We start from the raw sequence: 72,089 nt of genomic DNA, 5'->3' as shown, positions 1-72,089 counted from the left end.
TGAAGCTTTTGAACTTTACAATTGGCGCTAATCAATTATTGTTTCAAGGATTAACGCGTGAACTACCACTGTAAGTTCAATCATCCCACACTGTCTTCTGAGTCAGTTTTTGTCTTGTCATGGTTTTAGCTTGCTCTTAGAAACCACATGGAAATGCTTTTTCTGTACTTGTAAGTGGTTCAGTATTTCATTTTGAAGTGTGTTGCATTACCTTTTGAGAGACAGTTTACTTTGTTCTTGATGCCGGGTGTAATTTCGAAAAATGAATTAGAAAGGGGCGGATGTTTGTGGTTTCTGTAGAATTTAGATTTATCCATATTTGTGGTTATCAAATCTTGATGGGGCTAGTTATCGGTTTCAAAGTAGATAAGTAAATATATAGTTAAGGGTAACTAGATCGAAGGTCTCTGTGAATAATGGGATATACTTTGATAACAATTTGTTTGAGTTGGATTGACTTCCAGATTGGAAAGATTGTGCTGGTTGATGAAGTGCCATTGATTATTAGACTTGACTATTTATAACTTCTTGTTTTGCCTTAGTGCTTTGGATACGCTTATATCAGTATGGATAACAAACCACAGAAATTAGTTAACAAGAAATAAAAAATAAATGCGTCCTTTTTGGTTGGGGAAGCATAGAGACAGTGCTTGGACATATCCACGAAACCTTTTTATGAAATTCAATAAGAACTTATATTTATATACTGCGATTTTTCTGTCAGAGGTATCTTTTTCCTTCATATTTTGGCCTCTCTGTCTGTCAAATGTGAATGGAATATGGATTGTTGATCTCAGTATCCTTATTTCCTCTTGCTGATGGACTATAGTTGCGTACGAAATCAGAATAGGCTTTGCAGAAGGTGTATGGATGGTGGGAGTGATTGATGAGATCTGTATGCCTGCAACAGAAACCAATATGAACCCAAAATTAATTGACACAAAGACTCGTGTACGAGGCACTCTTCCTGCTGAACCACAAAGAAGGAATGGAAGGTATGCCTCGATGATGAATTTTTTGGTAATGCATCTGAATAAAATCACGGCATTCATACCTACTTTTTTGCAGGCTTCAATTAATGTGCTACAAGTATATGTGGGACAATTTAGTTGCTGACAATTTTCCCTCCAGAGAATTTTACAAATTTTTTGCCTTGAACCCACATTCTATATTATCCGAAGAAATTAGAGAAAAAACTGCTGACTCAGGGTTCCCGGCAGATGTAAGGGTTCCTTCTCTTAAACCACTAACAATGTAGTTTGATAGATGCTGCTAGCCTGCTGCTCTGGACTGTGTATGTTATTCTCAACAATATAATGCTCACTTCTAAGGCGCTTGGAATAAGGGAAAAACTAATGTTTTCACATATTATTTGGAGGGAAAATAGATGGTATTGGTAATAAATAAAAGTACTACAGTACTTTTTAAACAAAGTGAGAGCGGCTGTTCTCATCTTTGATTTTATTCATTTAAACATGTCTACCAACTCATTTGCATAAATAATATAGCAGATAAATTAAGAAATCCCTCCAAACTTTGATATGATATTTGTTTTATTTTGGATATGCAGACCCTTGATGATGTAGTGAGATTCTACAAAAATACCTGGACCACACTGCCCCCTTCTTATGACCAGCTTTTATTGAGGTGAGTAATAAGTTTATAAGAAACACTCCTTACGAGAGATGTTAGATGGGAACAGCCACAAGGGACAGCCAATCTAGTTGAACTTCAGTTGGGCCATACATCACCCATTATAGTATGTCTGGATTGAAGGTTTCCGGCTGCAGCCAAAATTAGTTTGACTAACCAATCTACATGAAATGTTTTTTTTAAGTAGGTATAATAAAATTTTATTAATAGAAAAGTGTAAACGTAGCCCAAGTACACAAGAGGTAACATGAAATGTTTCCTGAAAGCAGAGAATGCAAAATTTGTAATTGCCTACCCACTTTGACTGATGTGGGGCTGGAGCACCTCTCACGATAGCACCTCAAGGAAAGCCATCTTCTTTATAAAATAAAGCGTAAGGAGATACATTGGTTAACTCCTGGGATGTAGGTCGTAGAGCATCATTTTCCTTCTGGTGTGCGATATTCGCATGCATGTGATTTATCTGGTAACAACCTTAGTAGTTCCTATTAGCTAGACATTTACTTGGTTGTTTAAAGCAGATATGAGTTTCAAAAAGACAATTCATTGATTGGCGAAGATCAATTTGCATTTGACCCTGATTGGCTCAAGAATCAAATTCATGGTTGTCTTGAGTTCTGGCTAGGGGAGCGAGAAGCCTGTTACACTCCAGAGGAAGAGCGTTGGAAATGCCGGTTCTGTCAGTTCGCTTCTATCTGTCCTGCAAACACCGACCATGATAGTACTCCAAGCCCGACCAGCGCCAACTCAAGTAGTACACCAAGCTAGAGAAAACATTGACATTGCTTTAATGTCTTACACTCATTAATTATGTCTTACACTCTCAGTAAGCATTGTAATTATATTAATGGATAATGCATTTTCTTGGCTTCAATTCGATTCATTTCACGTTCAAATTATTGTTACTTTTAATTAAATAATCTCATATCTTTCAGTTTTACTCAGATTCGTTAAAAGAATAAAAAACAAAAAACCGTAAATGGAATCCCACTCAGTTTTACAACTATATAGTAAGGCCTAATAGACAAAATAAATGGAATCCCACTAATCATCTTCCGAACAAAGCAATCCGATATGCATAGGCAAGAAGTCAGAAAAGTATGAGAGCCATTGTCAAGTCCAAAGTTTAGCTAGAATCTCATCTTTTGGCCATAGCATCAACTTTTAGCTAAATGAGTCTACATTGGACTAGTGATCTTAAAGGTAAAATAATAATATAATATTATTTAATAATATTTGATTAAAATTTTCTTTTATATTTTACAAATGCACTTCATATATTAATTAATAATTTTCTTAAAAAATAAAATGTGGTAATTTATTTCAATGTAGTACTTATATGATTTATTTCACTGTAGTAATTTATTTCAATGTGGTAAAGATGGGGAGGTTAATGAAAAGAATAAAATAATTGGATTGATGTGAACAATAACTCTCCAACAATGGAGAGTCTCCTTGATTTACTGTAGCTCAAGTCTTGACTTTTGGATTATTTGCTAATCCAATGTGGAGACTTTTTCTCACATCTATCTAAAGTTTAGACTTGCATTGGCATTTGGCTAGGCCATTGCCAATGCTGTGATAGCTAGCTCGCTTAATCACACCGATTATTTAGCTTTTCTTCCTATTGGAAGGATTTAGGTTTAGTGAATTGTTAAGATCGTAAAACATAGTTGACATAACACAATCTTAGAGATCATTAACCCTTTTTTCTTTTGAAATTTGGTTGCAATGTGCCAAATTGATTAGGTAACATATATATAACAAAAATGTGAAAATTTGAAGAGTGTAAAGTTTGCTTTATCCTTCATATAAGAGCTTCTGTTTCTTATTGGCAAGTTGTATAATTGACACTCTTATTCATTTTAATTTATTTTCTTCCTAAGTAAACTTCTAAATTAAGTAGAGAATAACATATAGATGTCATGGTGATCACTACAAGCTTGTTTAGGACCAATGAAATTATGAAGGTATTGCCAATGGAGGATAGTTAAGTGATTTGTTTTTCTGAAAAAGTACATTTTACCATCCCCCACTACATCTTCTGCAATGAGACCACAAAACCATCAAATTTTACTCTCTAAACTATCAGTTCCCTTGCAATTTACTCAATCATAGATTAGGTAATTAGATTATTGAAAAATATGTGACATGACATGAACAATTAGAATTTTAAAGGGAGAAGAAATTGCAACTTGTGTTTGGAATTAGGGATAAAATGGTAATTTTGATAATATACTGGTCAACTGGCAAAGTCTCATTTGTTTTCACAGATAGAATCAGATGAGTTGAGATAAAAGTTGAAAATTGAATAAAATATTGTTAAAATTATTTTTTTAATATTATTTTTATTTTGAGATTTAAAAAAATTGAATTGCTTATTTTATTTTGTGTAAAAATTTGAAAAAATTATAATTATTAGATGAGATGATAATGGTTGTGAAAACAAACGAGGCCTCGAGAACTTAACATACTTTATATTTTTTTTTGCCTAAATAAGTGCCTTGGCATGTTTTTGAGGCAACGTATGTGAATGTTAGAATATTAGTCAAATAATTAGAACTATTTTTCTCTTTTAACATTTCATTAAAAAAAATATTAATATAAGAAATTGTAACCATATCTATGAGCCATTTTACTATTCAAATAATGAACTCCCATATCTTAACATATTTGATATTTTTTTAAACAAAATATGGGTTAAAATTAGTGACGCAAAAGGATGGAGTAAGCTGTTCCATGCTGAAATTTCATTACAGTGACTGTAGTGTTAGGAAGAAAATGTGGTAATATAAAAAAGAATGAGGTAATGAACCACAGGTTCGAGGCTATGGTTGTGGCCTCAAACCACAATCGAAAGAAAAATACTGCAATAGTCTTTTTGGCTACTTTTCATAGGAGAATTTCACTTCCATTGTCCCCATGTTCGTATTTAGAAAAAGCATAAATATAGTGGGATGGTTAGAGCCGAAAAAAACTTGATACTTGGCAACACTTGAAAAATACTGACCATTGTAGTGACGTGTGAGGGTCAAATGCCAACTATAGTGGAGTGGGGGTGGAGGTGCATTTAGAAGATATGAGATCAAGGAGTACATGGGTGTTGTGTGTAAGGTTGTTGGGACTCATGTCTATGTAAAAGACACGTACTAAACCACACACGATTGTCAAACAATAGCGGTTCTAGGCCAATCTTGTAAGGTCGTCGGCACATAAATAATGTGATGGTGTGGTGACTATGCTCATTTGGTGGCTGAAAAGTGATATTTCAATCTAGTAAAAAAAGTGAAATAAATAATAAGAGTAGTGCTAGATGAACTTACAAGACTCATTTTATCTGATTTATTACAATAAAAATAAGAATAATGTTACATGTACTTAAAATAAAAAACAAGAGTAACGTATAAATTCACACAGCAGGCCAAAGTGGAGGAATGAATTATCTCTGGCCTACGATGATTATTCAGGCATTGATATGGTGTTCTTTGTTTTTATTTGGCAATAAATTATAAATAAGTAAATACAAATAAATAAAAAGAGATCATAGATTTACATGATTCAATATAATGCCTACGTTCACATGTTGTTTGGGAGTAAATTCAACTATGATAGGTGATTTTGCATATCTCTCATAATCTCACATATCTATCATATTAGAGTAATTTGGGAGATCGAAGATGATGTCTCACTTGAGAGAGGATCCTCTGGGGTCACTGTGTGTGGTAAAGTCTGTGAATAGAAAAGTTCTCGAGAGCCCCCCAAATTTGTGAAGATCTTCTCTTTATATAAAGATCTATTTCCTTCATTAGAGTGATTGAGCCCTACTTGTTTTTATAAAACCCTTTCCTTTTGTTGATATTTCTATTTTGGTATTGTGGTTAGAGTTTGTTTGTTGTAACACATGCTAGGTGGCCAGGGAGCTCGCCTTTAAATCCATTCCAGCAGTTATGTTAAAGTTTGAATATCTGACCCGTTTAGCTTAACGGGCTAGTTTCAAATTGATCCATATACCTGTATGTCTATGACTAACACAAAATGAATATGATCTGTGAACACAAATTACCACCCCTAGTGATTGCTATAAAAATAAAAACAAAAATTGCAGTATAACAATAACTCTAAAATATTCAAAGAGCTAAAGAACATAAAAAGGAAAACTAACTTAAGATCTAAAAATTAAAAAAAAAAAAAAAATTGGAATAGATAAACAATTCAAAATAAAAACATGAATAAATCATTTTAATTTTTCTATAATATATTTTTAAGAATTGTTTTTCATATCTCGTGAGGTCTCTTTACTCTTTAGTGGATTTATTTTTGTGAAATTACTTTATGGATGAAATATTTCTCATTTTTAAAATATTTTAAGACATGTTTTTTCTACTCGTAAATATTTTTTAAATATTTTCACAAAAGGTATTTTTAGTTTTTTAAATATTTTTAGGAAAACATATTTTTAAAGTTTTTTTCAAGAAAATTTAAATAATTACTTGTCTTTTTATGGATTTTTAAGGACCATTTATCTCTCTAAAGGTAAAGAGTGTAACTTTTTGATTTATTCAGTTTAGAGCATAGTCAATGAATTAGTCAAAGTTAAAAGAAACTTTTTATAAATGTGAGATGAACTTAACTTTTAACTATTTCATTTACATAAGTCTATTATCTATTTATTCTTTATATAATAATAAAATAATATTAATTTAATATATTATTTATCATATTTTACTATTCTATTGATTATATATTAATTAATAATTATATTCTAATTAAATTATTGGTTAAAAGTCATATTTTTAATGGTCATTTAATATTAATAATTATAAATGTCTAATTAAACTCATCTAAAATTTAATATAAATGCTAAAAAATAAATTCAATATAAGTAATAACCTTTGTTGACATTGATTGGTACAGTAAAAATCAAAGAAACCGAGCAGTTTTATGAGAAAATGTCGAGAAAAGAGAGAGAGAGTCTTACACAAAAAAAAAAAAACTAAACGTTTGCTCCTTGAACAATTTACACTAAATTTGAATTTACTTTTACAAATACTACAGTTAAAAGTCAAATTTTATTAATTTACCTAATTCATTGCAGTCAACTTTTTGTATGTAATAATTAAATGAAACTCTTTTTAAGAATTTAGAGTGCTCTTAAAAAGAAAAATATAATTACATAAATTTGGCGATAATTTTTGTCGGCTTGATATGCAAAACATGTTGGGAAAAAAAAAAAAAAAAAAAACAGAGCAGGAGAAAATGACAGTGCACAGAAGTGCAGAACATTGTGTCTTCTACATCTCCCTAGCTGGATCCAAGCATGTCTAATAGACTATCATTTTCAGAAATTCTTCGGTATAATTGCTAACACACATATTTCCACTTCATCCTTCTTCTTGAATAATAATTAATTGATAACTTGAGGATTATTAAAAAAATAAAAAATAAAATAAGGGGGACTCTAACCAAAAGAAGTGGACCCTTCTTATCTAAAACGTTCCGTTTACACACATTTGTCATTTGCTACAAAAGCAAGTTACACAATGATGTACGTCACAAGCTCGAACTAAAAGAGTTCATAAACTGCTCGAAAATATTGAGCATATTTAGTCTATAATTAAATAAGAATAATATTAAATACAGTCGTAGAATATATAAGTGTCACTTATTCGCTTTAAAAAAGAATAAAGTTCATTATTAAATTTTTTTTATCCCGTATTTATTTATTTCTTTCAAATTGATTTCACGGCGTTTGTATACTTATGATTACAACTATCATTTTTATTAAAATAATTAATAATATGTCAGTATAATTTTCTTTTATAGATCTTGCAATATTGTTGAGTACTATGGAGTCTGGTCCACACCACTCGAGCGAAGTCAGACAGATTCGAACGCTCAATATTAGCTCGATAGTGAGCTCGAGCAGAGGCGGAAGGAAGTTTCGCTTGAGCGGAGGCATTGGCTACTCGAGCAAAGTCAGGCAGAGTTGAACGCTCGATGACAGCTCAACAGTGAGCTCGAGAGGGGAGTTCGCTCGACGCGCGCTCGACAAGCCGCTCGAGCGAACATGCATTTTACACACCTCTAGGATTTTTTCCGCCGTTTGACTATATATATGATTATTATATCATATGGCCGTAATGTAGAAACACTGTGAACGTACAGTGAGTGATCCATCATTGTAGTGTGATATTCCTCAATAATAAAATCCTCTGTAGCTCTCATAGACGTAGGCAATTTGCTGAACCACGTAAATCTTGTGTCATGTGTGATTGTTTTTCTCATTCCATATTATTTTTCAATTCATTGTCGTCGTTTTACACAACAATTGGTATTAAGAGCCAAGGTTTGGGTCTGAGAAGAAACGATGGCTGGAGATGAATTGAAAGCATCAGGGATCGATAAGTTTGATGGCACGGATTTTGGATACTGGAGGATGCAAATAGAGGACTACCTCTATGGGAAGAAACTCCATCTTCTACTATTGGGAAAGCAATCGGAAAAGATGGATGATGCTAATTGAAACCTGTTGGATCGACAGGTTCTGGAGGTTATTCGATTAACCCTGTCGAGATCCGTTGCTCACAACGTCATCAAGGAGAAAACGACTGCAGATCTCATAGCGGTTTTGTCAGGTATGTATGAAAAGCCGTCAGCAAATAACAAGGTATATTTGATGAAAAAGTTATTCAATTTGAAGATGGCAGATGGTACGTCTGTTACACAACATCTGAATGATTTTAATACTATCATAAATCAATTATCGTCTGTTGAAATTGAATTTGATGATGAGATACGTGCACTGATACTATTGGCTTCACTGCCAAATAGTTGGGAAGCTATGAGAATGGCTATTAGTAATTCTGCTGGTAAATCTAAATTGAAATATGATGATATTCGTGATTTGATTTTGGCTGAGGAAGTGCGCAGGAAATATTCAGGCAAGACCTCGGGTTTGAGTTTAGCTCTAAATGTTGATTCTCGAGGGAGATCACACGACAGGAACTCAAACAAAGGAAGATCAAAATCAAAGTACAGGGGCAAGAGCAAATCAAGACCTGGTCAGAAGGCAATTTGCTGAAATTGTGGCAAAGCTGGCCACATAAAGAAGAACTACAAAAACCCTAAGAAGACTGAGAATGATAGTGCTAATGTGGTAACTGAATAAGTACAGGATGCACTATTGCTTACAGTTCATAATCCAGTTGATGACTAAATACTGGATTCAGGAGCCTCATTCCATACATCTTCCCACCGGGAGCTAATGAGAAACTATGTTGTAGGTGATTTTGGGAAGGTGTATTTGGCTAATGGAGAGGTTTTGAACGTAGTGGGGATGAGAGACATTGATATTGCACTCCCTGGCAAGAACAAATGGATCTTGCAAAAGGTCAGGCACATTCCTAAGTTGAAGAAGAACCTCATTTCTGTTGGGCAGCTCGATGAGTGTGGTCATTCAGTGGTGTTCTCAGATAGCACCTGGAAGGTCACAAAAGGGGCATTGGTACTGGCTCGGGGTAAGAAAACCGGTACACTATATATGACTACTGGTTTGATTGACACTATTGCTACTACCGTTGCAGAGAGCACAGCAGATTTGTGGCATTGCAGGCTTGGCCATATGAGTCAGAAGGGTATAAAAGAACTTCTGTCGAGAGGCAAGCTACTAGAACTGAAGTCAGTTGATCTCAGTATGTGTGAGAGTTGTGTTATGGGAAAACAAAAGAAGGTCAGCTTCTTGAAAAGTGGCAGGACGCCTAAAACAGGAAGATTGGATCTTGTGCACACAGATGTGTGGGGTCCTTTTCCAATGGCATCTCTTGGAGGTTCTCGCTACTATGTCACGTTCATTGATGACCATAGGAGGAAGGTATGTGTTTATTTTTTGAAGCATAAATCTGATGTATTTAATGTGTTCAAAATTTGGAAAGCCATGGTTGAGACAGAGACAGGCTTGAAACTAAAATGTTTGAGGTTTGACAATGGTGGTGAGTATGTCGATGGTGGGTTCAAGGAGTATTGTGCAGCTTTGAGTATCAGAATGGAGAAGATCATTCCTGGGACACCACAACAAAATGGAGTTGCTGAGCGTATGAACAGAACCATTAATGAGCGTGCTAGAAGCATGAGGTTGCACGCTGGACTACCACCCACTTTCTGGGCAGATGCAGTCAGCACTGTCGTTTACTTGATGAAAAAGCAGTGGTTCTACACAACACTACACCTAGAGGGGGGGTGAATAGGTGTAATCTAATTTTTATGGCCTTTTGAAAATTAATCAAACAAGCAGATAATAAATGAAACAAATAACACAAATAATCAACACATGATTTTGTTCACGGAGTGGAAACTCATTTGAAGAACCTCTTCAAAATCTAAAACCACTCCGGGTGTAAGACACCACCTCAAATCCACTATAGAAACTTTAGTTTGTTACAACCAATTTAGAACACTCACAAAACCTTTGTAGTAGCTAAACTTGGCTTGCAACACCACGAGTGACCCACTCGATCTCTACACGCATGTAGTGTCGGAACTCCGACCTTCCTATAGCTTCCCACGAGAACCTCTTGATCTCTGCATCAACGGCAGCTCCGGACTCTTCCGGCCAACAAAAATGTCCACTTCAATGGACTCAAGTAAAAGCTGATTTTTGTGTATGTTGTGGTGGAGAAATGTTTTTCCAAGAAAGAATCAATCAAATGGGGGAGAGATTGCTCTAAGATGTTCTTGGAGGCCCTTAGGGTTTTTGCTCTGATTCTCCACACATAGAACAGAAGCTAACATGTTCTATTTATAGTTCCCATCAAATGAGGCGTTCAAAACCCTACATTGTAAGTGATCTGGAACATTGGCTCGAGCGAAGTGTCGAGCGAAGGTCGAGCGCCGAAATCTGCCTGAGTTCGCTCGAGCGCCATGTCGAGCGAGTATCGAGCGGTCGACTCTGCCTGAGTTCGCTCGAGCTCAGTGTCGAGCGAGGGTCGAGCGACACACTCTGCCTGGGTTCGCTTGAGCTCAGTGTCGAGCGAGGGTCGAGCGGTTGAATCTGCCTGAGTTCGCTCGAGCTGTATGTCGAGCGATGGTCGAGCGGTTGAATCTGCCTGAGTTCGCTCGAGCCGTATGTCGAGCGATGGTCGAGCTGTTGAATCTGCCTGAGTTCGCTCGAGCGCTCTGTCGAGCGAGGGTCGAGCGAAGTCGCTTCTTTTGACCAATAATGAGCACACTTCAAGCCCACTTCAATCCTTCCACAACAACACCTGTTACAACACCATTTTACACAGGTTTTCATAAGAATATGCCAACACGCTCATTTTTCCCTCAACAATCTCCCCCTTTGGCATTTCTGTGACAAAACCTCTAACCTATACATATGACCTAATCCTAGCACACCCAATTTGATCCATATTCTTGAACATGTTGAAAAATTTCTGCACACGCTTAGCAAACGGTTAAACATACCCATTCACATATGCACAAAAACGTATTTGCAATTCTCAAATCATAATTCATGTCAAGTACAGGTTTTAGAAGAGAAATATTTCATTAAACAACAAATCATAGATTGAGTTCAAGAAACATTAGTCAAACAATTAGCAGCTAACAAGAGATATAAATCAACAGGCATAACCAAAAGCTGCTGTTCCCCCAAAACAAAAAAAATGTGTTAGTACAAGTAACACTCCCCCTGAGTTAATACTGTACTACTCCCCCTCAACAATATCTCCCCCTCAACAATCAATCTCCCCCTTTTTGTCACAAGAGGCCAAGGGTCTCAATCATCACCATCGGTATCCTCATCATCCTCATTGAGCTGCCTCTCGATGTCATTGAAGCGCTGAGTCACAAGTTGTTGCAGGTTGTCAACTTTCACCTCAAGGCTGTCAAACCTCATGCATGACCCATGTGCAAACCAATGCCAATTCTAAACCAAAACACCTTCAAAACATAATGCAATCCTAGTTAAACGATGTCTCAAACCTAGGATAGACATGAAATAGATATGGGAGCAATGCTATGCCAATGCATGATGAAAAACCAAAAACACACTTCATTGAGGCATTTTATCGAACACTTGGAGTGCATCCAAGTGAGAAACTCGGGTATAGACCCATGGGAGTTTCAAAAACCTCCTAAATACAACCAATCCAACAATGGCTATACAATAGCCTCAATAAAACAAGATAAAAGAAAAACAATCGAAGAAAGACTCTCAAACACCCAATCCGAAACCCAAATGCATAACAACACACGGAAAAACCCTAAAAAAAAAGCATCAAATCACGAAAATACAAGAGAGAAAAGGATTTACCTTGGTTTGAAGATGATTTCGGAAGAAAAACACTTGTTTAAACGAAGAAATTTGAGAAAAGGAGGAAGAAAATCGCACGGGAGGGAGAAAGATGCCACTGTGCTCGAGCGGCGCTGGGTTTTTATACCAGGCGTTCGCTCGAGCGAACTTAAAACCCTCGAGCGGCTGTCGAGCGGTTGTCGCTCGAGCGTGGTCGAGCGAGTGTCGAGCGAGACCTCCAGAAAAACACATTTTGCCCAGTTTTGAGGCACACAACACTCACATGACTTGGACAAATACTGGGAATGTCAATTTTCACACCAAGAGTACATATCAAATGTAGAGAAGCATCATATTCCCATAAAATACGCAGTTTAAAACCAAGTATCACAAGTAATATAGACGTGCGTGTTTAAAGCGGTCCTTGCTCAATCAAGAAATTTCAACCGTAAGGCGTGAGTGGGGTTGGGCTGAACATGAAACCATAGGTGCTTGGGAAGCTCATTCAAGACACAGAAAGTCAAACCTAATGCTGCTAGGACCTGAATCGTTCTGTTTAAATACTTGTCTCAGTATGTTCAAGAAAACAGAAAACTTATTCTGTTTTTCACCCTCCTTTTTTTTATATATATATATATATATATATATATATATATATATATATATAATAACTTCACTTTTTCTTTTCTGTTTGAGATACCATATTTTTGCACAAGCGAACCATGATGAGGTCATCTAGCCCGTGGTCAATTCTGTATGAAGATAGAGCTTCCTACCACTTTTGATTGCCTCCCCAATAAACTCACAAGTGGTGAAATGCCAATTGACTGAGTTTGGAGTGAAGTGTGTGCTGCCAGTCACAGATTACACGAGATACTCATGTTCCAAACCTTTGTAAAACATAGATATATGATACAAATCTCAAAAGATACATGCACCAAGATTTTAGAATTAACAACCCCACTATTATATAGCGCAATCATGGAGTGCATGTAGGGGCAGCAATCAAAGACAATAAAACTAAACAGCTAACAAATGCAACCCAAACATCAACAACAATAAAATAATAAAAAAAATGAAAGTGCATGAAAAACATGTAATGCATGTTATGCATGTTTCAGGCTTATGTCAAAGCACAAACCCCAATAGCCTTTCTAAGAAGTTCAAACCGAAGCTTATCCAAGGGTTTTGTAAAAAGGTCGGCTAGTTGATGTTCGGTGGGAACATACTCAAGGGTCACAACCTTCGTTTCCACAAGCTCCCGAATGAGATGGTGCCTAATGTCAATGTGCTTGGTCCTGGAGTGTTGAACAGGATTTTTTAAAATGTTAATAGCACTGGTATTGTCACAATAGACGCTCATCACTCCTTGGGCAATGCCATAGTCACATAGCATTTGCTTCATCCACAACAATTGCGTGCAACAACTCCCTGCAGCAATGTATTCAGCTTCAGCCGTAGACATGGAAATTGAGTTTTGTTTCTTACTCATCCAGGCTACCAAGTTCGTCCCCACATAGAAACACCCACCAGAGGTGCTTTTCCTATCATCTGCATTACCTGCCCAATCAGCATCTGAATAGCCTGCAAGTTCAGTGTTAGAGTCTCTAGAATACCAAATCCCATAGTTAATCGTCTCATTCACATAACGAAGTATGCGTTTGACAGCTATTAAATGTGATTCTTTTGGATTGGCTTGAAATCTAGCACACACCCCAACACTAAAAGCAATGTCAGGTCTACTTGCAGTGAGATACAGCAAACTCCCAATCATGCTCCTATATAAAGATTGCTCAACATTCTTGCCTGACAGATCAGCGCTTAGCTTAACACTGGTGCTCATGGGAGTTCTAGCATGGCTCTTGCCATCTAATCCAAATTTTGTGATAAGATCTTTTGCATATTTGGATTGAGATATGAATAACCCATCATTCAACTGTTTTACTTGGAGTCCCAAGAAAAAGGTTAATTCACCTACCATGCTCATCTCAAATTCACTCTTCATCTCATCAGCAAACTCAAGAGCCAGAGTGTCAATAGAAGATCCAAAAACAATATCATCCACATAAATTTGAGCAATTGTTATGTCTTCTCCAGCTTTTCTGATGAATAATGTCCTATCAACACTTCCTCTCAAAAACTTGTGGTTCTCCAAATAGGAAGTTAGTCTTTCATACCAAGCTCTGGGAGCCTGTTTTATAGTTTGGACATTCCAGGCGAATGTGTCCAAAACCACGGCATTCATGACACTGCACACTTGACTGACCCTTGTCTCTATTTGTTCTAGTGTGCTTTTCAAAGTTTCTATCCTTGTTCCCTGAACTTGAGCCTCTGTTGTATCTTTCAAACTTTTTCTTATCTAGGCTCTGATTCTTTTTATTTCTAGCCACAAACATTTTCCTGAATTTCTTAGCATAGAATGCTATTTCTTTGTCACTCATAGCCAAATCATCGGATGACTCATCTGACTCCTCTCTAACAGTATTGAGGGCTATGGACTTGTGCTTTCTGTCCATTGGAAGAGTATGTTCATATGTTTGGAGGGAGCCCACCAATTCTTCAATTCTCATAGTATCCACATCTTTGCTTTCCTCAATAGCCGTAACCTTAGGACGAAATCTCTCAGGAAGAGATCTGAGAACTTTTCTCACAACTCTATTCTCAGGAATTCTGTCCCCTAGATTAAAGCGAGAGTTGACGATATCATTTAGTTTTGCATAGAAAGCATCAAATGTCTCATCATCCTTCATTCTCAACTCCTCAAAACTGGTGGTCAGCATTTGAAGTTTAGAGTTCTTTACCGCCTTGGTACCTTCATGGGTAACCTCAAGAATGTCCCATGCCTCTTTGCAATTTTCACACATGGAGATTCTCTTGAACTCCTCCTGGGACACGGCCATGAACATTGCATTCAAACCTTTGCTATTCCAACTACACTCATTGACTTCATCCCTAGAGTAATTTTCCACACTCTTGGGGGTTTGGACTCCTTCAATGACTACAACCGGTTCCTTCCATCCATTTGTTATGGAAGCCCACACTCGTTCATCCACAGACTTAAGGAAAGCTCTCATTCGAACTTTCCAATACGCATAGTTGCTTCCATCAAAAAATGGTGGAGATGTGAGTGATTGAGACCTATCCATTTAAACCACTACAGCAGGATCACACTCAGGAACTAAATCCTAGCGGAGTGAACCCGCTCTGATACCAATTGAAAAAGCAGTGGTTCTACACAACACTACACTTAGAGGGGGGGTGAATAGGTGTAATCTAATTTTTATGGCCTTTTGAAAATTAATCAAACAAGCAGATAATAAATGAAACAAATAACACAAATAATCAACACATGATTTTGTTCACGGAGTGGAAACTCATTTGAAGAACCTCTTCAAAATCTAAAACCACTCCGGGTGTAAGACACCACCTCAAATCCACTATAGAAACTTTAGTTTGTTACAACCAATTTAGAACACTCACAAAACCTTTGTAGTAGCTAAACTTGGCTTGCAACACCACGAGTGACCCACTCGATCTCTACACGCATGTAGTGTCGGAACTCCGACCTTCCTATAGCTTCCCACGAGAACCTCTTGATCTCTGCATCAACGGCAGCTCCGGACTCTTCCGGCCAACAAAAATGTCCACTTCAATGGACTCAAGTAAAAGCTGATTTTTGTGTATGTTGTGGTGGAGAAATGTTTTTCCAAGAAAGAATCAATCAAATGGGGGAGAGATTGCTCTAAGATGTTCTTGGAGGCCCTTAGGGTTTTTGCTCTGATTCTCCACACATAGAACAGAAGCTAACATGTTCTATTTATAGTTCCCATCAAATGAGGCGTTCAAAACCCTACATTGTAAGTGATCTGGAACATTGGCTCGAGCGAAGGTCGAGCGCCGAAATCTGCCTGAGTTCGCTCGAGCGCCATGTCGAGCGAGTATCGAGCGGTCGACTCTGCCTGAGTTCGCTCGAGCTCAGTGTCGAGCGAGGGTCGAGCGACACACTCTGCCTGGGTTCGCTTGAGCTCAGTGTCGAGCGAGGGTCGAGCGGTTGAATCTGCCTGAGTTCGCTCGAGCCGTATGTCGAGCGATGGTCGAGCTGTTGAATCTGCCTGAGTTCGCTCGAGCACTCTGTCGAGCGAGGGTCGAGCGAAGTCGCTTCTTTTGACCAATAATGAGCACACTTCAAGCCCACTTCAATCCTTCCGCAACAACACTTGTTACAACACCATTTTACACAGGTTTTCACAAGAATATGCCAACACGCTCATTTTTCCCTCAACACTTGATAAACCCATCAGTTCCACTGGATTGTGGATTGCCTGAGGAGGTTTGGAGAGGGAAAGAGATCAAATTTTCTCACCTTAAAACTTTTGGTTGTCTTTCTTATGTGCTTATTGATTTTGATGCTCGTAGTAAACTTGAGGCTAAGTCAAAGAAATGCTATTTCATTGGCTATGGAGACGAGACATTTGGCTATCGTTTTTAGGATGATCAGGGTTGGAAAATCATAAGAAGCAGAAACATGATTTTCAATGAGAAAATTATATACAAGGATAAGTCTAGTATAGCTTCTGTAGTAGCTCCTCAGGAGTCCGAGTTTGTAAAATTGGATGACCTACCAGATGTTACAGTGCAGTGTAGAGATGTGAGTGACGGGGAGAGTGGGTCCAGTGCACCCATTCCTATTATTCTGTAGACAGTTTTAGAACCGTCCACTCCTACAGTTGCAGTTCACAGGTCAGTTAGAACTATACGTCCTCCACAGCATTTCTCACCTACTTTGAATTACATTCTGTTAACAGATGGTGGAGAACCGTAGAGTTACGAAGAAACCTTGTAAGATGAAAATTCTAGCAAGTGGGAGCTGGCCATGAAAGATGAGATGGATTCCTTGTTAGGGAATCAGACATGGGGGTTGACAGAACTTCCATCAGGGAAGAAGGCATTACACAACAAGTGGGTGTACCGAGTGAAAACTGAGCATGATGGCAGTAAGAGGTACAAGACTAGACTTGTTGTAAAAGGCTTTCAGCAAAAGTAGAGTATTGATTACTCTGAGATCTTTTCTCTTGTGATGAAGATCACAACTATCAGGATGGTACTGGCTATGGTTGCTATTGAAGATCTATTTCTTGAGTAGTTAGATGTGAAGACAACTTTTCTTCATGGAGATCTTGAAGAAGACATCTACATGCACCAGCCTGAGGGGTTTGTGGTACAGGGAAAGGAAGGTTCAGTTTGCAGATTGAAGAAGAGCTTGTATAGCCTGAAGCAAGCTCCTAGACAGTGGTACAAGAAATTTGATAACTTCATGCACAGTGCAGGGTACATTAGATGTCAGGCAGATCACTATTGTTATGTCAAGCACTTTGACAATTCTTACATTATTCTATTGTTGTATGTGGATGACATGCTTATTGCAGGGGCTAGTATTGATGAGATCAATAATCTGAAGAAGCAGATGTCAGAGCACTTTGCAATGAAGGATTTGGGAGCGGCAAAGCAAATCCTTGGCATGAGAATTGTCAGAGATAGAATCAGAGGTACATTGAGACTCTCACAGGCTGAGTATGTGAAAAAAGTACTCAGCAGGTTCAATATGGACAAGGCCAAACTAGTTGGCATACCCTTGAGTAGTCACTTCAGACTCAGCAAGAATCAATCATCTGAGTCAGAGGAGGAATAAGATTACATGAGTAAGGTTCCTTATAACTCAGCTATTGGTTCACTTATGTATGCTATGGTTTGCACAAGACCGGATATTGCCCATGCAATGGGAGTTGTGAGTAGATACATGAGTAACCCAGGAAAGCAACATTGGGAAGCAGTGAAATGGATTTTGAGGTACCTAAAGGGTTCCTCAGAAACTTGTTTGTGTTTCTCTGGAGAGAGCTTGGAGGTGCAGGGCTATGTTGATGTTGATCTAACTGGAGATATTGATAGCAGAAAGAGTACCATGGGCTTTGTTTATACACTTGGTGGTACTGCAGTGTCATGGGGTTCTAATATACAGAAAACAGTTTCTTTGTCTACTACAGAAGTTGAGCATATTACAGTGTCAGAGGCTGCAAAGGAGATGGTATGGTTACAGGGCTTCTTGGAGGAGTTGGGTAAAAAGAATCAGAAAGGCACTCTCTACAGTGATAGTCAGAGTGCCATATTCCTTGCCAAGAATCCAGCATTCCATTCCAAGACCAAGCACATTCAGATCAGGTATCACTTCATACAATCATTGTTAAATGACGGACATTTGTTATTTGAGAAGATTTGTGGAAGCAAGAATCCTGCTGATATGTTGACAAAGGGTGTTACACTTGAGAAACTGAAGTTGTGCGCAACTTCAGTTTGTCTTCTAGCATGAAGACAGGGGTAGTGAGTTGTAGAGGTAGAGGATATCATGTTTGAGGAAGACGATGATATAGCAAGTGTACCAGTCTCCAAGTGGGAGAATTGTTGAGTATTGTGGAGTCTGGTCTATACCGCTCGAGCGGAGGCATTGGTCGCTCGAACGAAGTCAGACAGATTCGAACGCTCGATATTAGCTCGACAGTGAGTTCGAACAAAGGCGGAAGGAAGTTTCGCTCGAGTGAAGGTATTGGCCGCTCGAGCGAAGTCAGACAGAGTTGAATGCTCAATGATAGCTCGATAGTTCGCTCGAGCGGGGAGTTCGCTCGACGTGCGCTCGACACGCCGCTCGAGCGAATATGCATTTTACACACCTCTAGGGTTTTTTCCGCCGTTTGACTATATATATAATTATTATATCATATGGTCGTACTGTAGAAACACTGTGGATGTACAGTGAGTGATCCATCATTGTAGTGTGATATTCCTCAATAATAAAATCATCTGCACCTCTCGTGGACGTAGGCAATTTGCCGAACTACGTAAATCTTGTGTCGTGTGTGATTATTTTTCTCGTTCCATATTATTTTTCAATTCATTGTTATTGTTTTACACAATAGGCTTAGGTAATTTTATCTTTAAAATGTTTTTAAATTATAAAAAGATCTATTCTAAAATGATGTTTTTTCTCATTTAATAAAGAGCCTGCACAGTTCCTATTATTGCAAATATAATTTCTTTAAAAAGACTCATTAATGATTCCTTCAATATAGTAAAAGCAACTTTTATTTGTCTTTAAAAAAATGGAAACTAGATTTTCTCTCTTCTTTTATTTTTTTAATCAAAAGGGAAAGGAACAATTAGAAGAGAAAATTTTCTCTAAACATTGGTGTGACTTTAACGACATTCTTACTTCAAGAAAATGAAAAATTTTAAAGATTTATGTAATAAAGTGGTTATAGAAGAACAGATACTAGAAAATTTACATATATTTAATGTGTTAAAATGATAAAGAGTTATGCTATTTTTAACTTAACCTTGACATATAGATCAGGTGTGAGTGGGACACACACTAAGCCAATCCCATTCAGATAGGTGATGAGCGTTCCAGACGTTAAGAACTCAAATTCCGAAAACAAATCGACCGTTGACTTGCCCCTCAAGGGTGCCGATCCTAACGGTCATTTCTTCACGAAACTCCCACCGTACCGCCCACAATGACCGGGTCGCCCTCCGAGTTACCCCTTAACAACACCGTTCCCGACATCCCAACCGAGATCGTGAGCGAAGAGGAAATGGCTCTCATCGAAGCCGCCTTTGTCGCCGCTCGCTCTTCAATCCCTTCAATCCGTTCACCTTATGATTTTCACAGGAACGCGAGGTCCATCCAGTCAATTACTGCCCTTTCCAAGAGGAGCTTTTCGGGTCGTACAGAAATCGATATTGAGGACTCAGGCGATTTTGCGGGTACCCTAAAGAAGATCAAAGCAAATGAGTCGTTCTTGCACCGGTTTAGGAGTAAGAAGGGCTTGTCTGTCACTGATATCACTGCCACGGTATTCATTCATTATTTTCTTGATAATGGGTTGGGATTGTTTTTGCTTTATATCAGATTCTAGTAGTATTTGTAGCCTGCCTTGAGTTCATTAATGGAACCTCGAACAAATCCAGGAGGTTCGTAAGTATGAGATTGACGCTGAGACGAAGGATAGAATTGTAGGAAAATGGGTGGACAAAAAAAGGTCCAGGCTTGTGAAACAACTGCCATCTCTTTCACTCCTATAACACGCGTCCAACTATCTTATGAGCATTTCATTTATAGATGATTCACGCTATTTACTTGATTTCTAAACTTCCCTTTTGCATTCCCTTTTGAATCAGTAGACCTAATCTGAAGTTTTACTTCCACCCCAATTGGGTTTATGGTTTTTGGGACCAACTGTTTTGCTGGCCAATTAAGATTGTGTGTAAGCATGCTTGTCTCTGTCTGTTTAATTTTACTCCTTTTAGTACTCCCGAGCGTGATACTATTTGTTAAAAGGAATTACGATGTTCCTTTGAGTATCATTCTATATTTTTAGTATCATCTGTACTCATGTGAAGTAATTGTTAGTTACTTCGGAGTAGGGACACATCCGACACATGGTACTCCCATCCTAATGTATTTTAGTTACCATAGTCAATTTTAACTACGTGGCATCTAGTGATGTAACGGGAGTACCTAATAATTTTTTCAGTCCTGCGAGGTATCTGAGAAGTTTGAATTTTGGGTAACTTTTTCTCCGGGTTGCTTTCATTTCACATTACGTTGTTTTGCGTATTGAAATATATTCCTATAGTAAATATCTTGTGATGTCATGAAGCTAAGGTGCCATTCGGCTTATTGAAACTGAAACATATCCATCTCACATGACTTTTAACTTCATGTTTTCATAGGAATGGTGCGAAAAACAAATGGAGTTTGTTCTCCTCCGTGCCAAGCGCAAAACTACCAAAGCTATGAAAGCAGGTAGTGCTCGCCATACAAATCTTGAAGAAGAGGTACATTTGTAAACTCTTGAATAACTAATTCTCCTTTTTCAATATCAATATTCTTTATCATCCTTTCAACCAAAATAACTAATTGTGTTTGTGCATAGGATTCTGCATAGAAGATGTGAAGGTCATCCAACTTGCATTTTTCTGTTTTTCATTCAGCATGTTTGTAGCAGAAAAAATACTTATAAAAGAAATGATTGTAGCAGAAAAAAAACTTTAATTAGTCATCTTCTATGTTTTCCACATGTTCACAATATACAATTATCCATCCTGGTTGTATATCTGGCAGGTTGTGAAAAAAGTGAAAGTTCGTGTAAAATCTAAAGAAGACATATGGGCTCTGAAGCTTTTGAACTTTATAATTGGCGCTAATCAATTATTGTTTCAAGGATTAACGCGTGAACTACCACTGTAAGTTCAATCATCCCACACTGTCTTCTGAGTCAGTTTCTGTCTCATCATGGTTTTAGCTTGCTCTTAGTAACCACATGGAAATGCTTTTTCTGTACTTGTAAGTGGTTCAGTATATCATTTTGAAGTGTGTTGCATTAAATTTGGAGTGAAAGTTTACTTTGTTCTTGATGCAGGGTGTAATTTCCAAAAATGAATTGGAAAGGGGCTGTTATTTGTGGTTTCTGTAGAATTTAGATTTATCCATATTTGTGGTTATCAAATCTTGATGGGGGCTAGTTATCTGTTTTAAAGTATATAAGTAATTTTTTTTTTGATAAGTAAAATCAAAGTATATTAATGAAAAGAATAGGCAAAAGCCATGTTCAGTACAATGAATGCCCTACTATGTAGGCTCAATAGATACAAGAAAATCATGAAGATTTTGGCCATTAAAATTAACTAGATTGAAGCTCTCTGTGAATAATGGGCAGATACTTGTTTGAGTTGGATTGAGTTCGAGATTGAAAAGATTGTGCTGATTGATGAAGTGCCATGGATTATTAGATTTGACTATTTATTACTTCTTGTTTTGCCTTAGTGCTTTGGATATGCTTATATCAGTATGGATAACAAACCACAGAAATTAGTTAACAAGAAATAAAAAATAAATGCTTCCTTTTTGGTTGGGGAAGCATAGAGACAGTGCTTGGACATATTCAACGAAACCTTTTTATGAAATTCAATAAGAACTAATATTTATTTACTGTGATATTTCTGTCAGAGGATAGATACAAAAAAGACTTAGAGGTATCTTTTTCCTTCATATTTTGGCCTCTCTCTCTGTCACATGTAAATAGAATATGGATCGTTGATCTCAGGATCCTTATTTCCTCTTGCTGACGGACTATAGTTGCTTATGAAATCAGAATAGGCTTTGCAGAAGGTGTATGGATGGTGGGAGTGATTGATGAGATCTGTATGCCTGCAACAGAAACCAATATGAACCCAAAATTAATTGACACAAAGACTCGTGTACGAGGCACTCTTCCTGCTGAACCACAAAGAAGGAATGGAAGGTATGCCTCGATGATGAATTTTTTGGTAATGCATTTGAATAAAATCATGGCATTATACATACTTTTTTGCAGGCTTCAATTAATGTGCTACAAGTATATGTGGGACAATTTAGTTGCTGACAATTTCCCCTCCAGAGAATTTTACAAATTTTTTGCCTTGAACCCACATTCTATGTTATCTGAAGAAATTAGAGAAAAAACTGCTGACTCGGGATTCCCGGCAGATGTAAGGGTTCTTTCTCTCAAACCACTAACAATGTAGTTTGATAGATGCTGCTAGCTTGCTGCTCTGGACTGTGTATGATATTCTCAACAATATAATACTCAATTCTAAGGTGGTATTGGTAATAAATAAAAGAGTAATATGTTAGATACAAGTCTCAAATAGACAAGTCCCATATAAGCTCGTCGTAAAAAACTGGATCCCACTAATAAAGAATAGTTTTTTTTAGGGCTTGCATGGGGCTTGTCCATTTGGGGTTTGTACAAATCTTGTCTCTAAATAAAAATACTACAGTACTTGTCGAAAAAATAAGAGTACTACAGTACTTTTTAAACAAAGGGAGAGCAGCTTTTCTCATCTTTGATTTTGTTCATTTAAACATGTCTACCAACTCATTTGCATGAATAATATCGCAGATAAATTAAGAAATCCCTCCAAACTTTGATATTATATTTGTTTTATTTTGGATATGCAGACCCTTGATGACGTAGTGAGATTCTACAAAAATACCTGGACCACACTGCCCCCTGCTTACGACCAGCTTTTATTGAGGTGAGTAATAAGTTTATTGGAAACACACCTTATGGGAGATGTTAGATGGGAACAGCCACGAGGGACAGCCAATCTAGTTGAACTTCAGTTGGGCCATACATCACCCATTATAGTATGTCTGGATTGACAGTTTCTGGCTGCAGCCAAAATTAATTTGACTAACCAATCTACATGAAATGTTTATTTTTTAGTAGGTATAATAAAATTTTATTAATAGAAGAGTGTAAACGTAGCCCAAGTACACGAGAGGTAACATGAAATGTTTCCTGAAAGCAGATAATGCAAAATTTGTAATTGCCTACCCACTTTGACTGATGTGGGGCTGGAGCACCTCTCATGATAGCACCTCAAGGAAAGCCATCTTCTTTATAAAATAAAGCGTAAGGAGATACATTGGTTAACTCCTGGGATGTAGGTCGAAGAGCATCATTTTCCTTCTGGTGTGTGTGTCATACCCATGCATGTGATTTATCTGGTAACAACCTTAGTAGTTCCTATTAGCTAGACATTTACTTGGTTGTTTAAAGCAGATATGAGTTTCAAAAAGACAATTCATTGATTGGCGAAGATCAATTTGCATTTGATCCTGATTGGTTCAAGAATCAAATGCACGGTTGTCTTGAGTTCTGGCTAGGTGAGCGAGAAGCCTGTTACACTCCAGAGGAAGAGCGTTGGAAATGCCGGTTCTGTCAGTTCACTTCTATCTGTCCTGCAAACACAGACCATGATAGTACTCCAGGCCCAACAAGTGCCAACTCAAGTAGCACACCAAACTAGAGAAAACATTGACATTGCTTTATGTCTCACGCTCAGTAAGCAAAACACGCGAGCCTCCTGCAAAGAGCATTAAAATTTTTTACTGAAGCTGTGGTGTATTTCTGACCTGAGGCATACACTGGATTTGTTTGTCCTATGGGATTCACAGTGAATAATTATGCATCATCAACACATGAAATAACAAAATGCATCTGTTGTAGGCAATGATGTTGTAATGTAGAATTGTTGTAAAACGATATTCATTCTTTCAAACTGTATGTATAAAAATCCTGCCCCCTTGTCCAAATGTGTCTGAATGGGGTATGCATTTGTGTTACAAATTGTTTATGCTTGTCAAGAACTGGGACAGCAAATTAATGAATTAACATTTATCATTGGTCTTAAGCTTATTTAATAGTAGTAGATGTTATAAACTGCAAGGTTAATTCTGTGAAAGTTGCCGGCAGTGTTTGTTTTCTGTTTAGATTAATGAGATGCAGTTGCAGTCATGCTCCACATCATTCCCTCTCTCTTCTGCTCTTTTCCTGTCTCTGTCCCATTTCCACTTTTCATCTTCAACAAAGCCACACATTGTAAGACCTGAAGGGTCTCTCTATGTCCCATAATTGGTTTTTCATCAATCATCTCCCTTCACCCGTGGGCGGCTTCTCTGGAGGGGATGCATGTCTTATACGGTATTACTTGCAATTTAGTAATTATTATTTTTTATTTTATTCATACTAAATTAATTGAGTTGTTCTTTCTACTCATCATCTATACACCATATATTTGTTAAGAAAATAATCAAATAAATAAATTATGGCATGTGGGATGCTAAGTGGAATTATTTTTGAAGCAATGAAAATCAAAATTACAACGAATAGAAAAAGACGGCCAGTTTTGACTGTGGGGAGTGCTCACTAATATAAATTTCTCTTTTCTTTTTTATAAAATTTTTTTTAACATATTTAAATATTTTAAAAAATAAAAATATATACTAATATATCAAAAGTTACTTACTTAATCATTAAATAAAGAAAAAATTAAAAAAAAATCAATATATAAATCATCAAAATAAAGAGCTACTAGGTTTAATAATTAAAATGAGATATAAAATTCTTATCTCATCTCATTTTATGATTATAATTTTTTTAAATTTTTATATAAAATATAATAAATAATTTAATTTTTTTAAATTTTAAAATAATAATAATAAAAAATAATATTTTATTTAATTTTTAACTCCTATTTAAAATAAAAAATTACCATCTTACTGTTCAAACCTAACGGAATGTTATGGCGTAGTGTTTGAATTTATTTTATGAAATTATGTCACATCAATCTTCAAAAGGTAAGGTTTTTATTTAAGAAAGAGTTAAAAATGAGTGTAATTGCTTTTAAAAAGTGGGGTTAATTGCTTTTTTCACGCGTACAAGATTCTTTGGGTAGATCATGTCTACGACTACACCGACAAGCGTATCCTTTTTTTTTTTTTTTTTATCATATATTTTTTAATGCTTTTAAACATTTAAAAAATATATTTTAAAAAAAAACAGTTGGGACCCATAATATTTTCCTTGATTTTTTTAACCTTTTCGAGAACACACACCTCGTGGTGTTGAATGAAAGGTGTGAATGAATGAGGACGAAAACCAAACTGGATAGAGCCAATGCGCACCGTGCTTTTTCTTTTTTGTTGAGCGTGACATTTGCTTGAAGGGATAGACGAAAGAAAAAGAGAAAAAGAAGATGCCAACGGCCTTATCTGCTCCGACTTTGCTTACCTGCTAAGGAATAAGAAGCCACTTTCTTTTTTATCCTATGAAGAAATCATTTAGGTTGTGTTTAGTTGATGAAATAAACTCAATTTATTTTAAATTATTTATTGATGAAATTTATTATTTTTAAAATTTTGCTATATATAAGTACAGTTGCGCACTAATTTATGTATTAATACTGAATTATTCATATTTAAAATTTAAATTAACATTATTTTCAATCAAATCTACTTTTTGACCAATCATATCACATTGGTGCACAGATTAGTACACAATTGTGCTTGCAACTATATTTTTCCTTATTTTTATTAATTTTTCATAAAAATTCAAACTCATCTCAATCTCTATTGAGGAATAAATTTTACATTGCCTATACGCAAAGTCTTGGATATATTTATAAGTAACGAGTAACCATTTTTTATTGAACTGGTTTTATGATGTGAGTTAGACTCATAAATTTTTTTATGGTATTAAAATTTACTACAAGACGAATAAAAGTCTACACTACTTATCTTGTAATAAGAATCAAGAAATATATTAATCTGTATGTGAATAAATGTGTTAGAGGGATAAATTTTATATTATGTGTAGAAAAAATTTTAAATATATTTATAAATAATAAGTAATTCTCTCTTATTAAATTAATTTTATGAACTGAATTAAGCCAGTGAATTTGTTCTTCAACCTCAACTCGCTTACTTTCACCAGAAGGGTAAAAAAGCACACCAATGTCACTTTATTCAATCTGATAATTCAGTTTTTTAATCATTAATCTCTCATTAAATGCCTTTTCTGCATTAATTTGTTTAAAAAGTAGTTTAAAAAAACGAAAAGAAAAAAAAGAGTGACTCACACCGAAAAGAAATTTTTTTTCTTAAAAAAATTTTATAAAAATAAATTTATAATTTTATTAAAAAATAATTTCTTAATTTAAAAGTATAAAATTATAAAAATAAAATAAAATTCGGTAGAAAAATTATAGACAAATCGGTGAGAATAGCGTTTCTCCACGTAGGAAAGAGCCGTTGCACTGTCACTGTGGATTCTGTTTCCGTACATTTGTTGTACATTCGATCAGCTCCGGCTTTTAGTTTGAAGAAGCTCTCCTGACTCTGCTATTTTTTTTTTTTTTTTTTAATAAGGTTGAAGAGTAAGATGAAGATTTTTAGTTTTAAATAAAAGTTTAAAATATTATTTTTTTAATAATTTTTTTAATTTTAAAAAAATTAAATTATTTATTATATTTTATGTGAAAATTTAAAAAATTTATAATAATAAAATTAAAAATTTGATGTTCATCCTATTTGCCTAATATGCTAAGTTCGAGAAAATTTGTCACAATTAAATAACTTAGCATCATTCTAATGACTTTAAGGATTTGTCTTGACTATAAGGTACTAATTATTGGTATGTTCTTTGGATGGACCAGTCAAATTTTGAATTGTTAAGCATGGAATTAGGAACTGCATGTGCAATATAATTTATACAGTACCATTCAGATAGAGATCGGGAAAGAATAACATTCATTCAATATTTGACTAGTTTAAACGATATATGTCTCAATCATATATTTTTAATGTTGAATTTGGATCCCTTACTCGCTTTGCAAAGTTGACACTTTCAATTTATTTTTACATTTGAGTTAGTTTAATCTGATATCATCTGATCTTATTTCAATATCTAAATATCACTTAAATATAAGTATTTTTTAATTTTAAATATTAATTTTTTTATCTAATCATTACAATATTTACAGACTTCTAAAGCATTTTATAAACTCAAACCATATTATTAATATTATATATTCACAACCTATTTTATTATTATTCACAAATTTTTCATTTTATTTCATCTCAAGATCCAAACAAGACCTTAATCATTATTTGTATTAATATAAAAGATAAGAGGTACATATAATAAATTTTTTAATGTTTTTAAAATCCAAATGAGACCTTTGATTTTATCTTGTTTTAATTTACCTCATCTTATTTTATTTTATTGTTATAAATTTTTTAAATTTTTATATTACATATAATAAATAATTTAATGTTTTTAAATTTTAATTCAATTATTTAAAATTTTAATTCAATATTTTTAAATTTTAAAATAATAATAATAATATTTTATTTAATTTTTATCATTTATGATCATGTTATGACTAGTCACAACCTGAGACAAGTGTATTTAATTTTAAATAATTTTAAAAATAAGAATTTATAATATTTTTAAAAAATATTTTCTTAATTATTAAGTTAATTAAAAAAGAAAAAGAAAAAAACATTGTCGTATCTACATTTTCCTTCTACTTCATACTATAGTTAAATGTTAAAAAGATGATGCGCATCTTCCCTGAACCAGGAGACTTCAACGGTCATTTGTCTCTACCGAGCTCCTCGGATGTCCCAGAATGAAGAACCATTCACGCCCCTCCGACTCGTTCCTCGAGTCACCTGGTGACACTTCTTGCAGCAACAACAACAGTTGTCTGGACATTCCAATCGAGCTCGTGAGCGAGGAAGAAATGGCTCTCATCGATGCTGCCTTAGCCGCTGCTCACTCCTCTATCACTTCCTTGCCGGCCCCTGCAACCCCTGAAACTAGTTCCTCACGTCAGTTTCGGAGAAACTCGAAGTCTTCTCAATCAATCACTTTGCCATCCAAAATGGAGCTCGTGAGTGAAGAAGAAATGGTTCTCATAGATCCTGCCTTAGCCGCTGCTCACTCCTCTCTCACTTCCTCGCCGGCCCCTGCAACCCCTGAAACTAGTTCCTCACGTCAGTTTTGGAGAAACTCGAAGTCTTCTCAGTCAATCACTTTGCCATCCAAAATGAAGCTCGTGAGCGAAGAAGAAATGGCTCTCCTTGAAGCTTCCTTAGCCGCCACTCGCTCCTCTCTCACTTCCTCGCCGGCCCCTGCAACCCCTGAGACTAGTTACTCACGTCAGTTTCGGAGAAACTCGAAGTCGTCTCAATCAATCACTTTGCCATCCAAAATGGAGCTCGTGAATGAAGAAGAAATGGCTCTCCTTGAAGCTTCCTTAGCCACCACTCGCTCCTCTCTCACTTCCTCGCCGGCCCCGGCAACCCCTGAAACTAGTTCCTCACGTCAGTTTCGGAGAAACTCGAAGTCTTCTCAATCAATCACTTTGCTATCAGAAATGGAGCTCGTGAGTGAAGAGGAAATGGGTCTCCTCGAAGCTTCCTTAGCCGCTACTGCCCTCACCTCCTCGCTGGCCCCTGGAACTAGTTCACCCCTTCAGTTTCAGAGAAACGCGAATCCTTTACCGTCAATCTCTTTCCTGTCTAAAATGGAGTTCGTGAGTGAAGAAGAAATGGATCTCATCGATACTGCCATAGCAGCCACTTCCCCCTCTCTCACTTCCTCTGTAGCCCTAGCAGCTAGTTCGCCCTCTCTGTTCCAGAAAAAGTCGAACTCCATTCAATCAATCACTTCCCTAGCCAGGAGGAGATTGTCATTTGGTGCAGAATCCGATATTGAGGATTCATTCAGTCTTGCGAGAAACCAGAAGAAGAGAAGAGTGGCCGAGTCTTTTTTGCGTCGATTTAGGAGCAAAACCGGGTTGTTTGTCAGTGACATTACTGGAACGGTAACATGTTTATTATATATGTCTCGTTTGCTTTCGTTTTAGGCTCTGAGAAATGGGTTTGCTTTAAGTGGTCATTAACGCTATTCGTAGATAGCTTATATGAAATAAATATAGCAATTTTTGTGCAACCTCATTAACAACCACTGCAATCTCAGCTCTGTGACTGCAGTTCGTAAAATGTTAGCATGTAACAATAACTCTTAGAGGAGGCCCTGGTACATCTTATTCACTTGCTTTCAAAGGAAAATAATTTTTTTTCCCTTTCTTGTACCGTATTCTTTGGTTTCTTACTCGAGATGTTGAGCACTACATATATACCAACGAGATTTAAGAAAAAAAAAAAAAATTGGAGTTTTACGAGACGAGATGAAATGGTTTGCATAACCAAACGAGGCCTAGCACTTGAAATGAAGAGAAATATCATCGTTCTCTCCTCCTGCCTCTCCATTCCGCCTCCCCTTTCGTCATCCTTTCGCACCCATCAACTATTGACTCAAGGTACAGACAACGTATCATCGCTAATGACAAACTGAAGAGCTTGATGACTATGGAGATAAGGATGAAATACTTCGTTTATATTTATCCATATTGAGCGAATGAGAGTCTGAGAGATTTTGTGCATTTTTACATCTGATCTACATTGATGAAAGTTATGAAACAACAAACTCCTTTGTTAAGTCTGTTTCTTTTTTGTCCTCGCAACGTCCACAACAGCGAGCCTTAATGAACATGAAACAAGAAATTGAATTCATACAACATATAAATCAACAAGAAATTCATCAAAAAGAGTTAAGAAGAGAATGAAATAATACAACAAAACAATGACATTGAAAATAATGATAATGACCTATCCAAAAAGTAATCATAGTGGGGTTAAAAGTTTAAACAGGAAACATGCCAATTCTTGATGAAGAACTTAAGAAAAATATAGGAGAAAATAAAGGTACAAAAATTAAAAATAAATACTTTTTAATTAATATTGAGACCTAAAATATAGGCCTCGTTTAAACTTGTCGTCTGATAGGCTTCAAAATCAATTGAGCTTGGCCTGCTAGTACTTGCAACTCTTGCTGAGTTCGTAAGAAGGAACGCATCCGTATGTGGCACAAATGTGAGTAAACTGGGATAAAAGATGAATGAGGATGCACCTATGCCCTTCATGCTCATAGGTGGGAACAGATGTTCTTGTTGAGGAGACGTCCATTCACTCAATTTTCAATCTTCAACTTTCAAGTAATCACTGCTAGTCTCGTGAAGCCATCCATTAACAGTTTTGCTTTTGCATTTTGGAGGACTATCATCTAGATAGAAACTGGCTGTGTTTGCAATTAGAAACTTCCCGGAATTTGTTCTCTCTCTTGTGTGCTTAAATGTGTTGTCTTGCTTCACATTTTTCAGGCCCTTTTAAGATGTGATGTGATGTTTATTGTAAAGTTGAACTTCTTCTGTTGTGTTTTGTTTTATAAAATGTTCTGATTTGAAGCATATCTGTCTGTCTCACATTCAATTTTCATTTCATGCTTGCAAAAGGAATGGTGCGAAAAACAAATGGAGTTTAGTCTTCTCTTTGGCAGTCGAAAGGTTACTGAAGCAATGAAAATAGGTAGAGCTCGCCATGCTAAACTTGAAAAAGAGGTATGTGTTTATACTTATTTCATACTTTGCCCTGAAAAAAATAACTGTCAGCAGCTAAATAATGCATGCGACGAGACAACGAATACAGATAACATTGTGGAGGAAAAGGGTCCTAATTTGGTCACGAAGTAGTGAATCCCATTAAATCACTCTTTAAATGTAAAACACTCGATCGAGCAATCTACCCAGAAAAATCAATCTACTATTTGAAGGCTAATTACAAGCTACTTTCATCATAAAGCATATGTAATTGAAACGCTTGTACCAACAAACAACATCTTTGTACCTACTGCAATTGTTGTTAGAACTTAGAAAATCCTTTAAACTTGTCCCTTCCGGAACTCTAGTGGCTAAAAACTCTACAGATCATACAGATTTTCATTGTTGTTTTTTGAGTAGTTTCCAAGAACTCCAAGATTGAATCTATATAAGAATATGAGAACATCTTATATTTGTGTTTCTCTCTCTTGGTTTATAATAATATTATTTTGATAAGTAAAACAAATTATCCAAGTACACAAGAAGCATATTAGAGGACATATCTTGAATGAATAAAAAGATACAAGAAAATCATGAAAATTAACCCCGTTAAAGTCTATAGAAGCTGTCCAAAGGAAGAGGGTGTTTAAAAAAGTCTTGGGCTTCATCATCTGTTCATGGTGCTCAAACTTCTATCATTCATTTCCCTTCAAACACATCATATGAGATCAGCAGGAACCATTTTCCACAATGCTGGAATTTGTAGGCTCCTAATCCTCTCCAATAGCCTACAAAGTTTTGGGCATGACAACCAACCAACCTCGACCGATAAAAGATAACAATGTAGATTCATTTGATCCGGAAGAGTTTTCAACTGTTGTAGTCATAAAAAAAAAAAAAAGATCAAGTTTGAAAATTGCAGAGTTCTTATTGCTATTGGGGTAAGGACAAACAAGTTGTTTGTTGGTACAAGTAGAGATTTTTTATTTAAAGATGTTTTGTAATGAAAAATTGTTTGTAATTGATCTTCAATGGCGGATCCTATTTTCTGGATAGGCAGCCCCGAAGTATTTGCCTATAAAGACTTTTTTTTTTTCAAGGTAATCACTTTGTGACCAAATCTTTATCTTATAATTGTTGTTTATCATTCATTAGATCTACATTTGAAATTGTCTATTCATTTTTTGATGAATAAATAATTAAATAAGATAGGACAATATAAATGTATATCTTGATTCAAATTTTTAATACATCAGGTTGTGATTTACACCTATTCAACCCCCTCTATAACACTAGATGCTTTATACTCAGTTTCTTCACCAGATTGTGCTATCACTTTTGGCTTAGTACCGTTCCATGTATATCATGTTTAACTCACGAGTTATCCTAAAATTCAAGTTGATGAGAAAGAATGAATTTATTAACCTAATCAAAACTTTAATGCTCCCCTCTCATGTGTACAACAAGACTTCCCTTAATAAGTGAAAATTGAGATATAGAAAATTGAACTTAAATGAGAAGGCTAATGCACATTCAGTATTCAAAATCAGGATCTTTGCTCTAATACTATGGTTAGACTAGGGTTTGTATACAATTAGAGGAAATTTGGTTTTCCTGCCTCTCACGGATCATTTTCAGAAAATAATACAGTTTTTTGTTGAACAAGATTTAGTAATAATTAATTAGTTTACCAAATGTATACTTTATTGTAGGGACACCAACAGACAACAGTAATACCCTTTCCCTTTTTTTTTTTTTTTTTTTTTTCTCTTCTATTTTTCACCTTTTATGTCCTCCTAAATTTACTTTGTACAATAATCTGGTCCTGATTATATTTCTGGGCAGGTTGTGAAAAAAGTGGTAGTTCAAGTCAATTCAGTTGAGGATAAATGGGCTGTGAGGCTTATGAAGTTTATAATTGGTGCAAATCAGTTATTGACTGAAGGATTAACTCGTGAGTTGCCATTGTAAGTTCAATCATATGCGTTAATCTCCCAATCTAATTTCTGGCTTCTCAAGGTTTATATATCTTTCAACTATCATGTTGCACATAATTTCTTTGTTTCCATGCCCTGTGGTCGATAATAAAAATGTTTTGGCCATGAAAAGGCATTAGATTACATTTCATTGTTAGAGCTGCCAATTATTTTACAAGGCATGAAAAGGATTGGTTTTTTCAAATTTTCAGTAGGATGATATTTCAACCAAAACCCCTATATGAACTGAACCAACGCTTGGATGTGAATCTTAGATAGTTGGAGATTTTTTATTTTATAGTTTACCTTAAAGTTGAGTTCAAGTTAACAAGTATTTGAATATTCATGAATTTTTATAATCAAACAATGCTCTGGATATTTAAGATCACGTATGATAAAACCATGGAATATAAATTTATCAGTATTAAGGGTGAAATCGGTCCAGTCTAGTCTGGGGGTGATGAATCGAAATTTTTGATCCATCATTTTTTCCAGACTAGACCAGACTAGACTGAACATCCAGTTAGTCCATTCGGTCCAATCCGCTATCAATCTAGTTGGTCTAATTCAATCTTTTTTGTTTTTTGTTTTTTTTTTCAAATAAATTAATAAAAAAATTTATTTAAATTACTAAATTAAAATTAAGTGAATTATTAATATAGATTATGTAACTAACTCATTAAAAAAATATTTTATATGGACAATAATAATAAATTAGATAAAAATTACATCCTTAGCTTATATAATTACTATATAAAAATAAAATATTAAATTATTAAAAATATTTATAGGAGTTCGGTCTGGTCTGGTCCAAAATTTATAAATCTTGGGACCGGACCGAATGGTTTTGGTCCACATTTTTTAGTATTGAGACCGACTGGAGTCTAGAGTTTGGTCTGGTCAGTTTTTTGGGACCAACTGGCTTACACCCCTAGATTTTATGCATAATTTTATATGAAAAATAGTTTGTAGTTATGTTTTTATAATTTTTCAATCCCTTTTTAATTTATACCATGTACAACTCCTGCTCACTTTATTTGAAAAAGGTAGATAAATATAGGATTCGCATAAATTTTTTATTTTTTTTTTTAAGTGGACTCCCTTTTTTTTTTTTTAAATGGAGTGCATATAGCTTGCACAATTTGTATTTAACATTACTTTTTACATAAATGTCTCATATAATAGAAAAGCTGGCCCCCCCTCAACATAATTGGTGGTTCCGCCACTGAAATTCATAGAATCATTAAGCAATGGGGTTAGTGCTTACTCATATGCATTATAATGTTTTTATTTTTGGTAGACATTTATTCTTTATTTTTCCTGGAGCAATGTTTTCTAAAATTTGATAAGATCAAAATATACACATTAGCTTGTTTGGGTCAGAGAGCATTTTTTTATGTTCATTTATATTTAAGTTTCTCCGTCCCCCCGCTCTATGTCTCAGAGGCAAAGATAACTATGGAGCATTGATTTTTTTTTAACTCTTTCCCTTGTGTTGAACCATATGCTCTCAGGATAGGCTTAGTAGAAGGTGTCTGGATGGTGGGAGTGATTGATGAGGTCCGAATGCCAGTAACTGAATCTGATAGAAACCCAAAATTTGTAGACACAAAGACTCGTGTGAAAAATACACTTCCTGCTGAACCACAAAAAAGAAAGGGAAGGTATGAAAAATTACAGCAGCTTCTATTTCGAAAGTGATCGAGATGCTCAACTGTGACCTACTCTGTCTAAACAAAATTTATGACATCAACATTTCAATTGGCAGGCTTCAATTAATGTGCTACAAGTATTTGTGGGACAATTTAGTAACTGATGAATTCCCCTCCAATCGCCTTTTCAATTTCTTTTCCTTGAATCCTTATTCTATCTTATCTGAAGAAATCAGAGAGAACGCTGCTAAGTCAGGTTTCCCAGCAAAGGCAAAGATCCTCTCATGTCAAATTCCTTGATGTTCTATTCGTCACTTTGTGTATTACTGCCTATCGGGAAAAGTCATATCATAATATTCAGGGGGGCTTAGATTTTCATTGGGATACCAGATCAAAAAACAATTTGTCCTTGCTTCCGTTTTCACTTGATTCCTTTTCTCAAATATTACCTATTACTTGGCTTGATCCTATGGACAAGAGGGTAAAATGGTGAACAATGTTGAGTCAAAGGAGGTTTGTATAATTAAAAAAAAATCCAAACCTGCATTTATAATTTGCTATTTTGCTTCGACTGTACAGATCTTCGATGACATGGTGAGACATTATAGGCATAAATGCAGCATGCTGCCCCCTGCTCATGACCAGCTTTTAGTGAGGTAAGCATATAAATTAATGTCGGGGTGAATTCCTTATATTCCTATTGCTTGCTAATCCGGTGCAATCTAGTTGTCAAATGACGAGCTTGGGATAACTCGGACATCCTGGGTTCAAAAGGCCTTACCTCATTAAGGTTCCATGTCATGATAACAAAAATATTGTTTGCATACTTTAGATAGCTGAAGTTATAGGAGCTATCATTAAAATGCACGAAGATGGTTTTGCTCATAAAAGTAGCTCTACATATATTTTCTTTGGGCTTTGGAACACACTTTTCAAGATGTTGGATGGAAAGCCCAATATGTGGGAGCTAATCCCATTTGATGATCTTGGCCTTCTGACCATTTCTTTCTTCCCTGTCCATCTCTGGAGCTGCTCAGTTGTGCCAGACTTCATCAGTTCTACATTTTCTTAGAACTGAATGGGAACTCATTAGTTAACATTAATTTACGAAAAGGATGGTTAACATAGTTCATGAATTAGAGGGACAACCATGATGGTCCAGACTAGTGAACTAACTAATCCATCTTGTACAGTTCATTTTAAGCATTATATTTATCTGATTGTCTGATTGATTTGGAGCAGATATGAATTACAAAAGGACAATAAAGTGATTGGTGAAGATCTGTTTGCATATGACTCTAATTGGCTCAAGAGTCAAATTCATTGTTGTCTTGAGTTTTGGCTGGAAGAGAGAGAAGCCAATTGCACTCCACGAAGAGCGTTGGAAATGCAGGTTTTGTCAATTTGATATTGTCTGTCCGACTAACACCAATCCTGATAGTGCATCAAGCCCTACAGGAGCCAACTTGAATGGTTCACTGAGCTAGAGAAACCACTGACCTTCTCCTCAAGGATGTTGCTGTGACAGATCATGCAACTTTTCCATGGAGAAGCCACAGTTTTATTCAAGCTTCTTTGAGGTATATGCTGACTAGAGCCATATGCTGTTGAATCTGTTTGGGATTTTCCACAACCATGATAATATATATGTAGATTTATTTAATTTATTCATGTAACATATGCATCTGTCGTGGGTGGTTGTGGTGGTGATGATGATTCATTGTTGCCAAATTAGCTGTAAATTTATTAGATTATTGCATCTGTTCATGCATGTCGGTATCTGCTTGTTGCAAGTGTCATATGGCTCATACAAAGTTGATACTTGATCTGCATTCAGAAACAGCCCACTTAATGTAATATGATTTTATCACTGATCTTCCACTCTCAAAGGCAGAGCTCTTTTAAGTGCAGCATTTGGTTTCATGGGTTGGTAAGTCTTTTTTGTAGTCCATTGAATGCTCTCACTTCAAAAAACTAGAAGGAGAGTTTTGTTTTGTTTTTGTAGTCCATTGAATTCACACGAAGTGAATTCAACTTCATGTGAATTCATTCACCAAAATTACAAATGTGACTTATCAATACAGGAAAAACCCAGACTATAAGCCAACCTACACATCTGCTCTGGAGCATCCCCGTACATCAAGTGACGGACATTGTCTTAACTTCTAAACCTCTCCAAAGAGAGAGCACTCTGTATAAAACAGAATGACCAGCCCCTCCGTCCTCTTAAGGAGGTGGAGTAAGGGACAATACTACTTTGGACATTGAGTCCAAAAGTCTATTCCTAAAAATCACTGATAAACTACATAAAATTATACTACAAAACAAATAACAAACAACAAAACAACAAAAACCAAGTACTGGCGAGAGCCCGACAACACAGCCACCCCAGGCGTCGGCATCAGGAGCCCAAGAACAGCACGGGCACCCAGCTCGCGTGCAGACCACAGAGGTTGTGTCCGACCAAAAAACTCATCACCCCGCTCGGTTTACACAAAGATAACAGAACAAACCCAGAAAATAAAAACTGAAAACAGACAGACAAAACACACAAAGCAGTGGTGCGCGCAGAGCAAACCACTCTTTAGAGGAGATCCGACGGTTGGTCGCTGAAAACCCGAAGTTGTAGGCCCCAGAAAAGCCAGGTTTTGAGTCGGCTGGTGGCTCCATGGTGGCGCGTGATAGCCACATGCTGGTGCAGTTTGAAACTCCATCCTGCTCGTTTAGGCTACGCGCCCCTCCTTTTGGCGCCACGTTCGGTGGTCTTGAAGATCACAGACTGGCGAATGTCCTGGTGGGGCGCGTGTTGGAGGTCGGCGGCTGGAAGCGACCCTGTCGGTACTCCCATTTATTTGCCTGAAAACACAAAAAAAATCAAACGAAAATCGAAAACAGGAAAAACATAAATTAAAGAGAAATGGAGGGGGAAGGGAAGGGGGGTGGGAGCTTAGAGAGAGGACTGAGGGTTTTGAGAGAGAACGACATAAAGGGTTTTCGAAAAAAGTTTGTTGGCCCGGGCTGGTGGCTTGGGCGATAAGCATGCATGGCCCAAGCTGACGGTTTTGGCATTAGGGCTACAAGACATGGGCTGGAGCTAAGCGTTGGATAACATGCCTGGTGGATTAATCATTAGTCTTGCCTGCAAGGTACACGCTGGAGCCATGTGCTGGATGGCATGCTGGTGACCCTCACAGGCATGCCACTAACCTCGCTAAGTGGTATTGGGGAGCACATGCATGCATGCAGGTGCATGCTGAAGGGAATGCGCAGGCCTGCACACATGGAGCAAAGTTATGAAAGCAGCGATGGGTTTTCGTGAAAGAGAGAAAACCTTTTTGGAGAGAGAGAGAGAGAGAGAGAGAGAGAGAGAGAGAGAGAGAGAGAGAGAGAGAGAGAGAGAGAGAGAGTGTGTGTGTGTGTGTGTTTCTTTTTTACCACCCCTTTATTCCATAATTGGTTTCATTCGTTAAACATTCATCCAAATAGATCCAAAGCTTCCAATTCTAATAGTTTACAAAAATTACAAGATTCATCCTAAATCACACCTAGAGGGAGTGAATAGGTGTGTCATACTTCTTATTTTCCATTTTAATTTGTGCCAAGCCTTAACAATGCTGATTAAATTTTAAATCGGCTTGTATGCATCAAACCAATATTGAGCAAAAATGAATATAGATGCAAATAAAATAAGAAAATTGAACAAGTCAACCACAAAATGGTTTTTTTATCATAAGGAAAACTTTTTAAATAACTCTAAAAGGTAAAACTACTTTGGGATAGCCTACTCAGAGCAAAATAATTATACCATTTGGAGATCAATACAAGTTTGTTTTTTACAAACCATTTGCAATATGAATCCATTACTCAACATGATAAAAACAACCAGCTTTGTCTCTATTATAGTAGAAGTCAATTTTTCTACAATCTTCAAACTTGGCTTCTTCTCTCTTATAACATCCAGTGGCTGAGTACTCTTCAAAGAATATGAATAAACAATGGAAGCATAAGACTGGTATTTTTCAAGTTGAAGAAGTTCTTCACACTCATAGGCATGGAGACACCATTTTTTTTTTCACGTTTCACATTTGATTTCGGCATGTGTTAGAAATGAAAAGAGAAAAAAGTATAGAAAAAGTTGAATCGATCACACATGACACAAGGTTTACATAGTTTGGCAATGTAATTACATCTATGGAGCTGTAGAGGATTTTATCTCAGTCGATAATCAAAGATAAAGTGCAATGGCCGTACAAGAGTATATAGTATATAATAAATCCTAATCACCTAGTTGGGTTGAATCAAGAGCAAAAACGAGGCAAGCCTCCGCTCCACGGCTCAATTTTCATTAAAAATCCACCAAAAAACTCTTAACAAATCTTTGTCAGACTTTCACACAAATAAAAACCCAACAAGGTACACAAGAGTCACTTGATCATGGGTTTGCACGTCCTCTATTGTATATAGATATCTCATACCTTATCTTTCTTGCCTTCAAAGAGTGAATTGTATTCAAAATTCATGCGAGAAATAAAATTGCAGGAGTCCTTTCATGACAGATTGCGGACGAGCTAATATTATTTTCAAAATGTAGGTAAGTCTCATCTCCTTGTCGCGGCTCCAATCTTATCATTGAAACAACTCTTATAGATCGGGCTTATCACTTCTACAATTATTTTAAAATTCCTTCAGCTCATCATCTCACGTTTTGGCTAGCAAATTTATGCAACACAAAAACCTAACAATGTATCTAAAGCGGATGAAGTGGTAATCCAAGCAATGGCAATTTTTATTTTTATTTTTTTGAAAATGCAACAAAAAACAAAGCAATATCAACTATTTTGGCAATGAATAATGCTAGAATGACTACTAAATGTGTATAAAGGAAGATTGCATGAATCAAGTTCAAGACACAATAAAGCATATCTAGGTTGAGATTGTGGTGTATCCTTTTGTTATTTGTAATTGCTGCACATTTTATTCTCATATCTGTACATTTTAACTGTAGCATAGTTTTAGATTAAATGTGTGTATCATTCCTAAAATAGAACTCTAGAATCTGTGTATATATATTTTAGTTCTCATGTCAATGAAAGTGTGGGAAACAATTATTTCAAATTCCTGCAGTGCATATTCTTTTGTATGGTATCAGAAGAGCCACTCTCATGAGCAAACGATCTTGATTTCGACCATGTCTTCCTCTTTAGATCAAAATCAAACCTTCAACCTCAATACCCAGCCTTTCTCAAGAACTGCTAAGCCTCTTATTGCCCTAAACATCACTGCCTAAATCATTGAAAAATTGACTCCCTCTACCTTTCCCCAATGGCGTGCTTAATTTGAAGCACTCCTCATCGGCTACGATTTACTTGATTATGTAAATGGTGCCACCTTGTGTCCCTCCTCTGATGGTACATCCTCTATCGATTTGAACAAAACCACTGGGCTCGGCAGGACAAACTCATTTTAAGTGCCATCCTAGCCTCCACATCTCCCACAATCACTCCCCAAAGACTTCTCATGAAGCTTGGAAAAAACTTAACACTCTATGCTAGTCACTCAAGAACACGAGCTATGCAATTAAAGGAGGAGCTTATAGGGCTGTACAGAAAATCGAGAAACCAGCCGGAACCGATCAGACTAGCCGCCGGAGCAAGAGACCGGAACCGGCAGAAACTGTCAAAGAACCGGTCGGCCGGCGGTAGGATTTAGGCCAAACCGACATCAGCAGGTTCGATTCGCAGTTTGACCTAGTGAAAACCGTTGAACCAACCGACATATGAAATCCCTACTTTTTTTTTCAAATATGTTTAAATGAAACGATGCCGTTTCAGTTCACTTAAGTGAAATGGCGTCGTTTTGATGACGTAGGATACAAAAAAAATAAATAAATGCAAATGGCACCGTTTAGTCTAGGGTTAGCTAGACTGCTTCTTCTCTTTTCTTCTTCGTGCCGTCGCTGTCACCTCTGCTCTCTCGCACCTCTGCCCTCTCTCTCTCTCTCTCTCTCTCTCTCTCTCTCTCTCTCTCTCTCTCTCTCTCGCTTACTCTCTTCTCTACTCTGTCGTCAGACCACAACCTCGCACACGGCATGAGCCACTGCCTCCTCCTCCCTCGCCGTTGAAGTCCCTGCACTTGGAAAGTGGAAACCGATCCCCAAACTGTCGAACTGATCGGTGCCGACCGATCAAACTCCGGCTGGTTCTCTTCTTCCCTATCGATCAGTTTTGGTCGAAATCTTTGGAGATTTAATGTGTCAGTGGTGTATCGGTTTACCACCAAAACCAACGCTGACACTTCGGTTTTACAGGCCTAGGAGCTTACCTTGATTCAAATGGGGAATTGGTCAATTGCTGATTACTTGCATATGGTCAAGGCATTGGTTGACGAAATTGCCATTATTGATCATCCAATTTTGGATGATGATTGACTCACTCAAAAATGAGTAGCACTAAAGCTATCCCAAGTGCAGGAGGATGTCGTGTAATAATTAGGAATAAATTCTTAGATCGTCTCCTCAGGGAAAGTTACTTAAAAATCAAACTCGTTGAAAATTGTAAAAAACTTCACAAAGAGAAAATAAAATGATGGTATGTGCAATAGATGGAAAAAGGGTACTAGTCATGGACTAGATTCATGTTTTTAGATTTTGATTGTCGGATTGGAATGTAAAGGACTAATAGATTAAACTCAGAAATTAATAAAACTAAATTAAGAATTAAACTAAATTAGGAAGTAATTGACAAAACATGCATTGAAAATTGAAAAGCCCCAAAATCAATGTTCTAGGGTTCATCATTGTATTCAAATCACAAATTCTCAAATTAAACCACAGTAATTGTAATCACTATTAAAATGAAAGCTTAACGAAACGATAAAAATAAATAACATGAATTAAATGAATAACAAATAAATTACTCAAACGTCTAACTCAAAATTTTCCAAAATAATTCAGAAACTCAAAACTGAAATGAAATAGCAAGTGGGGAATTGAAAAGATCAAGCCAATTGAATGGAGATGAAGATTCGAAGCGGTGGAGGAGGCTGAGCTACAGTTGCAATTGGACTCCTCAAGGAGTTCTTCAATCTGCTGCAGTGTGAGTGAATGATCCAGTGGAAATTGTGTAATTGCGTGAATGATCGATTGTATGAATCCTCCGATTGTATGAATCCTCCTCTTCGAATCTGAATGAAAATCCAAGGAAAAATAAATTAATAAATTCTAAGTGTTTCTCTAATCAAAACAGAGTTTTCCATGCCAAAAGTCAGCGATAAGATGTAAAAAATCATTTATATACTCTGACGGTGGAATAAACACTAATCTGTAAAATGCGATATTCGCTCGAGCGGAGTGTCGAGCGAACATCGAGCGTTCGACTCTGCCTAAATTCGCTCGAGTGGCCAAATGCCTCCGCTCGAGCAATCTCCTTTCCCGCACACCCACTCGAGCCCACTGTCGAGCGGAAGTCGAGCGTTTGAATCTGCTTGAATTCGCTCGAACGGTAAAAAGCCGCCGCTCGAGCGATATGTACCATAATCCATAGTAATCAACAGTTGATAAAATTAAATCAGAAATTCATGCTTTTAATCAATTAAAATTACAATTTTGATTTATTCATTTTTTCATATAAAACAAATGATAAAGTAATGAAAGAATTAATATATATTGGTTCTAAAAAGCATTAAAAATGCAATAATTCAGCTTAATCACACCCCCAACTAGTATTTTGCTAATCCTTGAGCAAAATAGTGAAAATTAATTGAGATGAATATTGCATAAAGATCAAAATTCAAACAAAAACGATCAAACACAATTCTGAATTCTCACAAAAGTGACACATTACTAGTCAACCCCCAAGAGTTATACCCATCAAGACTATCTCAACAATCTCTCACATAGAATTAAGGCAAATGTCTCAGAACTCAAATGTGTGTGTGGAGCTAGACCGGGTGTGTGTTCCTCATTACTAGCCATGATTTGTCATAAGATTTTTCAACCTTAAGATTAATCATTGCTGATTCTAACTACCTCAAAACCCAAGGGTCTAGCAGTTTTCACGCCAGCTCTGTTTTTAAAAGTTGGACACTCAACCCCCAAAGTCTTGGGTAACTGTTTCTAGCCCTTTTTATTTAGGAAAGTTCACTAAGTTGTTTTTATTCATTTTCTCTCTTTTTTTTTCTTCTTTTCTTCTTTTCTTTTCAAATCCTTCTTTTTCTTTTCTTTTCTTTTTTTTTTTCTTTTTTTTTTCTTTTTGGCATGGCTCGGTAGTCTTGCAGTTTACTTCTTCAGTGTTAAATCAATGAATGGTAAATAAGGAACACTACAAGCGTAAGTATGTGCAAAATATCCTTCAAAATTTGTCTTTCGTTCTACAAAAATTTTATCAAGTTTCATCTCAATAAGCATAACATCCCGGTGTTTCAAGCTACATATCAACAAAATATGATGCATCAAAAATCATGCTCTATGTTTAAGCTTGAAAATAAATCTTCACAAATGATCCCGCTCAACTACTCCACCAAGATGCTCAAATTTCACAAATCTTATTTTTTTTATTTATTTTTAAACTGTGCACACATGCTACCCCCCAACTAGTGAGATATATAGTCCTCAATGAGTCGAACGAAAGAAAACAAAGTGCACAGAAAAAAAACAAGCAAAACAAACAAACAACATGAAATATAAAATCAAAGCAAAAGAACAAATAAAAAAAAAGCAAGTAAAGAAAACTGTAAAGAAGGAGAAGCAAATCAAAACACGTCTCTGGGGTCTTGCACAAGCAAGATCTCTTCATGTGGATCAAAGACATTTAGAAATGACTTTAGACGTTGTCCGTTGACAGTGAAGCTATTACTATTCTTTAGATTGACAATGTTTACCGCACCATGAGGATGAACGGTCTTTACAATATACGGCCCACTCCATCGAGATTTCAACTTTTCAGGAAAAATGTGCAAGCGAGAATTGTAAAGGAGGACTTCCTGGCCAAGTGTGAATTGCTTTGGATGAATTTTCTGATCATGCAGAATTTTCATGTGTTCCTTTGCAAGCTGAGCGTTGTCATAAGCATTCCGACGAGCTTCATCCAATTCATTGATCTGCAATTTTCTCAACCCTGAAACTTCATCAAGTGATATGTTAACATGTTTTATGGCCCAAAGAGCTCGATGCTGAATATCAACAGGTAAATGACAAGCTTTACCATAAACTAATCGATAAGGAGACATCCATAGATTTGTTTTAAAAGCTGTCCTATAAGCCCACAAAGCATCAAGAAGTTTAACCGACCAATCTTTCCTATTAGGCTTGATGGTTTTCTCTAAAATAATTTTTATCTCTCTGTTTGCCAATTCAGCTTACCCATTTGTTTGAGGGTGATTAGGGGTAGAAATTCTGTATATGATACCATATTTCTTCACAAGTGTAGAAAATGGTTTATTGCAAAAATGAGAATCCCCATCACTTATAATAACTTTTGACATGCCAAAACGAGCAAACAAAGATTGTAAAAATTTCAGGACAACATGATGGTCATTTGTTTTGCAAGCAATGGCTTCCACCCATTTTGAAACATAATCCACAGCCAATAGAATATATGTGTTTCCAAAAAAAACTGAAAAAGGTCCCATGAAGTCTATTCCCCAACAATCAAAAATTTCTAAAGTAAGAATTGGGGAAAGAGGCATCATGTCTCTTTTGCTAATGGATCCCAATTTTTGACAAGGCTCACAAGCCTTGCAAAAATTATAAGCATCTTTAAACATGGAAGGCCAGTAAAAACCGCTTTGCAAAATTTTTGAAACTGTTTTCTTTGTTGAAAAATGACCACCACATGCACCCATATGACAAAATCTCAAAACCGAAGAAAACTCATCATCAGGAATGCATCTTCGAATCAATTGGTCTGAACAATATTTAAAAAGATATGGATCATCAAAATAAAAGTGTCGTACCTCAGAGAGAAACCGACGCTTATCTTGGGTGGACCATTCAGAAGGCATTCGTTCAGTCACCAGATAATTGACTATGTCAGCATACCAGGGAGCTCTATCAACCACAAATAGCCGGTCATCCGGAAAACTGTCATCAAGAGGAAGGCTGACATTTGAAGAAGGAGATGATGACAATCTAGAGAAGTGGTTAGCTACCACGTTTTCAACTCCATTTTTATCCTTAATGTTGATGTTGAACTCTTGAAGTAATAGAATCCAGCGAATGAAGCGTGGTTTTGCATCTTTCTTAGCCAACAAATACTTAAGAGCAGAGTGGTCAGTGAAAATAGTAACAGGAGAACCAAGAATATAAGTCCGAAATTTATCAAGTGCAAAAACCATTGCAAGCAATTCTTTTTCAGTAGTGGTATAATTTTTCTGGGCATCATTCAAGGTTCTAGTAGCATAATAAATCACAAATGGCCTATTATCCACCCGCTGCTCCAAAAAAGCTCCTAAGGCATAGTCACTAGCATCTGTCATAATCTCAAAGGGAAGGTCCCACTGCAGAGATTGCACAATAGGGGCAGTGGTAAGCGATTTCTTAAGGGTATCAAAAGATTTTTGGCACTCATCAGTCCAAACAAATTCAATATCATTTTGTAAAAGAGTGCACAAAGGTTTTGCAATAGAACTAAACCCTTGAATAAACTGCCTATAAAAGCCAGCATAACCAAGAAATGAACAAATATCCCTAACCATCCTAGGAATAGGAAGTTTAGATATTAATTCAATTTTTGCCTTGTCAACCTTTATACCCTCAGAAGAAACAATATGTCCCAATACAATGCCCTGAGTAACCATAAATTGGCATTTCTCCCAATTAAGTAAAAGATTTTTTTCCTTACATCTCTGGAGAATACATGCTAAATTATGCAAACAACTCTCAAAGGATTTTCCAAAAACAGAGAAATCATCCATGAATATTTCACAAATATCATCAATCATGTTAGAAAAAATACTCATCATGCATCTCTGAAAAGTAGCTGGAGCATTACACAAACCAAAAGGCATTCTAGTAAAAGCAAAAGTGCCAAAAGGACAGGTGAAAGTGGTTTTCTCCTGATCTTTAGGCGCTACAGCAATTTGATAATAACCAGAGTAGCCATCCAAGAAACAATAATATGCATTATCAGCTACTCTTTCCAAAATTTGATCCAAGAATGGTAAAGGAAAATGATCATTCCTACTGGCTGAATTAAGTTTTCTATAGTCAATGCACATTCTCCAGCCAGTAACCATTCTAGTTGGAATAAACTCATTTTTATCATTTTTTATGACAGTCAAACCAGATTTTTTTGGGACCACTTGAGTTGGACTTACCCACTTACTGTCTGAGATAGGGTAAATGATACCTACTGCGAGTAGCTTAAGCACTTCCTCTTTCACAACTTCCTTCATGGTAGGATTGAGCCTACGTTGAGCATCACGAACCAGTCTAGCATCATCTTCAAGATGGATTCTGTGGGTACATACAGCGGCATCAATGCCTTTGATGTCGGCTATTGTCCAACCAATTGCACCTCGATGCTTCCTTAATACTTCAATCAACTGGGCTTCATCCTTCTGATTTAGCTTTGAGGAAATCACCACCGGAAAAGTGCCTTCTTCAGGACCAAGAAACACATACTTTAAATCTTGAGGAAGTGGTTTCAGCTCCAACTGGGGAACTTCTTCCTCTGAAGATTTAAGCATGTCTGGTAGTGCTAGAGCTTCAAACTGGGGTTTCCATCTTACTCCCGCAAATTGTACTTCAAGTGGTAAATAAGAATCTGCAAAACAATCAAAAAAATCAAAGTCATCTTCATTGGTACGATCAATTTTCTCATCAAGTAAAAATTCAGGTGTCTGAAAAATATAATCATCATCAGATAAGGGAGAATTTGAGCAAATAAAATCTGTTGGTGTCAAACTCTCCACAACATTCAAATCACTTGTGTCATCAAAATGTGCTGGCATCTTGCAAGCGTTGAAAACGTTCAACTCAAGTGCCATGTTTTCAAAAGTAAGCTTCAAAACTCAACTTCTGCAATTGATCAATGCATTTGATGTAACTAGAAATTGTCTTCCTAGCATGACAGGAGCTTGGTAAATAGTGGAGACCGGCTGCTGCATCTCAAGAACCATAAAATCTACTAGGTAGTAGAATTTGTTCACCTGGACCAACACGTCCTCTACAATACCCCTCGGTACCTTAACTGATATGTCAGCCAACTATAGCATGATGGAAGTCTTTTTCAGCTCACCCAATCCCAACTGCTCATATACTGAGAATGGTAGCAAGTTCACACTACTCCCCAAATCAAGTAAAGCTCTCCCAATGCGTGATTCACCAATCATAATGAAAATGTTGGGAGAGCCGGGATCTCCAAACTTCTGAAGAGTCTCGCTTAATATCAATGCACTAACTTGCTCCGTTAGGAAAGCTTTCTTCTTCACATTCAGCTTCCTCTTCACTGTGCACAAGTCCTTCAAAAATTTTGCATATGAAGGCACTTGTTGTATGGCATCCAAGAGTGGAATATTGATCTTCACTTGCTTAAAAATCTCTTGAATCTCCGTGTGATACTTGTTCTTTTGGCCAGCTGCCAATCTCTGAGGATAGGGAACCACATGTTGGTATCCCTTACTAGTTTCAACATCTACACTCACAGGCTTCTTCAACTCTGGTTTCACTACCTCTGATTCTTTCTCAACTTTATCAGTCTCTGTTACATCTTCAGGTGTAGGACCAACTACCTGTGTGTCTATAGGCATCTCTAGCTGGGGAACTTCCTTCCCACTTCTCAAAGTAAGAACTGCTTTCACTGTCTCAATAACATCCCCTGAGACATTATACACTTACTGTTGTTGCTGCCTGTATACTTGACGATTAGGCTGAGGCTGTGCTGAAAATTTCCCTTTCTCTAGGGTGCTCAAGGTTGTGCTCATCTTATTAATAGTGCCCCGCAACTCATTTATGGCCTGAGTGTTCTGATTATTTGTGGTGGCCTGAATCTGCATGAATTGCTGAAGTGTATTGGCCATCTGAGTCATACTGTCATCTAGAGTCTTCTTTGCAGATGATGAAGGCTGAGAACTCTGTGCAGCTACATGAGACTGAAATCCAGAAGGAGCTACATAAGGATAGCTCTGAGGATTCAGATATGGCGGATACTAGTGCTGAGGAGCACCCTGATTAAATGGCTGCTGCTGAGGTGGTGGAGACCTACCAGGCTGATCATTTCTCCATGAGAAATTTGGGTGATTCCTCCACCCCGGATTATATGTGTTGGGGAAAGGTTGATTCTGTGTTTTATTAACCCAGTTAGCTGATTGCATCTGCTCAGACCCACCTTCTTGAAATGCTGGCATAATTGGGTAGTCTTGGGTCTTATGGTTTGAATCAGCACATATAGAACATGCCTCTACTACTTTCATAGCCTTCACTTTTTCCATTTCCATGACCTCTAGTCTTCTAGTGAATGCAGCTATTCGGGCTTGAACATCAGTGTTTTCTTTAAGCTCATATCTACCCCCTCCAGAAATAGCCCTCAGTGGCTGTGCTACTAATGGAACTTGATCAGTACGAGTGTTCTACTGTTGTGCGCTCTCAGCAAGGTAGTCAAAAAATAATAGTGCTTCATCAAGTTCCTTGCTAAAGAACTCCCCATTGCACATTGTCTGAACAAACTGCTTGCATTCTGAAGTAAGACCAGTGTAAAAATAGATCACCAACCTCTAAGATTCAAAATCATGATATGGACAAATGTTCACCAAATCTTTAAATTTTTCCCAACTGGCCCGAAAGGTCTCATCAGGTCTCTGATTGAACTGGCTGATTTACTCTTGCAAAAACTGAGTTCTTTGAAAAGGAAAATTTTTTTGTAAGAATTCACGTTGCATATCAGACCAACTAGAAATAGAATTAGGCCTCAAAGAATTAAACCAAATCTTCGCTTTATCCTTTAAAGAGAAAGGAAATAAACAAAGTCTAATAAATTCATCATTAACAGCCCTAGTAATAAAAGTAGTGCAAGCCAACTCAAAATCTGTCAAGTGCTGGTAAGGACTCTCAGAATCCATCCCGTGGAACTGAGGTATCACTGACATCATGACATGCTTAATAGAAAAATTAGATGCATTTTCAGGTAAAACTATGCATGAAGGTGTAGTGGTGCGAGTGAGTTGCAAATAATCCTTAAGAGTGCGTGGTGCAGGTGCAGCCATGTTTTTTTTGGTTCAATTTCAATTTCCTCACCTGACTCACTAATAGAAAAGACAGAAGAGCTATCTATCTCCAAACTGTGTATACTACTCTCAACACTCGATGTGACTCTAAGCAACCTATTTGAACTGTCCCTCACCCATGACATGAAACATCAGTTTAAAGAGCATAACAAAAATAACGAGTTTAAATTTAAGCTAAAATACTTTCCCCGAAAACGGCGCCAAAAACTTGACTCACTCAAAAATGAGTAGCACTAAAGCTATCCCAAGTGCAGGAGGATGCCGTGTAATAATTAGGAATAAATTTCTAAATCGTCTCCTCAGGAAAAGTTACTTAAAAATCAAACTCGTTGAAAATTGTGAAAACTTCACAAAGAGAAAATAAAATGATGGTATGTGCAATGGATGGAAAAGGGTACTAGTCATAGACTAGATTTATGTTTTTAGATTTTGATTGTCGGATTGGAATGTAAAGGACTAATAGATTAAACTCAGAAATTAATAAAACTAAATTAAGAATTAAACTAAATTAGGAAGTGTTGAACCCAAGGTGTCAAGTTTCATGTGATTATAAATCTACACATGAATTTTGATGATAACAAATGAATTCAAAGAATAAAGGAGTTTCGAACTCAAGTTGTTCACACAATGGAATCAAGCACATCAAAGAACCAAGCATGAGCAAGAAGTAAATAAGTTCACATTAAAATTATAGAGTAATGTTGTAAATCTCTTAAAATTTGAAATTAGGATTAATACTCAAAATTAATATTTTATCATAAAGCATTAAAATACATTTTCCACATGTGCATGAATATTTTTGAAAATTAAATTTGAAAATTTTGAAAGATGATTGATTGTCATCTTTTACATGTGCATGCCTTGATTAAAGGGTTGAATTTTGAAAATATTAAAGATGATTGATTGTCATCTTTCACATGTGCATGTTTTATTTGAATATTTTCAAAAGTAATTGATGCTTTTTTAGACTTATACAAAAGGTAGATGATTTTGTTTGAAAAGTTTGAAAAGTAAAGCGTGCTCATTTTGTCATATACAAAAAGTAAAAGATTAGGTTTGAATTTTTTGAAAAGGAAAGTGTGCTGCTTTTGTCATATGCAAAAAGTAAAAGATTAGGTTTGAATTTTTTTGAAAAGGAAAGTGTGCTTATTTTGTCATATGCCAAAAATAAAAGATTAGGTTTGATTTTTTTGAAAAAAATGAATGATGTTGTCTTTGACAATTGAAAAAGAAGAATCATTTTTTTTGAATTTTTTGAAAAAGTGAATGATGTTGTCTTTGACATGTGAATCTTTTTAAATTTGAATATGAAGTCTCATATGCCTATAAATAGATCATTTGAGAGCTTCACATTCATAACACCAAGAGCATACAACATTCATTCAAAACTTTCATTCTCTCTTATCTAAGCATTGAGCCTTAATGCTTGTTCATTTTGAGAGATATAGTTTGCACTGTATTGTTCTTATTTCACTTATTGAGGAGTGTTTTCTGATAACCTACCCACTATCAGCTTTTGTATCAGAAAAAGGTTGTGTATAACCCTTGTGCGTGTAGAAAATATTCTACACGGAGAATAGTTGAATCACCACGTGTAAGGTGATTGCAAGTGTAGAGGGTGTTCTATACGAATCCTTTGTAGCGGTGTTGTTCAAAGGTGTAATAGGTTTCTATCTCCACCTGAAGGAGGTTGAATAGTGAATTTGGGAATCCTCAAGGGGTAGCTTGAGGTGAGAACGTAGGCAGTGGGGCCGAACCTCGTTAACATACTGAGTTTGCTTCTCTCTTACCCTTACTCTTTATATTTATTGTTATTTCATATTTTGTTTATATTTTATATTATATATTTGATTTATAATTGTTATTTTTTTAATACAACTCAATTCACCCCCCCTCTTGTGTTAGTCATCTGGGCAACAGGAAGTAATTGACAAAACATGCATTGAAAATTGAAAAGCCCCAAAATCAATGTTCTAGGGTTCATCATTGTATTCAAATCACAAATTCTCAAATTAAACCACAGTAATTATAATCACTATTAAAATGAAAGCTTAACGAAACGACAAAAATAAATAACATGAATTAAATGAATAACAAATAAATTATTCAAACGTCTAAATCAAAATTCTCTAAAATAATTCAGAAACTCAAAACTGAAATGAAATAGCAAGTGGGGAATTGAAAAGATCAAGTTAATTGAATGGAAATGAAGATTCGAAGTGGTGGAGGAGGCTGAGCTGCAGTGCCAATTGGATCCCTCAAGGAGTTCTTCAATCTGCTGCAGTGTGAGTGAATGATCCAGTGGAAATTGTGTAGCTGTGTGAATGATCGATTGTATGAATCCTCCTCTTCGAATCTGAATGAAAATCCAAGGAAAAATAAATTCTAAGTGTTTCTCTAATCAAAACAGAGTTTTCCATGCCAAAAGTCGGCCATAAGATGTAAAAAATCATTTATATACTCTGACGGTGGAATAAACACTAATCTGTAAAATGCGATATTCGCTCGAGCGGAGTGTCGAGCGAACATCGAGCGTTCGACTCTGTCTAAATTCGCTCGAGCGGCCAAATGCGTCCGCTCGAGCAATCTCTTTTCCTGCACACCCGCTCGAGCCCACTGTCTGAATCTGTCTGAATTCGCTCGAACGGTAAAAAGCTGCCGCTCGAGCGATATGTACCATAATCAATAGTAATCAACAGTTGATAAAATTAAATCAGAAATTCATGCTTTTAATCAATTAAAATTACAACTTTGATTTATTCATTTTTCCATATAAAACAAATGATAAAGTAATGAAAGAATTAATATATATTGGTTCCAAAAGAATTAAAAATGCAATAATTTAGCTCAATCAATGATCTAACCCTTTATGTTTTGAATGGCTTAGGTCCTGATTTAAGGGAGATCATAGCTCCAATTCAAGCATGGGAGGCCTCGATGGCGTTTGAGGAGCTACACGATCTCTTGGTATGCCATGAGTCCTAGCTACGACGTTTGGAAGCTGCAACCCAGTAGCTCATTGCTTTTGCCAAGTACACAAACCAGATGAACTAGGGTGGTGATCCTGCAAAGAAGCTTTCTAAATCAAGTGGACAACAGCGATGCAGCAATTCAGCTCAATCTCAGAACAATTTCCAGTGAGATGGTTGTTAGTCTCACATGGTTCAAGCCGGCCCAATAACTCCAACAGATGTTACCAGCCCAAATGTCAAATTTGTGACCAACTGGGCCACATAGCTAAGTCTTGCCCTCAACTCCATTCAAATAGAGTAACTGTGAATTGTGCTTAGATCTTTACGGGCAAAGAAAAAACTTGGCTTCTTGATTCGGCTGCCTCCCATAACATCACGGGTGATCTTACCAATTTATCTATTCACTCAGAATATGATGGCACTGATGAAGTAATTCTTGATGATACTTCAGGTTTGGTGGTCTCACACATTGGTCCTTGTCTTTGCATTCCCCTAAATGAACCTTTATACTTTGTGATACACTTTTGTGTCCCCAATGTTTGTACAAACTTAATTTATGTTCATCATCTCACCAAACAAAATAATGTTTTTGTTGAGTTTTACCCTTTTCATTTTTTTTGTGAAGGACAATATCACAGGGGCGATTCTAATACTAGCAGCATGTGACAATGGTGTCTAACTTTTCTGGAACCAATGGTGGCTTCCTCATCTCAAATGGTTGTAAATGTGCATCAATGGACCTCAATTGATGGTTGGCACAAGCGGCTTGGACATCCATCACTCAAAGTTGTTCACAATCTTGTTAAGAACTTTTCTCTTCCAGTTACATCTCAAAAATTGTTTTCATTATGTTGTTCGTGTTCCATTAATAAAGCACATCAACAACCTTTTCATGTCACTAGTCTCCAAAGTCATGCTCCTCTTGAATTAATTTACACATATGTTTGGGGCCTTGCTAGTTTCACCAGAATTGATGGGTCACGATATTATCTTCTTTTTGTTGATTATTATACAAAATATATGTGATTCTATCCAATGGTCAATAAATCCAATGTTTCTAGTACCTTTCCACATTCAAAAAAATTGTTGAAACTTGTGTTCAAACAAAAATCAAAACCCTCTACTCTGACAATGGTGGTGAGTTCATTGCATTAAAATCATTTTTGTCACTTAATGGCATTACTCACTACACCTCCACCCCTCACACTCCATAACAAAATGGTGTCTCCGAATGTCACTAACGACATCTTGTTGAAACTAGCCTTACACTACTCCATGATGCTTCTCTTGATTTTTCGTTTTGGCTACATGCACTCCAAACTGCCTCATACCTCATAACCAGGCAACCCACACCACTTCTTCAAAATAAATCCCCTTATGAAGCTCTTTTTGGCCAAAAGTCCAACTATCCCAAATTAAAAAAATTTGGGTATATTTGTTACCCACTCACACGAGACTACAACTCTAATAAAATGGAGCCTAAGTCCAAACCATGTGTCTTTGTCGGATACTCACCAACCCAAAATGCATACAAGTGTTTGGAACCTCATGCCCATAAAATCTGCATCTCACGCCACGTGCGTTTGATGAAAATCAAAAACTTCTTCAATCCATGCATACTCAGCCCACACGACCAGCCCAAATTCCTTCCCTCTCTTCCTCGACGTCCAGTCATTACTAGTTAGCATGCCACCGTCAACGATGCCTATCTCGTCGCTTGCACTAGCACTTCTGGAAGGTGTTCATGCCATCGTCGCATCCTCCTTAGGTAACTCCAAAAACTCAAACTCTCTTCATGATGTAGTTGTCTCGAAATCCCTAGGAAGAAATACCCAAATCTGAATCCTGTTTCTACTGCATATGAGAGTTTAAATGCTTCTCTATCTATGATGCTTTTGACCAAATTGATGCACAACCCTTAGGTCAACTCGAAAACACATAGAATCCGAATTCCCCAAAATTTTCAAACCCATCGGTTCAACCTCAAAGGGTGCACCAAATGACTAGTAGGTCCATGAACTGAATTTTTAAACCAAAACAACTTAACTCTATGTCCAAAGATCCCCTTCCACAAACCATTGAACCAACCAGTGTGAGTAAAGCCATATCTCAAGTGGCAGGAGGCTATGTCCAATGAACTCTCTACACTCATGTGACATGAAACTTGGGACTTAGTTCCCTTTCCTTCAAATTGCAACCCAAGGGACTATAAGTGGGTGTTCAGGATGAAGAGAAAAGCTTATGGGTCAGTGGATAGATTTAAAGCTTGTCTTGTTGCCAAGGGATATAATCAAAGACCTGGGCTTGATTACAAAGAAACATTTAGCCCAGTAGTTAAACATACCACTATTGGAGCTATTATGACTATTGCTGTTATGAATGGATGAGAGTTTAGGCAAATGGATGTTAATAATGCTTTCTTAAATGGGGAATTAACTGAAACAGTTTATACGATGCAATCCACTGGGTTTAAAGATTTGGCCAAGCCTACTCATGTTTGCAGATTGTGAAAAGTTATCTATGGGCTTAAACAACCCCCACGGGCTTGGTATACAACTATGAAAAATGTTATTCTTCAATTTGGTTTTCACAATTCTAAGGCAGACTCCTCTTTATTTGTCTATAGCCAAGGTTCAATAATTTGTTATTTCCTAGTTTACTTTGATGATCTTGTCATTACAGGAAATAATTTTAATTTTGTGGCTTCTATTATCAAGCAACTGGGTGACAAGTTCTCTCTCAAAGATATGGGTCTTCTTCATTTTTTTCCTAGGGATAGAGGCTATCCCTACTCGAGCTGGCCTATTTTTATGAGTGGTGCAAAGGATGTCTCTACTCCTCTCTCAACAAGTCAATCCCTCAAATTAGTTGATGGCACTGCTCCTGTGGATAGCTCAGAATTTCTTCAAATTATTGGAACTCTTCAGTATCTTTCCTTGACACGTCCAGATATCTCATTCACGGTCAACAAGCTCTCTCAATTTATGCACAAGCCAACGTAAACTCACTAGACAACAACAAAAAGGCTTCTTCGTAATTTAAAACAAACCATTTTTCATGGTATATAGATTTTTAAAGTTGGTTTGCCTCTTTTAACAACTTTTTCATATGCCGACTGGGCTAGAAATATTGATGACCGCACCTCCACTTCTGCATACATCAGCTTTCTAGGATCCACTTTAATTTCTTGGAGTTCAAAGAAGCAAAGAGCTATTGCAAGATCTTCAACAGAAGCTGAATACCAAGCACTTGCAAATGCAGCTTCTGGAACCATGTGCTTTAAAATCTCCTCAATGAACTTGGATTTCCACTCAAAACAACACCTCAACTTCTCTATGATATTCTCGGGGCTACACATCTTAGCTTTAATCAAGAAAACCATTCCCGTATGAAAAACATTCAAATTGATCTTCATTTTGTTAGGGACCTAGTTCAACAAGGAAGTCTTCAAGTTCGACATGTTCACACCCAAGATCAACTGGTTGACTTACTGACCAAGCCATTGTCTCGACAGTGAATTGAATTACTATGCAACAAGATTGGTCTCGTTGATGGAAGCTCAATCTTGCAGGGGCGTATAAAAGAAGATGGCATGAATCAAGTTTAAGACACAACAGAGCATATCTAGGCTGAAATTGTGGTGTATCTTTTTGTTATTTGTAACTGCTGCACATTTTATTCTCATATCTGTACATTGTAACTGTAGCATAGTTTTAGCTTAAACATGTGTATCATTCCTAAAATAGAACTCTAGAATCTGTGCATATATATTTTAGTTCTCATATCAATGAAAGTGTGGGAAACAATTCTTTCAAATTCTTGCATTGAATTTTCTCTTATAATGTGCACACTAAATATACATATTAGTACATATGAGTTCTTTTTTTTTTTTTGTTTTCTTTTTTATCTTTAATCATTTTTTAAACATCTTTAACTATTAAAAAAATATGAATGGACATATTTAATAGATATATTTGATAATCCTACTATTATTTTCCTCTGACAATTTGACACAAGGACCGAAAGGGAGAAAGGTGGCAGGAAGGGAATCTTCATTCTTCTCTATACACTACTGAAAATGGGCCATAAGATGGATGCAAATGGGTTGTAATACAACCCCTAACAAGCGCAAGGATAGGGGCAGTGGTTTTTTCGAATTCAGATGGGATGCAAGGAAAGAAATTTTTTTCCAATTCCTTTTCAAAATCTTGATTAAGAGTAATGGTTCCTATTTGGATGTTGAGGTGATATAAGATGATTTGAATTGATCTATAAAATGATTTGAATTGATTTATAAATATTAATATTTTGTGAATCTTATTGAGATGTATTTGAATGTAAGTAAATTAAAATATGTATTTGAATGTATGAATTATATTGAAATAGATTTAACAAAAGAGTAGGAGTATCATCAATGATTGATTTGAAATTAGTTGAGATCATCTTGACATCCAAACATAGTATTAGAGTGTGCAAGCTTTGTGTAGGCTCTTTATGAAAAAATGAATCTCACTAAAAGAATATATCAAGTTTTTCTTTTACATTTTTCATGATAGGTCTACTTTTATATAAGAGTACCACTACTAGGTCATATGAAACTTACCACTCAAATGGTCTTCTTGACCACATAATATCACGTGGTTTATTATAAAAAACATACAAAAAAATATATTCAAGCCAAAAGAGTATCCAAAAATACAAAATGAACAAGATTGAAACTCTATATACCCTCTACTCTTTTTGTATTTTTGTTTTTAATTTTTTTTAATAACTCAAGGGGATAATCTAAATGGTAAGTTTTAACTGATCTAATAGTATTTTTTTTTCAAAAAAAAACTACACAAAATTTATATAAATCATTTTTCAAAATTTTAGTCATGTATACATTTTAAATAGCGTGGGATTTTTTAATAATATGAGAGTATATGGCGTAGAAGAGAAGAAATTAAAGATATATTTGTTGTTCACGTAAATATACCAAATAACGCCAAGAAAAAAAAAATACCCAATAACGTTAAATGTTAAAAATAGAAAAAAATTTATCCATAATTCCTTCGTACTACAGATCACATTTTTTTCATAATAAATGTGTAATATATAAATAATAAGTAAAAGAATTCAATTAGTTTAATAAGAATAAAATTAAAAAAAATACAAATATAATATGTGATGTGTAGAAATAATAAACAGTAAAACTCTAAAAATAACAAAGATGATGTTATAAAACTAAAAGAGAAATGATATTGTAAGAGAAATAGTTGTTATTCAATAATGAAAACATTGAACTTATATAAGTGAATGATACTCATATATATAGGAGTACAAAGACGGTTTATGTATAGCTTAAGTCATAATTGACGGCTAAAAACAGTCTAATTGACGGTTAAGGACGGTCATAATTAACTGCTAAAGGTGGGCATACAAGTTGGTTTATAACACTCTCCATTTGGATGACCATACATAAAGAATATGCATCGTTAAAACCTTGCCAAGGAAAAACCTTGTGGGAAAAAAAACCAATGACGAAAGAAAAAGAGTATAATATTCATGTGTACCGCCAAGCGTTTTAGGATTGCCTCATTAAAACCTTGTAAAGGAAAACCCAATGGAAAAAAACCTTAGCGAAGGAAAAAGAGTGCAATCAAAACTAGTCTTCAAAACATTTACTCCTCCTGAAAAGTGCATTATGATAGATTTTGAAGTCTTCGCGTTCCAATGTTCTGCACAATCTTCTTAAATGTTGCAGTTAGTAATGTCTTAGTAAATAAATCTGCCAAATTATCACTTGACCATATCTGCTTGATATCAATTTCATCATTCTCTTCATGAATTGTAATGATCTCTTTGTGTGCATCTGAAAGATAACATGCATCCTTATATCCAACTAATTGTGGACTTGATCTATGTTGATAAAATAATCACATATCAATCGTATCTCGGAGGTAACGAATGACATGTTTAATACCATTCCAATGTCTTCAAGTTGATGTGGAACTATATCTTGCAAGAAAATTAACTAAAAATGCAATTGCAGACCGATTGCAATTTGCAAGATACATCAAGTTTCCAATTGCACTGAGATAAGATATCTCAAGATTAAGAATTTCTTCATCGTCCTCACAATGATGAAATGGATCTTTTTGCACATCATGTGATCGAACAACCATTTGAGTACTCAGAGGATGAGTTTTGTCCATATAAAAGTGTTTAAGACTTTATAGTGAAAGATTTTTGCATTGATGCATCTCAATATCGTATACTAACTCTTTAAATGATGCAGTTGGTAATGTTTTGGTAAATAAATTCATCATACTGATTCAAAATTGTTTTAATATTAAATTCACTACTCTTCTATGGTTGTGCTTTTCTGGAGTTTTTGTAAATAATATAGTTAATGGAGAAGTCATCAAAGTTAAGCCGCAAACCTCCATATTCAACAAAAATGGTGGCCACCCTTTTAGACCAGATAAGCATCGCAGGATTTTACAGCTTTTCTGGAGCTGTTAGGCATCGCAAGGCTATGATGCTATATCTTTTGTTTCTTGTAGAGAGATGCTTCATAAGAGACGCTGTGAAACAACATAAATGCTTTGTCCTTTCTTTTATTCACCTGAGGATGTTGCTCTTATGATAGGAGCAGATATTCATTTTTCTGGAAGAAGTTATTCTGATGTCGTTTCAGAATTAAGATTTCTTAGTGCTCAATATTCTGCCTCTGTTATGACTATGTCTCGGAGGTTATTAGCTAAAGTGAATAAGGTCAACCAACTCAATAATCAAATATCTTAATTGTGTTAAAAGCTCTATGCGAAGAGTCATAAGAACATGAAACTAAAGGAGGAGAATAAGGTACTAAAACAATATACCTGTGATTTTTAGCCACGTATAGAGGATCTGGAAAGAGAATGGGCTCAAATATAGGATCAACAACAACGGATATTTGAAAAAGTCCAAAAACTTAGAGAATAATGACAAGTTGCATTTAATCTCGCTGTAGATATTTGAAAAAAGTCCAACTTCTAAGATAGTAGAGGCAAGCTGCTTTTAATTTTACGGCCTATTAAATAACTATAGGATATCTGTGTTTAGCATATCCACTATCAATTTATGTAATTTTGTCTTGCTTTCATAATTTTCTCTATAAAAGAAATATTTAACTCATCTTCTTTCGCATCCCATCTTCTTCAGTTTTCTGTAATTAGTTTGCATTCTTACTCTACAATCTCTCTCTGCATTTTTACTCTACAATGACTCAGCAATCTTCTCGTGACCAATATATAAGGTATTCTACACATTGTTCACCAGTTGTTTCTGCTTCTACTATAGGTGCTATAATGCAATATAAAAATGATCTGACTAATAAGTCAGATGATGATACTATCTACGAACTTGTGAGTCTCAGTACCCAATACTCATCAACCATTGTCACATTTTCTCAGCGACTACAATCCAAAACTTGTGAGGTTGACAAATTCAACGAGAAAATTTCTATTTTTCAGCTACTTCTTCTGGAGTCTAACATGAAGGAATGAGTAATAAAGTAAGAGAATAGGAATTTAAAATCATTGCTTGACTCTTCTTTTCGATTACCTACTCCTCCTTTAGACAGGGATGCCATACAAATTTATGAAGAGCAAGATCGTTTAAAGAATGAGGCGTTGGAAATGCCTGTTACACTCCAAAGGAAGAGCGTTGGAAATGCCGGTTCTGTCAGTTCGCTTCTCTCTGTCTTGCAAACACCGACCATGATAGTACTCCAAGTCCAACCAGCGCCAACTCAAGTGGCACACCAAGCTAGAGAAAAAATTGACATTGCTTTAACGTCTTACACTCATTAATTATGTCTTACACTCTCAGTAAACATTTTAATTATATTAATGGATAATGCATTTTCTTGGCTTCAATTTGATTCATTTCACGTTCAAATTATTATTACTTTTAATAAAATAATCTCATATCTTTTAGTTTTACTCAGATTCATTAAAAGAATTTAAAAAAAAAAAAACCATATATGGAATCCCACTCAGTTTTACAACTATATAGTTGTAAGGCTTAATAACAAAATAAATGGAATACCACTCATCATCTTCGGAACAATGCAATCCGATATGCATGGGCAAGAAGCCAGAAAAGTATGAGAGCCATTGTCAAGTCCAAAGTTTAGCTAGAATCTCATCTTTTGGCATAGCATAAACTTTTAGCTAAATGAATCCACATGGGACTAGCGATCTTAAAGGTAAAATAATAATATAATATTATTTAATAATATTTGATTAAAATTTTCTTTTATATTTTACAAATACACTTCATATATTAATTAATAATTTTACTAAAAAATAAAATATAGTAATTTATTTCAATGTGGTAAAGAAGGAGGGAGTGGTTGATGAGAGAATAAAATAATTGGATTGAGGGTGAATAGTAACTCTCCAACAATGGAGAGTCCTCTTGATTTACTGTAGCTCAAGTCTTAAACTTTAGACTTTTGGCTAATCCGATGTGGAGACTTTTTCTCACATCTAGCTAAAGTTTGGACTTGCATTGGCATTTGACTAGGCTATTGCTAATGCTGTGATAGCTAGCTCGCTTAATCACACCGATTATTCCTCTTATCCTCCTAGTGGAAGGATTTAGGTTTAGTGAGCCATTAAGATCGTAAAACATAGTTGACATAACACAATCTTAGAGATCATTAACTTTTTTTTCTTTTGAAATTCAGTTGCAATGTGCCAAATTGATTAGGTAACATATATATAACAAAAATGTGAAAAATTGAATACTGTAAAGTTTGCTTTATCCTTTATATAAGAGCTGTTGTTTCTTATTGGCAAGTTGTATAATTGACACTCTTATTCATTTTAATTTATTTTCTTCCTAAGTAAAGTTCTTTGTTAAATTAAGTAGAGAATAACATATAGATGTCATGGTGATCACTACAAGCTTGTTTAGGACCAATGGAATTATGAAGGTATTGCCAATGGATGATAGTTAAGTGATTTGTTTTTCTGAGAAAGTACATTTTGCCATCCCCCACTACATCTTGTGCAATGAGACCACAAAACCCTGAAATTTTACTCTCTAAACTATCAGTTCCCTTGCAGTTTACTCAATCATAGATTAGGTAATTAGATTATTGAAAAATATGTGACATGACATGAACAATTGGAATTTTAAAGGGAGAAGAAATTGTAACCTGTATTTGGAATTAGGGGTAAAATGATAATTTTGATAATATATTGGTCAATTGGCGAAGTCTCGTTTGTTTTCGCAAATGGGATGAGATGAGTTAAGATAAAATTTGAAAATTGAATAAAATATTGTTAAAATTATTTTTTTAATATTAGTTTTATTTTGAGATTTGAAAAGGTTGAATTGCTTATTTTATTTTGTGTGAAAATTTGAAAAAATTATAATAATTAGATAAGATGATAATGGTTGTGAAAACAAACGAGGCCTAGAGAACTTAACCTACTTTTTTTTTTGCCTAAATAAGTGCCTTGCCATGTTTTTGAAGCAACGTATGTGAATGTTAGAATATTAGTCAAATAATTAGAACTATTTTTCTCTTTAACATTTCATTAAAAAAATATTAATATAAGAAATTGTAACCATATCTATGACCCATTTTACTATTCAAATTATGAACTCCCATATCTTAACATATTTGATAATTTTTTAAACAAAATATGGGTTAAAATTAGTGATGCAAAAGGATGGAGTGAGCTATTCCATGCAGAAATTTCATTACAGTGATTGCAGTGTTTGGAAGAAAATGTGGTAATATAAAAAAGAATGAGGTAATGAACCATAGGTTCGAGTCTATGTTCGTTGGTTGTGGCTTCAAACCACAATCAAAAGAAAAATACTGCAATAGTCTGTTTAGCTACTTTTCATAGGAGAATTTCACTTCCATTGTCCCCATGTCCGTATTTAGAAAAAGCATAAATATAGTGGGATGGTTAGAGTCGAAAAAAACTTGCTGCCTGGCGACACTTGAAGAACACTGACCATTGTAGCAACGTGTGAGAGTCACATGCCAATCAGAGTGGAGTGGGGGTGGAGGTGCATTTAGAAGATATGAGGTCAAGGAGTATATCGGTGTCGTGTGTAAGGTTGTTGGAATTCATGTATATGTAAAAGACACGTACTAAACCACACACAATTGTCAAACAATAGCGGTTCTTGGCAAATATTGTAAGGTTGTTGGCACCTAAAGAATGTGATGGTGTGGTGAGTATGCTCATTTGGTGGCTGAAAAGCGATAGAGCTAATATTTTCAATCTAGTTAAAAAAAAGTGAAACAAATAATAAGGGTAATGCTACATGAACTTACAAGACTCATTTTATCTATTTTATTACAATAAAAATATGAATAGTGTTACATGTACTTAAAATAAAAAAGAAGAGTAATGCATAAATTCACACAGCAGTCAGAGTGGGGGAAATAATTATCTCTGGCCCACGATGATGATTTGGGCATTAATACAATGTTCTTCATGCTTATTTGGCAGTAAATTATAAACAAGTGAATACAAATAAATAAGGAGAGACCATAAATTTACATGATTTGACATAATGCCTACGTTCATGGGTTATTTGAGGGTAAATTCAACTATGATAGGTGATTTTACATACCTCTAATGATCTCACATATCTATCAATACGATGAAAAAATTTAAGATTTTGGGACGTCGAAGATGACCCTTGAGAGAGGATCCTCTGGGGTCACTCTGCGAGGTAAAGTTTGTGCATAGAGAAGTTGTCGAGCCCCCCCCCCCCCCAAAAAAAAAATTTGTGAAGATCTTCCCTTTATATAGAGATCTATTTTTTTGTTAGAGTGATTAAGTCCTAGTTGTTTTATAAAACTCTTTCCTTCTGTTGATATTTCTATTTTGGTATTGAGATTAGAGTTTGTTTGTTATAACACAAGCTAGTTGGTTAGGGAGCTCGCCCTTGGATCCATCCCAGGCAATCATGTTAAAGTTTAAAGATCTGACCCGTTTAGCTTAACAGGTTAGCTTCAAATTGATTCATATAACTAAATGTCTATGACTAACACAAAACGAATATGACCCGTGAGCACAAATTGCCTCCTGTAGTGTTGCCATAAAAATAAGAAATAAAAATTGCAGTATAACAATAACTCCAAAATATTCAAAGAACTAAAGAACATAAAAAGGAAAACTAATTTAAGATCTAAAAATTAAAAAAAAAAAAAATTAAAAAATTAAAAAAAGTAAGAAGAAATTTTTTGGAATAGATAAACAATTCAAAATAGAAACATGAATAACTCATTTTAATTTTTCCATAATATACTTTTTAGTTTTTTTTTTTTCCATTTCTTGTGAGATCTCTTTACTCTTTAGTGGATTTATTTTTGTGAAATTACTTTATGGATGAAATATTTCCATTTTTTAAATATTTTAAGACATGTCTTTTCTACTCGTAAATATTTTTTAAATATTTTCACAAAAGGTATTTTTAGTTTTTTAAATATTTTTTAGAAAAAATTATTTTTAAATTTTTTAGTTTTTCTCAAGAAAATTTAATTAATAACTGGTCTTTTTATGGGTTTTTAAGGACCATTTATCTCTCAAAAGGTAAAGAGTGTAACTTTTTGATTTTTCCAATTTAGAGCATCTTCAATGGATTAGTCAAATTTAAATGAAACTTTTGATAAATATGAGATGAATTTGACTTTTAGCTATTACATTTATATAAGTCTCCACATTGGATTATCCATTTATTCTTTATATAATAATAAAATAATATTAATTTAATATATTTATTTTTATCATATCTTACTATTCTATTGATTATATGTTAATTAGTAATCACATTTTAATTAAATTATTGGTTAAAAATCATATTTTTAATAGTTATTTAATATTAATAACTACAAATGTCTAATTAAACTCATTTAAAATTTAATATAAATGCCAAAGTCTACCGAATGTATGGTTCCGTTAGGAGTCCCGACAATTTAAAAAAAAATATTTAATGATTAAGAAAATATTTTTTCAATGATGTTGTGATCTTTTTATTTTTTAAAATTGTTTATTATGATTAAAAAAATGCATAAAAAAATAAAAGAAAAATAAAAAAGTGAACTATACATCTCGGGACACTTTCTCAGACCCTTCTTCGGTGACCGTAGAAGTGCTCTTTACAAATATTGTAGCTAAAAGTTAAATTTTATGACTTTAACTAATCCATTGCAACCAATTTTTTTGTCTATAATAGTTAAATGATACTCTTTTTTAATTTCTGCATATTCGGTTAAGAGTGCTCTTAGAAAGAAAAATATAATTACGCAAATTTGGCGATAATTTTTGTGGGCTTGAGATGCAAAGCATGTTGGGGGGAAAAAACACAGAGAGTGAGAAAATGACAATGCACAGAAGTGCAAAACATTGTGTATTTTAGATTCCGTTTGGCCACTAAGATAGGACGAGAATTTTGAAATTTTTGTGAATAGTATTAAGATAATATGAGTTAAGAATTTTGAGTTGAGTTGAAAATTTTGTGTGAGTCCCATATAGATATGTTTGGAAGTAAAGCTGAGATGAAAATTTTAAACTTTTTGGAAATGGAAAAGTTGTGGGTCCCACGATTTGAGAAAAGTATATAAAGCACTATAAGCATGGGCAAGATTACCCATTTCTCCTATTTTCCTTAGACGGATCCCAAATCTCCCGACGAAGAAAATTTCGAAAGGCCTCGAGCTCTCCCTGACCAACGAGCTCCTCTCCCCTTGTGAATCAGATGAAATCCTCTCCCCCTGACTTCATTTCAATTCACCCATTTGACTACTAACAATCAACATTTCCATATCCCATTCATTTTAGTTGTTTTGTTTCAGGTATAACATCTCTTTTTATTATTTCCTCCGTCCCTAAAGATTCTACTCTATGGACCTTCTAATTCTTCATTTTTCTGAATAGATCTTCCCCATTGCCTTTTATTTGGTCGAAATGATGATCTGAGTATGTATTTATTCGTAGATTTGGTCTTTGGCAACCTCTGTATGAGTTAGTCTGGATTATGTACATGAGTCATTATTTTTTGCTTTCTAGTATGTTTGGTTGCCGAGGAAAATGTAAAATAAAGGAATTTATGTTAATTTCTGGTTAACAATCAATTTTCATTGTTTATGGTTTTCAGATCCAAAGGATCTTAGATCTCCTTCGTATCTTGATTTTGGGGTATATATGGTTTTACAAATATCACATAACAAGTTTATTTGGCAGCAGGAGGCTAACAGAAGCGTATCTGAGAAGAAGCCTACTGTTGTTTTTGTTATCATTTCTCATTTTTGTTCACTTCTTTTCTTCAATGTTGGAAAATAAGATGAGTTCTCGAGCAAAATCTGTGTTTAATTAAAGCCCTAGCAGCATTGTGTGAAAAATATTTTTGCCTTCTTCTGTTCTGTTATCATTTTTGCATTGTATTTTGATCTTCCATACAGTTAATCACACTCAAAGAAAACCATTAATATATTTAAATCAGCCCTTAGATGAATTTAGGACCTCACTCTTCACCCTTTACCCTTTTTATGGAAGGAAGAACTGCTGTTTGGCCACTCTTTGACGTATTGTTTTAATTACATCTACAAATATATTTGCTTTGGTATTATGAATTGCCTCTCCTTCACATCCTTTCCACTTTGAGATGGTTTTATTTTTTTTTTATTTTTTATTTTTTTTTTAACTTGGAGGCATGCCTCTTTTATACTTGCCTTGTTTACAGTGGCAACCATTGCTTTTCTGGGCAAAAAAGGGGAGTGAGAACTGGGTTTCCCACCTTTTGAAAGAATAATTTTATGCTGTTTAATTCTGAGAATTTAGGAATTTTTTAGATTATTATGATAACTACAAATAACCAATGTGCAAAGATTTAGACTTTTATGATGACAATAATTCTCAACCTCATGGTTGGCAAAGATTGATTAGTCAATTGTTAGATCAATTAGATATGTGAAACCCTCTTGTTTTATCCAAACCTTAATTATTTTGTCCTCCTTTTCTTTCTTTCTTTTTTTATAAGTAAAATAAAACTCTATTGAAACAACTAAACAAGTGTTGTCCTCATTTCCTACTACCAAGGGGTCCTAAAATAATGCTAATGGATAAAAGGCAGCCACAACCACTGGGGCAAGGTTTTAATTCCTTTAAAATAATGTGCTGGATTGGATATTTTGTTTTATTATATTTGTTAATTTTGTCCCTTTGGTTTTGATACTAATATCTCAACCAGTGGTCTTTCTTCCATCTATTCGACAAAATTCTTGCAGACCTTTCTAAGTTGATTTCTTGATTCTTTTGACTGGCCAGATGGCCCAGGTAGTAAATACGAGCTCTAAGGCCAAAAAACTGAACCCAAAACCTCAGTTTAACTGAGCTCTAAACAATTTATTGTAGTAGCGCTTTAACTTCCTTATTTTGTTGATGAATATGCCCTCCTTGTCTGATTTAGGATTGAAGATTTGTTGTAGACTTGAATTTCTATAAACTATATGATTCTTCAGTTCCAAATCTTGTTTAGATCCAACATATTCAAATAAATTTTTTTAAATTTGGGCTAATACTTATTTTCATTTCCAAGGAAAGTGGATTGGTTTTTAGGTACCGCAGTAAGTGGATACAAGTAAATTCATAAATAAAAAATGTTTTTTGTTATGCCATATTTTTGTTATTTTGCTTCCTCCATGGTTCCTTGTGTTTGAATCTTGTGTTTGAATTTGTATTTAGTTTTTTAGAATCTGTTATGCCATTGTCTCAATCATCATCTTTAGTTAATGATTTTGTACTAGAATCACCAACTTGTTGGTGTGGTTTGAAAACACCTCTAAAGATGTCCCACACAAAGAAAAATCCTGAAAGGAGATTTTTTACTTGCCCAAACTATAATACGGTAAACCAACTTTATATTTATTATTTTAAGCATATGATTTGCTTCTTGTGGGTGGCTTTTTATTGTATTAATTGGGAGTTCTCATACTGTGTGCAGGGGAATGCGAATTGTGAATTCTTCGTTTGAGTGGATATACTTCATTTGCTAGAGGAGAATTTCCGTGCAAGAGTGAATAAGGTGCCGAAGACATAGGATGATGTATTACATCACGAGTATAATGTTCCGAAAATGGAAGATAAAGTGAGAGAGAGAGTGAAGAATCTAAAAATTCAAGAGCAAAGATTTTTGTGTTTGTACTGGGTTTTGACATTTAATAGTTTTTGTTTGGTTTGGATAAATTCCATATAAAAGTACGGTGTATGGATTAGATGGGTTTTGCATGGTTCTTAGGTTGTGCATATTAACTGTATGCAAATTGCACTGTGTTAACTTCACCCTTTTTGGTTTTTGTATACTTTTTTCTGGTAAGGAATTTTTGTAAAACATGACTAGGACTAGGACCTTATTTAGATATCAAGCTTCAAGGGGCAAGCATAATAGGGACTTTTGTAAAACATGACTTTAATGTATCTTTAATTCTCTATGTGGTTCATGATATGTAGCTTTATTTTACTTAAATGCAAGTGCCGCTGCATCTACAAAGAGTTCAATGGAAGAATCGAATTTTAAGTATTATAGCATCCTACCATTCATGTGTCCTCCCATTAATAGCACTTCAAGTGCATGCTAGCTTTGTGCCTATAAATGGTCCCACATTTGTTTCAATGGCAGCATTGCATTAGCAAAAAAAAAAAAAAATAGAAATTGGAATATTTAAAGAAAGAGTGTTTCTTCAAACTGGTGGAACCTTTCAACACTCCATCAAGTACAAAAACAGATTATATAAATGACCTACATACGAAACATATGTTTGAAAAATGTAATAATACAATGAGGCACTTTCTTGAGATTTGTCAACTTCACATTCATTGGCCAATTCAATGTGCCCACATTGGTAAAGCAATCGCATCCCTCATTGCCCCCATTGCTTGGGCTGATTCATTGGACATGTCGATGACATGAGATGTTTCTCTCGATTCATTTTTTGCAGCCATATTTTGCATTTCTGACCGATGATTCAATACACCCTGAATGATTTCATCATTAGGCGTCACCGTTTTAATCATGTTTTGTAGTGTACAACATGCAATAACGATCATGCCTTGCCTGGTAAGGCGATAGGGAGGCATGGCATACAAAATTCTAAACCTCCTTTTCAACAAAGAGAATGTGCGTTCAATAACGTTTCGTAGAGAGGCATGTCGGTAGTTGAAATAATCTTTATATCCCCGAAAACCACCTTCATTATAACGATCTGATCAGTGATATCTTTCTCTTGAATAAGGCAGCATAAACATTTCAATGCAAGGAAAAGCCGCATCGACAAGATAATAATAACCTACCACATTATTAAATCAACTAGAATCAGTGATTTTGCGAAATAAAAAAGTACAAAATCCTCTATAGACAACATTGTTTCTATTTATTAATTTGAATAAAATTTATCTGGTTCTAGCCATGGGAATTGGTTATCAGGTCTACTCAATGCATCCATAAAAATGCGTGCATCGTGGGCTATTCCCTCCCACCCAGTATATATATATATATAAACTTCATATCGAAGTCACATGCGCACAAGACGTTTTGTGCAATCCGGCCATGTCAATTTCTAAATATGTTATCTAGACAAGCGGGTGCAGCAGCCAAGACATTTCTACAAGATCGGGATTATATAACACATCTCAATCATAACAATTATATAACATTATAATTAAAGATAATGATAGGGTTACTACCCTTTTAGTACCCATAAACAATTCTTGTTGTATTTATTTATTTATTATTATTATTATTTTACTTAACGATTAATGTAATAATAGGGTTACTACCCTCTTAGTACCCGTAAACAATTCTTGTTGTATTTAATTTTTTTATTTGTTATTTTACTTAACGACTAATGTAATGATATGCGGCATTATTATTACTTTTTTTTATGATTAAGGATGTTAAAAAAATACTTAAAAGAAAATGATAATAAAAAAATAAAAAACTTATTTACATTATAAGTACTAAATGGGCATGTACATGGTAGTAATCATATCACAACCTTTTAATTAAACAAAAAAGTCGAATACAAAGTCAGGAAGTGCTTACCTGAAACCATGGATAGTTGTGCCGGTTTCTTGCGATGTATGGATGGAGCCCCTCTGTGTGTGTTGGCCTAATCACAATCCTCTTTAACTCATGCAGTGCTTGCATGACCGTCTTTACGTGCTGGTTAATAGTCTTACTTGAATGTTGGAAGTGGTTCGCAACGACCTAAAGATGGCCAATGATTCCTCCATCTGGGTCCTCTCTGTAGGCTCTATGATCATTGTTTCTCGCAACACATGGCATATATATTCGAATGCAGTAACTTCCATGCGAAACATTACAATGCAGTTCTGAGGGTTCCCATTCAAAACTCCCTAGATATATTGATCCCCCCAAAGCCCAATATTGTGTTGGGGCAATGGGATTCGACGACCACCATTTTGAATTGTCATTCACATCAGCCACACCATGTACGCCTCATCTATTGCATCAATATCTCCATCTCCTAGTAAAGGATCATCATCGTCTAGGAAGTCATCATCGGCCATTTTGGAAGGAATTTTTTTGCGTGTGCGTTAACAAAATTGAAACTAGCATAATAGGGATATGTATGCGAAATGACATCATGTACTTAATAGTGTAAATTTTGTAAAAAAAACTCATCCAAAGTAGCAGTAGCATCACAGTCATTGTCTAAATAAACATACATAACAAAATGATAACCAACATTTTAGTACGTAAATGTCTGCAATAAATTTGGTCAACTAAACACGTGCAAATAATTAAACCTTATCACATTCTAATAAAACGATCATCAACAAGAACAATAGCTATAAACTCCAAGCCCCATATGCTCTGTGCTCTGCAGAGATCACAACAAACGATCTCTGCAATGCCTCATCAGATGTTAATTGCCTAAAGGCCTTATTCCATTGATCAAAAGGCATGCGAGGTTCAACTTCGTTAAGCAGCTGAAAGCAGTGTGTAAGGTTATCACGAGACACACAATCAGTCTCTATGTTGTTGTCGCTTTGAGGCCCTCCACTCCTCAGCAGCCATTCGCCTAGCCTTAGAACTTTTCTCAATTGCCTCCAAGGTCATGCTCATTTGTTCATTCATGGCAACAGATTGGGAAGGCCCGGCCCTCTGGCGTTGACGAGATCCACTTCTGTTTGAGGCGGAGAATGGTCTCCTTGATTGCGTGGATCTATACATGGGAGAATGTGGTGATGGGCCCCCTTCATCATCTGGGGATGGTCCTCCTCGGTTTCGCAGCTCCTCATCAAGTAGGTCCTCTTCATCACTAGTTGGGGCCGGGTCAGTCGATGCCTGACGGAGTGTGCCCATCGCAACAAAACAGCCAAAGATAGCACATAACTCTTCATACCTTGGGCATCCATTAGTCTTAAAATACTTGAATGAGTTTCTCACCTAACAATAAAAAAAATATATTAAAAATTATTAACTCAAAGTAAGTTCCAAAAAAATTGAAGTTTTAGGGAATATAATTTTAATGATTTGTACCCTAATTGCTTTTTCCCAATGTTCCTTGCTTGTCACTGGAGCCTTCCTATTTGGATCACAACCCAACCCTGTTTGCCTCATCAAATCTGTGAATTCTCTCTGCCTTCTTTTCAGGCGTGCAATTTTCCCTTTGACTTGGTCAGAGTTAAACTTTTTCGTCCCATAGCCTGACAATCGTTTAGCAAGCCAAACATGGTCGTTGTGGTTGATCTTCCCACCCCTCAATCTATATGCAATGGTATCTTCATACAAGAAATTAATCAGGGCATCCTCCATCCCATCATCCCACAATAGCTGATCACGTATCACTTTATTCAGGTCATCCATATGGCGCTATCATATGTTCAAAAATAAACCGAGTCCCCCTGCATTTCAATAGAATGACCCATATGCGACATAAATGTGTATTAGCTATCTTCATTTGAGATATGGTAGATAACATGTTTATAGGTTAAAAATAAGAAATCATGTTCTATAATTTCTCAGTCATTTATAGTCGGCTACATAGGCAGGAAAAGATGATTCTATTATTTTAGTACAAAGAAACACATTATACGTAATAAATGAAAAAATGTTACCTGTCGAGATGATGACGATGATGATGAGCGCAAGTAGTAAGGCTACACAACATAAAACCATGTAATAAGTTAGCAACTAAAAAAAACATATAAAATTAAAATTATACTATAGTGTATATTAGGCAGACAGAGTTCAAATCTTACTTATATTCATGTAATTCTAATAAATTTGGAAAAATCAATTTGGGCATTAAAAACAGAAATACGTTGGTAGTTGTTCCTGACTAACATGAATAAAATTTATCTTTATATGCCTATATGAAAGGCTTCCAAGTTCCAGCCTTAAATGATGCACTTTTTCCATGCCCTCCCTATTGACAACAAACACAATTATTTGTTAACTTCTCTGCATATGTTTTATATGTTTTTGGATTAATTTGGACTTGGGAAGGTGGTGATCTTTGAAACATTTCATTTATGTTTAGCTAACTTTCAAGAGTGAACATATGCTAAAATATTCTGGAGTATTTACATGTGTAGATCATGTAAATCTTATAACTATCAACGACAAGCAATGTCCTGGCAGTTCTATCAAGCTTTGTTTAATAATATATTTACCTTTTGTCAGCAAATGAATGTCTATTTATTTTGAAAGAATGACTCTTTGTACATAATGCATTGACCCTGGAAATTATGTTTCAGAGAATAAAATTGAATGGACTATACTATTGTAATTTTTTTTAAAAACAATCTTGTTCCCTTATTTAAAGATTAGTACTGATTTCCTACTACTACTACAACTTCTGAGGATATTATATATGGGTCCTAAAACTGAAACCAACAATATTTTTCAAAATGGTTTGTATGCCATGACTACTCTCTAGGAGTTGTCATGGGGACCATATGAAGGTATGAAGTCTGGGGACATCCTATGCCATGACTACTTTAGGAGTTGGAAACTTACTCAGTAGTTTCCTTCTTGAGGCCCTCCCCTCCCCTTCTACTTTATCCAAATCCAACATCCACTGCTTTACTTTTTTCTCTGCTTTGCCGCCAGGGTCTCTCTCTCTCTCTCTCTCTCTCTCTCTCTCTCTCTCTCTCTCTCTCTCTCTCTCTCTCTCTCTCTCTTTCTCTCTCCTTACTTATTTTCATTATAAGTTTGTGTCTCATTATGTTGTTTGATTCATATTTTTCTGAGCTATGTATTGTTCTTGAGTTCAAACTTCAATATGCACTTTGTTTTGTACTTATGAATTCAACTGACTTCTGTTCTCTTCTCATATTTTGTTCCTTCTAGCAAAAATTCTGGTTTTAGAAAAATTTTCACTTTGAAAGATCAAAGAGCCAGACTTGAA

The 72,089-nt window shown here is 35.6% G+C and overlaps 2 protein-coding genes and 1 pseudogene across 2 annotated transcripts in view; all 3 read left to right on the top strand.

The window, feature by feature from the left end:
• The window catches only part of LOC122291600 (exonuclease V, chloroplastic-like), a 4,759-nt gene extending 2,232 nt beyond the window's left edge, over window positions 1-2,527 (top strand). The window contains exons 3-7 of the mRNA XM_043099404.1: window positions 1-70; window positions 846-995; window positions 1,069-1,222; window positions 1,571-1,647; window positions 2,175-2,527. The exon at window positions 1-70 is cut by the window's left edge and continues 52 nt beyond it. Of these exons, the coding sequence (XP_042955338.1) occupies window positions 1-70; window positions 846-995; window positions 1,069-1,222; window positions 1,571-1,647; window positions 2,175-2,421 (698 nt within the window). The 3' untranslated portion in view covers window positions 2,422-2,527. The remainder of the gene's footprint in view (window positions 71-845; window positions 996-1,068; window positions 1,223-1,570; window positions 1,648-2,174) is intronic.
• A 16,843-nt stretch (window positions 2,528-19,370) lies between these two features.
• On the top strand, window positions 19,371-24,237 carry LOC122291937 (exonuclease V, chloroplastic). Its single transcript, XM_043099999.1, has 7 exons — window positions 19,371-19,845; window positions 20,726-20,830; window positions 21,117-21,238; window positions 22,147-22,296; window positions 22,369-22,522; window positions 22,995-23,071; window positions 23,602-24,237. The coding sequence occupies exons 1-7, from the start codon at window positions 19,507-19,509 to the stop codon at window positions 23,846-23,848; spliced, it is 1,194 nt and encodes a 397-aa protein (XP_042955933.1). The 5' UTR covers window positions 19,371-19,506; the 3' UTR covers window positions 23,849-24,237.
• A 3,691-nt stretch (window positions 24,238-27,928) lies between these two features.
• On the top strand, window positions 27,929-36,328 carry LOC122291936 (annotated as a pseudogene).
• The last annotated feature ends 35,761 nt before the right edge of the window (window positions 36,329-72,089 follow it).

This window comes from Carya illinoinensis, chromosome 13 (assembly GCF_018687715.1).
Source record: "Carya illinoinensis cultivar Pawnee chromosome 13, C.illinoinensisPawnee_v1, whole genome shotgun sequence".
Taxonomy (NCBI): Eukaryota; Viridiplantae; Streptophyta; class Magnoliopsida; order Fagales; family Juglandaceae; genus Carya; species Carya illinoinensis.
This window is presented reverse-complemented; position numbering and strand designations above follow the sequence as displayed.

Bases quoted from the DNA above. Each gene is read 5' to 3' on its own strand.
- LOC122291937 (XM_043099999.1), top strand. From the start codon at position 19,507: ATGACCGGGTCGCCCTCCGAGTTACCCCTTAACAACACCGTTCCCGAC. The intron at 21,239-22,146 runs GTAAGTTCAATC...TTATGAAATCAG, and splicing joins TTAACGCGTGAACTACCACT to AATAGGCTTTGCAGAAGGTG. The intron at 22,523-22,994 runs GTAAGGGTTCTT...TTGGATATGCAG, and splicing joins ACTCGGGATTCCCGGCAGAT to ACCCTTGATGACGTAGTGAG.